This window comes from Pinus tabuliformis, chromosome 3_2 (genome assembly GCF_031772625.1).
Source record: "Pinus tabuliformis cultivar Carrire ecotype Pingquan chromosome 3_2, CPIR1, whole genome shotgun sequence".
Lineage (NCBI taxonomy): Eukaryota > Viridiplantae > Streptophyta > Pinopsida > Pinales > Pinaceae > Pinus > Pinus tabuliformis.
The window spans coordinates 27,616,686-27,688,774 of record NC_142302.1 but is presented as its reverse complement, the minus strand read 5'-3'; the positions used below and the strand labels follow the sequence as shown (position 1 = coordinate 27,688,774).

At 36.3% G+C, this 72,089-nt stretch overlaps 1 pseudogene; it reads right to left on the bottom strand.

Moving 5' to 3' along the window:
• Nucleotides 1-28,551: 28,551 nt before the first annotated feature.
• Nucleotides 28,552-53,144, bottom strand: LOC149179647 (luminal-binding protein-like; annotated as a pseudogene).
• Nucleotides 53,145-72,089: the final 18,945 nt, after the last annotated feature.

Below are 72,089 nucleotides of genomic sequence, written 5' to 3'. Positions count from 1 at the left end.
ATAAGCATGTGATTTTTATTTTGATGTAGTAGTACAACCTGCAAATTTCTCTCAAATTCGTTCTGACATTCCCGAACTTGATGAAGTAATCTCGTTTGTTTGTTGCGAATCTGATATGGTTAATGTTAATATTAACACATGGTGGATTGATTCTGGATCAACAATTCACATTACGAATTCCTTGCAAAGGTTTGCAAAACCTAAGGAAGCCAGTGGGAAGTGAGCAAAGCATCTTATCAGGAAACAAGATGGGCTCGCATGTGGAAGCTATGAGAACATGTTATTTAACTTTAAGTAGTGGTTTTGTTTTGGAGTTAGAAAAGACCTTTTATGTTCCAAGTTTTTCTAGAAACTTGATCTCAGTTTCAAGGCTTGTACCTTTTGGATATTCCTTAAAACTTTTCAGAAAAAAATCTTTCAGTCTATTCTATAAATCTGATTATGTTGGGAATGGTATTTTGTCTAATGGTCTTTACTGCATTAATTTACAAAACAAAGTCACATATGATTCAACGCATGTTCACATTGGCACTAAAAGATGTGTTATTAATGAAGATTCCTCTAAATTATGGCACCGGAGACTAGGTCATATCTCCATAGATAAAATTAAAAGATTGGTAAATGAAGGAGTACTTAATACTCTAGATTTTACTGATTTTGAGACTTGTGTGGACTGCATAAAGGGAAAGCAGACCAACAAATCAAAGAGAGGTGCCAATAGGAGTTCAGTCATATTAGAAATCATACATACTTACAGATTTTATTGTCCATCTCACAGCACTAGGATTGTGGAATCAAGAAATGCAAAGTTTCTTGAAAATGACTTGATCAGTGGGAGTGATCAAATCAGAAACGTAGTTTTTGAGAAAGATCATTCAGAATCTCAACTTTCCACTTCAAGTGAAAGATTGGTTATTGTTCATAGCACCCCTCAAGTACAAACTGGTGTTGAATAACCAATTGTTGAAGTTCCACAAGCTGTTGACGATATTCCAGTAGATCAAGAAGTTCAAGAGTTGCCAAGAACTTTTGAACAACAAGTTGAACCACATACTTCTCAGGAAGATGATGGTACAACATTAAGAAGATCTACTAGACCTGACATTGCATTTGTTGTGGGAATGTTGGGACGATATCAGAGTGATCCAGGTTTAGACCACTGGAGAGCTGCAAAGAAAGTAATGAGGTACCTTCAAGGGACCAAAGACTACATGCTTATGTATATCCTGTTTTGAGGCTGCTTTACATGGTGTATGGCTTAAGAATTTCATTTCTGGGCTTAGAATTATGGATTCTATCTCTAAGCCATAGAGAATATATTGTGATAATTCAGCTGCTGGTTTTATGGCTAAAATAGTGGGAGTCGAAATAAACACATCGACATTAAGTATTTAGCTATAAGGGAACGTGTTAAAGAAAATAAAGTGGTCATTGAGCACGTCGGCACTGAGTTAATGATCGCTGATCCTTTGACTAAGGGCATGCCACCGTTTAAATTCAAGGATCATGTATTGAATATGGGACTTGGTTCCATTATGCAGTTTATCATTGTATGGACAATGTTAATGAAATTCTTAATTATTGTGATGTTTTTTCTCATATTTATGTGCACCTTAAGTTGATTTGAGAAAATTCATTTAAGAAGGACCAAGAATAAACATAAGGTTTATTCATTAAGAAATTGTTGCCACATAAATTATAATAAGAATAAATGCATAGTAATACATGGAAGGTAATACTCGTCATTAGAGGACTTATCGCCATGATTCTTGTATCTATTACTTAATACAGATTATCAATGGTTTTTAAGTTGAGACATTAAGTTTGGAAGTATGGACCAAGTGGGAGAATGTTAAGCTCCATTAATTTTACACAAAAGCTACCTTGATTTATGGAGTTGCAGCTTTTCTTAACTTATGGAAACCAACTGCAGTAGTTTCCTTAAGTTAAGAAAATCAACTGCAATTACTAAATTTATAATTGGGAGCTACTAAAGTGGTCCATTACTTTGATCTCATCTCTACCTTGATTTGTGGTTTTTCTAACACATAGCTTTTAGAAGCTTGATGGAAGCTTAGCTATATGTTTATATGTTGGTCCCCAAGCTCATATCTCAACCCCCTTCAGTTCTACACCATCTAGCTGAGATACCAGAGCTCGGAAGTGCCTTCAGAATTTTGTGTTCTTTTGCTTGGACAGAAGCTGGAGTGCTGAAGGAGAAGCTTGTGGACTGTGGCCTGCATCAATACATCACCAATGGCTGGAGGTAACTCGTATCCCTGGGCAATAAGGTTTAATGATTCTTTGAGTTTATTCCGCATGCAGAATCATTGTTAAAACTGTAGAATCTCTAACATTGCAAGCAATAACAAGTTTATTATGCAGTTTCTAAAATGAGGCGAGACTATAACATATTCAGTACCTTCAGTTGCAATAATAAGTTTATGTAGTTTCCAAAATAGAATCATGCTCTCGCTATCCCGAATCCACTTTGCACGCTAGATTCGGTTTACCATACGTTAACTCTGTGACAATCCCAGTGCCTGATTCAGAATCGAACTCATGGAAACCTCTGTCAACGCCATAAACGAAGTGTATGTCAATGCAGGTTGGCTAGGTTTCAGACTATCAAAGGTGACATTAGCTGGAATCTCCAGTTTTGTAGATCCAGACAAGAACTCATGATGATTATGACTATGATTACGCTGGGATGTTGAAGCATCTGCACCATTGATGGCCTCTTGATTTAATTGATTATCATTGTTGGATTATCGTAGAGGCAGATCGGGCAGGTAAAGAGGCAATCCCTGTGTCTGCCTTCTCTTCCAATAATATTTAATCTTGTTATCAGTCCGCCCAGCCAACCGAACCCAAAATTGAAAAAGCATAAAAATACATGACCCTAAATTTATTAATTTGATTTATTTTCTACATTCAAAGGGAACCAAACACAGGTCGTAACATATATACGATAGAACTTTCCATACAACCATATTGCCTTATCGAGAAGAAAAACCATTGAAATCGTCTTTGTCTTAAATTCATCTCAACTTTTTGGGTGAAAGTCACAAAATATTATTTCGATAATCAATCGATGTTTGCAGATAAACTATTTTCACATATATTAAGTTATATCCTCTATTCAGTGCATCGAGTGCGTCGCGCTGTATATTGTTAATCAAGAATATCTCGATTAACGGTGGTGATCTCATGTTGAAAATAACAAACAATGTGTGGCCGAGAATCTATCAGAAAGTGTGTTCATTTAAAATTTGATGACAAGTAAGGGATTGTGAGATTCGATATAATATGGTAGTCAATCATGGTTCAAATCAACGCATATAAATTTAAGTTCAAATCCTCAATAAAATAACTAATAATTAGATTAATTATGATTTGGTAGATGGTAGCTTGTTAGATTTTTAAGTACCCTACACTTTTATAGTAATATTTAGTTAAATTTGAACTCAAGTATTTTTAGCTAATTAGTTATTATCTCTTAGATTTGATAAAAGAGTAACCTATTAAAACTCTTAATTTGTAACATCACATAATATAACATCTTTTTTTACCTTTTCTTTTCGTCTAGAACAACATGAGAGTGGAGCGAATATATGGACATATGGAGCGAATATATGGACATATTTGTCAAAGAAATATGTTAAAACAATAAATTTGTATTCCTAGTTTATATAAAAATATTTTTATGGACATATTTGTCAGAGAAATCTGTTAAAATAAATAAATTTGTATTCTTAATTTATAAAAAAAAAATTATTTTTTCCTTCGATAAAAATACAATAATGGAGAGCATTACTAAAATAAATTGGCATTGGTGATTTTATAAAATTTATAAAGTAATTTGATTTTAAAAAATGCCAAATTCAAAGGTGACTAATTTTTGAGAGAGCTATAATAAAATGTATATAGCTAAATGAAACTTCGTAATTAAAAAAAAAAAAAAAATTGTTTATAATCAAATTTTTACACTAATGGTTTTTCTTTTTTAAACACTTTAGCTAAAAGAAATATAAATTTTGTTTTTTTTTCATATATAAATGTTAAATTTAAATTTATAAAAAAAGTATGGTTTATAATTACATTTTTACACTGATGGTGTTTCCTTTTGAAACACTTTAACTAAAAAAAATATAAATTTTGTTTTTTTATATATAAATGTTAAATTTAAATTTATATAGTTTTATTTTTATTTATAGATGTAAATTTCAATATAATTATAATGTATACGTCAAATTTAAAATATCATATTTGTTATCAAATTTAATTGACCGAAAAATAATAATTTAGATTAACTAGATTCAAAAATATAAAATATTTATAATTCATTTATTTAAACTAATATATAGCTTTACTATATATTTTTGATATAATATTATAATATTTAATAATTAAATTCATAAATTCATATAAAAAATCATGTATGATATTCTTGTGACTGTATAATTTTAATACATAACAATTTTAAATTATAATTAATTATATATATATATATATAACAATTTCCCAACCTACATATTTTAGATAGGAAGAAAATATCTATAACATAAAAAACTACACCCAAAACACTAGCTTTGATAATATATCCTCGAACTCTAAATAAATTATTTATAAACAATCACAATTTCTAAAAAATGACTAAATCATTAAAATGTTATCGTCACTTTACATCGTGAAACCCTAACATTATTTAACTAGTCCTGAACTTGCCATTCCCTCTAACGTTCCATTCCATGAAACATTAACATCAAAATGACATTCATCTCGGGTACCCAAATGAAAGAGTATCGAGGCGTTCCATTCCATGAAACATTAACATCAAAATGACATTCATCTCGGCTACCCAAATGAGACAAGTGTCGAGGAATTCTTTTTTCAGAGAGAAGTATCGAGGAATTCATCCACAATGGTGCACTTATAATCTCCAGAGAGTTGAGAAGCTTCCAATTAGAAATTAGTCTCATCAGCTTTAAAAAAATGTTGTGCGGAATAATTAAGTTGTAGACAATGATTTAGATCATTTATGCGCGGTTCAACCCAACTTTAGAATGAGCAAGGATTTCAAAAATTTCAAAGTACATGAATTTTGCTCAAGGAAATTTGGTTTATATATATATATGATTTATTATATTAATAAGGTATTAAATTATATATAATATATAAATTATATTATTTTATTTTATTTTTTATATTTAGTAATGTATTTTTAGATGATTTTTTTAATTGTTTTATTTTTGGTGTATTTTTGTATTTTTTGGGAAAATTGTTAGTATTAAATTTGTATGTGTTTTTAAACTACAAATATTAATGTTGTTGGATTTATAATATTAATAATCCCTAAGGTTAATTAATCCCTTGGGTTTAAAATATCAATCCCTTGGGTTTAAGATATTAATTCATGGGTTTTTTTGATAACTTAGGTTTATAATATTTATCCCTAGGGTTTACTAATTCCTTGTGTTTATAATACTAAACCCTTCGGTTTATTAGTCTATTGGCTTTATAATATTAATAATTCCATGGGTTTTTAATTTAAACCTTTGGGTTTATAATATTTATCCCTTGGGTTTACTAATTCATTAGATTTATAATACTAATAATCTCTTGGGTTTAAAATGTTAATTATTAGGGTTTATTAACCCATGTGTTTTTAATAATGATTCATTTGGTTGTTGACTCTTTAAGTTTAAAATGTTTATCCCTTAGGTTTACTAATTCATTGAGTTTATAATATTAAACTCTTGGGTTTATTTGTCACCTAAGTTTATAATATTCATAATTTCTTAGGTTTGTAATTTGATGCCTTCGTTTCTTACTTTGTTGGTTTTAAAATGTTGGTTTTAAAATATTAATTCTTGAGGTTATTAATATTTTGGGATCAAAGGATTAATAAACCCTAACGTTTATAGTACTAAACCCTAAAGTTTAAATTTTATAATATATTATTATTACGTATTATATTATTAAATAAAATGTTTATATATATATATATAGTTAATATTATTAATATATTCCAAGTAAATATATTCACAATATATAATAATAATTTACGCTAACATAATGGTAAGAGATAAATACATATTATTAACAATAACTAAACGTTGTTATTATGTTATATGTACTTATATTATAGTTTTAAATATAACTATTAATATATTAGCAATATTCTGTGTAATAATTAATATTACATTAACATACAAAAATAACATTAATATAATAAATATAATTATATAAATAAAAAATAATATAGATATTATTATTTATATAATTATTAATAATAAGAAATAATTAGTCTTTAACAAAATATACTTAACAGTCATTAATGTGGTGGGTGATGAATATATGCTTATCCACTTATATCAACCACATTGATAAATGTGATTGTGCTATTAATAAACCAATTATTAACTTGAAAAAGAATTAAGCTAAAGCATTTTCATTATGAGCCTGGGATGGGCCAACACTATTCACCACAAGCCATGAGAGAGCTTTTATTTTGTCGTCCTCTGTGCAATTAAAATTAGACACATGGCCAGTGAAATGAGTGAGGTTTCAACCACATCATCGTTCTCATCATCAAACACGCTGGCAAAGTTGAACATGTTTTGGACATAATTTGTGTTCCCTAGATAGAGAGTTTACCCTTCTCGTCCTTCTCAGCCACTGCAGTCTGGCTCCTCGCAATTAGGCCGTAGGAAATGGTTTGGCGGATGATGAGTAGGGGGATAGGATCCCAGATGTGGGTTACTGATGGATGATTCGTCTTCGTCTACTTCAGAATTAATCGCAGCAAAACCTTCACTAGGGAAAAACACACCTTGGAGTACAATGGCAGATCTAAATATGCTGTGATCAATGGCGTTTTTGGCTGGCTATGTAGAGGCTGGGCTCGATAGCAGCCCACAAATGTATCGACCATTATATTTACTTAATATAATATATTCTGTTTTTCCCTCTGAAAAATGGCAGAGATTTTCCCTATGTTGTTTTCCTACTGTTTTGAATCTCTGTGGCAATGAGATCCACGGTTTGAATCTCTGGCCCAAGTCTGCAGTCTAGACATTCTTTCTTTCCCAGTCTGTACTCATTAGGAGAAAACTCGCCCATGGGGAAGCTCGACTGAAATAATTGTGTCATAGCTTGCAACGGAGTGCATTATCTATTTGGCAGAATTCATGGCACGAGAAGATGCCACATTGTTGCTGAGGTGCAACCATGGCTTCCGCATAGAATGTGTATACAAATGGCTTCGTTCTCTCTTCCTGCCCTACCTATAGACATTGTCTTCATTATGGCTCTAAAAACGGGGCAAAGCACATTCAAACCAACAAATTATATCTCTGTGAAGTGCAAACTTATCAACCGTGAACTTCTCAGGAGTCTAGCGCAATCACTGACTTAGAGTTTGGCGTTAATCAATAGATAATTTCTTGACCAAATTATTCTCAGAGTGCACCTGTGTTTGAGTGTACTATGAAGGAAAATGATAGCATTGTTGGACATAGTTTGCAAGCAAGTTAGAATGTGGGTACCAAAATATGCTACGAAACATGCAAAGCGAATCGTTGTGGTATTTGTATTCGGATAGAAAAAGAGAAAGTAGAAAAGAAAAGTCGCAGGAGACAGGGAACTTAAATTAAAAGCGGAAAAATAAAAGAATAAATTGTGTGATTGAATTCGCAGAGGGACATGAAAGAAGCATCACTCATAGAACTTGATTCAAAAGGAGAAATTGTTGCAGAATATTTGTTGGTCTGTTGGTTGTTTTGATTTTTTATGTGGATGATTCGGTGCTGTACTCGTTAATATTTAAAGAAAGTATCTTTCTTGTGACTCTCGTGTTTTGACATAAAATAATGCGATGATTCTTAAAATAGTACTGAGCAATCCACAAATGCATGTTAGAGATCAAACTGAGAAGTTTATCCAACCTATACATGGAATTATCCCTATTGTGACAAAGATAGAAAAGGTTTGGAGCATGAAATTACATATCAAGTTTATGGAAACTCAAAGGAATCTTATTAGTCCCATATGTCCTACCCAACTTCTATTCCATCGAACCCGTGTTGATAGTATTGAAGGCCAACTTCTATTCCTTGGAACTAGTGATGATGGTTTTGAAGGCATTGTAGAGCAAGGTTTCTTACTTCCAGCAGCAGATAAAACAAATATGTTTGGACATGTATGCTTCCAGTGGCCCATAGATTTCCTTTTCTCTAGCTTAGTAAACCATCCAAGTAAAAGTGTTTTGCTTAGTAGGGGATCTATTTGCAACAGAATCATTAAAAAATTCTCAACAAATCTATACGCGAAGCAACCAAAAAACTATTGTTTTTCGAAGTTCTTCTTCGCAAAACTTGGACTTTAGTGTTTTTGGTTTTTTTATGAAACTTGGACTTTAGTGTTTTTGGTTTTTTATGAATTTCCCCATACGTTGGAATCAAACAACTTCTTGTTAGTTTTAATTATAAGCACAAATTTTTTTTTAAATCTACGATTTATTATTTTATTATTTATTTGTTGAGTGGTACTATTCTTATCTAAATATTTTGAAATTATTCATAAAAGTGAATTTAGACACATTACTTATACATTAGATTTCAAAAATATATATCATATTCCAAACTATTATTGAAATAGTGGAAATAAGCAGCTCCAAAAATGTGATAGTTTTAAAAAGGGATTCTAGATTGGATATATGTTAGTTTCTAAATTATATAGTTAGGTTAGACATGGAAAATATATTTGATCTAGAATTGTAAATGTCATATGGATAATTGCCTTGAAATTTTCTTGCCATACCATCTGTTAGGTCCCTATACTACTAGTGTAAACCCTTATTGTTATTAGTACAGCCCCCTTATTGTATTATTATGCCCATAGTCCCCATGTTGTTATTATTGTACACCATAGAAGCCCACTCTTGTTATTGTTGTGCCCCTACAATATTATTGTTATGTAGGCTCTGATTATATTGGGACCGCTTAGACTCCTATATATAGAAAGGAGTTCTTATCATTTGTATCATCCAAGAATTGTTTATTTGTGTACTGTAAAGGAGATTTCCCCCTCGAAGAGGCTGATTTCTAAGTCATTGATCTATCTTTTCTATCTTTTTGTGAGTTGGTTTCATAACATTTGGTTTCAGAGAAATTTATGGTTCCTCCACTTGCAATGAATAGCCCAATGCTTTCCATTCCAATGGGTGGTGCTGATGTTGTACTAGAAGTCCAATGGCTACAATCCTTAGGTATAATAGCTTTTAATTTTCAAGAATTTTTCATAAAAAAAATTTCGGAAGGAAGGGAAGTTGAATTAAGGGGTATCGCACAGAAACCGAGAAATATAATCAACTCTAACAGAATGAAAAAGCTTCTAAAGAAAGAACAACGAGGCGTAATTTCATAATTATGTTCGCTAGAGGTTCCCACATCGAAATTATCTATTTCTCCAAGTCTCCAAAAAGTCTTGGACAATAATTCCAAGGTACTTGAGACTCCCAAAGTCCTCCCACCTATCCATGATCATAATCATGCTATTCATTTGATTCCAAGAAATGTTCATCCAAATATCAGACCTTACCTAATGTGAAGACACTTCAAGGTAAAAACGAAACATGATAGTCTTAGATACTTTTTAGAACAAAGATTATCTTCATAAGAACAACAAAAATGGGTCACAAAGATGTTGGGTTATAACTTTGAAATCATCTACAAAAAAGGGAAGCAAAATGGTGTTGCAGATGCATTCTCAAGAAAGGATGAGGATGTGGAAGCATTGTTTTGTGCCATTTCTATTATCCAACTAGATTGGATAAATGAAGCAAAGGATAAATGGAACAATGACGAAGAAGTGTGGGCATTCATTAAAAAGTTGTAGAAGATCCTAGTTCAAACAATATTGTCAGAACTTAACAAAGAAGGAAAAATCATATTGGAACCAAAAGAAGTCATAGAAACAAGAAATCAACAGCTATGAAATCGATCAATTTTAGAGTATCTCATCAAGTGGAAGAACTTACCTGCTGAATATTCCACATGGGAGGATGAGAATTTTATACAGAAGCATCGAGAACTACTCAAGCATTGAAGACAACACTTTTTGAAGGAGAGGGGCATGTTAGGCCCCTATACTACTAGTGTAAACCCTTATTGTTATTAGTGCATCCCCCTTATTGTATTATTGTTCTCATATAGTCCTTGTGTTGTTATTATTGTACCCCATAGAAGCCCACTATTGTTATTGTTGTGCCCCTACAATATTATTGTTATGTAGGCTCTTATTGTATTGGGACCGCTTAGACTCCTATATATAGAAAGGAGGTCTTGTCATTTGTACCACCCAAGAATTGTTCATTTGTGTAATGTAAAGGAGGTTGCCACCTCGAAGAGGTCGATTTCTAAGTTGTTGATATGTCTTTTCTATCTTTTCGTGAGTTGGTTTCATAACATTACCATCATTCTTTGTTGTAATTTAGAAGTATTTTCATAAAAAATGGATAGAAACAAAATGTAAATAAATATAATTACAAAGAGTTATTGTCCACCATTATTTATGTGTTTAGCAACACCTTAACAAGTAGGAGTAAAAATGTAAATTCAAAATGTTAGTTTAGCACTTAAGTTACTAACATTTAGATGTATTTCTCCATGATGATAAACCTAAAGCTTAACATCATTTTTCTTTAATTCATATTTTAAGCAAATCATTTTTGGCCACTAAGTTGACTTAAAGCTAAGTTGAGTAAATAACATGCCAACATAGGTAAAAGTGCCCAACAGCTAATGTGAATGCATGTTATAGAATACATTTTATGTTAAACCATTATAAATGTTTGGGACTATTAGGGAAGATATAAACAACTACATCATGGAATTAGAGAGGGTTACAAGGTTAGTTGGTGATCTCCCCTATGATGTCTCAACTTCATGTGACACATGCTTTGGTCATTTGTCACATGTTTCTTACCTATAAGTTAGCATTTTCAACAAAAACAAACCAAAACAACATTATATTTGGCCAAAGTCTTAATTTCCTCTACAAGATTCCATGTAAGTTAAAATCATTCAAAATAAAAAGTAATTTAGTCCAATATACCCAATTGAAAACAAAATAAGACTTGTGATGTTTCTTTATAATGTTTTATAAATCTTCGTTTAAGATTTAGGTTTGCACTTAGAACTTGTAGGTATATTACAAGAAAAGTTTGGAAATACCTTTTGAAGTCCACAAGACTATGGTTCTTTGAGGTATATTATGATATTTGCACAAATACTATGCTCTTTGAGGACAAACATTGGTGGTGTGATAATATTTTACATAAGAATCATGGAATTGACATTGGTTGTGTGATAATATGTTACTTAAGCATACAAAGTCAACACAAATTTTATTCTATTTTATAATTGACATTTTTGGCATGTCAATATGTTACTTGCAACATGCTAGAACCGACCATTTTCATTTCACTAATTTGAATTCAATGCATTTCTCCTCTCCATGTAGTATTATAAATTGGTAAGGTGATCGAGAGAAAAGAAAATGGGTGATGCTAATTCTTATTGTGACCACTTGAAACTCTACTAGCATGTGGCAATCCATATATTTCTTCTAAAAAACGCTCATTCTTTGAATAAAATTGGTTTTCATGCACTAATCTATCTTCATCTCCATGTGACCATCAATATAATTCTTGTAAGAGGGAAAAATTCGGTCCACCCAAGCATAGCCCTTTCACTAGTAGATAATGTGTTCCATTGGTATATTCAAGGGACAATAAAGTTGGTAAGTGTTAATGTGCTAGAATTTGGAAGCACCTATCACTTATAAGTTTCATAGTTTTGTGGACATGATAATATGTATTTAGCCATATTTTTCTGAATTAATGTCTTGATATTAATTCACATAAGTATATTTGTTATGGTCTTTGACAAACTTTATACAATTGATTGGAAACACTGACACATCAAGCTAAAAGCTACACTCTACTCTCCTTTTGAAATATATCCACCATCTATTCTCTTCAGTGTCTCCTTCCCCTTCTTTAGGGGTATGCTAGTTTAAGTTGTAGTGATTGTTTAGAGAATCAAATAGCCACCTTTTTTTATAATTGGACAATATTTTCTTTGACACTATAGAAAAGAAAAAATTTATGAGTTTCCAAGAAATGCATAGAGAGGTGCAAGGGAATGGTTATAGGAGGAGTGGGGGAGTGTGGAAGCAAATAATAAAGCAAAATAGATAATGAAATACAATTGAAGGTGTGTAGGATGGAAATGAGGATGTAGATCAGGAGGAGATTGTGTGGGATTTGAAATAGATTAGCCACATGTCAAGATTCAATTGTTCCACGTGTTAGATTAGAATTCGAGGGAGGAAAATGGAAATGAAGCTCTGCAGTTAGTTGGAGTGAAAAATGCTTGCCCACCCCAACCTTGCAGAGAGAGCACAAATGAAATGATGGTTGAGAGTAATGTGGAAAGTTTGGGAAAATTATTGGATGTGTACAAAGAACAGTTATCGAAGAGCAAGTACTTGAATGAAGATTTATTTAGTCTAGCAGATCTCCACCATTTTCCTTTTGTTCATTGTTTGGTGCATTCAGTTGGGAAGGGCCACCTCATTACCTCTAAAAAACATGTGGGTGCTTAGTATCAACACATCTCTTCTCGCCACGCTTGGGAGGAAAGTTTCATGCAACATGGAATTTCCCTTCAAATTCATACCCCAAACTTAACCAAATAAAATGCCTGCCCATAATGTTTTCTTAAGCAACAAGTCACTTTCATTACCCCAATTGGATTTCCAATAAACCTGAAGAAAACAAATTGTGTTAGACTTTTTTATGAAGAAATAGTTTGCGAGATGATGTCTCATGCATCTTTCTTCACAAACACATTTTTATTATGAATTTGATCTTTTATGGTTGATACAATATCATATCATATTAATGTTATAATCACATGGATAGGCATTTCTTTGTGGGTGTGAGGCAGGCAAACACTATTCACCCCAACCAATCACAAAGCCTCATTTTCATCTCCCTCCCTCGAATTAAAATCTGACATGTGGAACAATTGCTATTTCACTGGGAGCTGAGCGTAGACATCCAATCATATCAGGATAAGACAGTACAATGGCTTCAATTCGAGATTAGTCTCAGCGTGCAAAGAATCAGATGTTTAATGTGTCTGATGTGTATTTTGTGATTTTCGAATAGCGACGCACAATTCGAGATTAGTCTGACCGTGAAATGAATTAGATGTTTAATGTGTCTTATGTGCATTTTGTCATAGGAAGGTTGAACAATTCAATGGTAAATGTCCATCTACATAGCTCACACATTTATCCCCAGTAAATCCAGGGCTGTCCTTCGGCTTTTTAAGAGCGATATTACAAAACCAATTACATGGATTGTAGGAGCAACTTATGTTAGCCCTTTTTGGAGCATCATCTCTGGACTTTGGATGAAATGGTTAAGAATGGAAACCAGTGACTTGTGGATGCAATCTAGGGAGCAGGTTTGCGCATGAGAGTGCGTGTGAATGTGAACGTGCTGAGGGAGACCACAGATCCTCTCCCAATTTTCAGAGGTTCCTGTATCTGCCTGTGATGCCGTATGACACAATAAACTCACAATGGATGCTTCTTTAGGCGTTTGATTCTTCGAGCTAATCGACAGCGTTGTATAAAATTGTGAAAAGCAATGTCGCCACGATTGCATTCGTCCACAAGCTGCTCCGCATCCTCGACGGTCTTGCGCAGTCTTTCAAGCCATTTTTTCATAGACCTGGACGTGTTTTGCTGCTCCGCATCCTCGACGGTCTTGCGCAGTCTTTCAAGCCATTTTTTCATAGACCTGGACGTGTTTTGCGAGTTCGACATGCTGTCGACAACCAATCTCACAAACTCGAGCTCCTCGCAGATGGCATGGAAATTATTCCTGAAATGGACCACAGAACCCGCATCCTCAATAAAATTATTCAATAAAAGAAACATCAGCGGCTGTGAGATTGCTGAAATCATTGTTTGCAACTTTGCTCCATGCTTATGGTTAAGATTTTATTCCATACAAACCACTACGAATGCAATAACCAGTTACTCATAATAACTCTGTACTTACACTTTACGTGACGCTCTGCCCATCCTTATATCCTGTTATTACTAAATTGGTCAAGAGCATGATGATCGATTTGCATTTTTATTAGTATATGAGCATGATAATCGATTTGTATTTTTATTAGTCTATCTTTGACTTAATGTATGTGCAATTTTATTAGTTTATCTTTGACCATATTTTTGAATTTTATAGTTTTTTTATATTATGCAACCCGTTAATCTGTTTTACATTTTGGAAGGTTTTCTTTCCGTCTAAAATCTTAAGTTAGGGTGATAAATTTTCCATAATTCTTGTGACCACCTGGTTTTGGAAAGCGTTGAATCTATATAGGCAACCAAAACCATATTTTTCTATATAATTTGTAAATTTAATATGATTTTTGGTTAAACATATTTTTCTATATAATTTGTAAATTTAATATGATTTTTGGTTAAACATAAACTTGTTCAGATAGTGAAAACCATTCAAATTTTAGACATTTTGAGGTTTTTCTAGTTTATTATTGTGGTCTAATTTGCCCATAATTCAGCGTACAAAGATTGACTGGAATCACAAGTGTTTTGAATTATGAACTCTTCACAAACTAAGTGTATGAGAGTTTTTCAAGTTTCTGAATCCATATAGACGGGTTTTTCAAGTTTCTGAATCCATATAGAGAGTCAAAAACCCAATTTAAACAATACAAATCAAGATTCAACCAAAACTCCTTTTACCAAAATCCAACCAACAAGTCCACAAAATCTAATAATTAAACTACACCTCCAAATTTCCACTTAAGCCTTATACTTTAATGTCTTCACCCACCCCTACTACAAGATGGTTAGTGGAAGTCCCACTTGATCTAGTTACATAACATTGCAAGCTCTAGGGTACTATGAAGTTTCTCAATCTGCTTCATAGATAATGCGTTGAAGTCAATAGGAAGAGATTCGTTAAAGCTACCCAATAACGAGTCCATAATCAGTTGACGCGAAAGAGGACAAAAATGATTCATTTTGGAGATAATACATAAAAGTAGGATGAATTGACTCAGGGAAATAACACATATGAGCAAATCACTCATAAGGTCAAGAGATAGTAGACTATCCCTTGAATCAATAGAAGACATGACACCAAAGAGACTAGAGAACTTAGACTCAAGAAAATCAAGAGGAGCAGGACACAAAGATGCAGAGACACCAGGGTATCAAGGAAAGGCTCATAATGTGGTATGGTTCACAGAGAAGTGTTAGTAGATTGCAACCAAAACTTATGACCAATATAGATAGCAATAACCATAATTTATTCCATTTTTTTTCCCAAACTACTTTGGTTTAACGAGTCCAAAAAGGGTAAACTTGGAAGTATTTTCACATTTAGAGTTTGAAAAGTACTTAAATAAGACTCCAAGAGGTATCTTTGTCATGGTTGGTGACGGGGTGTGACAAAGATTTAATAGTATACTTGACACAGTTCATTTTCTGTAGTTAGTCCATTAAGTCCAGATAAAGTGACAAATCTATGTTCAATATTGATGCTCGCCTCATTTTTTTATGAGTAACAGGGGAACAAAGTAAACTCGATAGCCTTCGTAAAATTTGAAATGAGTCAGACAAAGAAAATTTGTGGTATCTTTTTTAGATTGGAGAGCAAGAAAACGATAGAAAAAGAATGGCCCTTTCTTCTTTGTGGGAGTTTTACGAGCTCAAAGAAGTTAAAAAGATTAAAAAGCTTATAAAAAGAATGTTCATTTAATTTTTTTGTCTTTTGAAAATTACGTAATTTTTTTCGTTGGATGCAACAAACCAAACATCCAAGTTTTGGGATTTCTGATGTACTAAAAACTTGAGAAAAATAAGAAAAAGGGAAAGCATCACACCAAAAGAAACAAAACTTTGTACAAAATACCATGACTCACCAATAGTCATTGGTACGTTCGAAGGGGAAACTAATGAAGACACTATAGGTAAGGGTGCTACCTGAATTAAGACAAGACCAAGAGGATCTGTAAGTGGAGGATTATAAGGAGGTACTAGACCTTTACTAAAAGGGCCCTTAGGTAGAACAAGCTCTGGGTGAGTATGGTGTGATTCAAGGTTTGAAATTAGAGACCGACTCACCTGAGTAGATGAGGAATCTGATTCACTCGTAAATTCCTCCACAGGAAGTGGTGAAGGCCTCGCAACCATCGAATGTGACGGTGAGGTCTGGTGGTAGCAATAGTGAATAATATATATTTTATAAAATCTTATTAAGTGATGTATATATAAAATATCAGTAACAAAATATCACACACCTAAAAATGAAAAAACTCTATGAGATAAATAAGCAATCAAAAATTTTTTGATAGTCACAACTAACTGGTGATGGAATCCAATATCAAAGGATTATAAGATAAATCCAGTTTGGAAATAGATAGTTATGATTACTCCTAAGCTTCACTTGAACCTCGGTAAGAAGGGGCTAAGCATCCTCGTGAAGATGCGTACCCTCCCAAAAAACCAAAGATGAAGTAGGTTCGTCTGTCTCAAATACCAAGGCAGCCTACCCCAGTCACCTTGTATATGTTTCCCTAGGATTATGGCCACTACCCTTTATCTCAAATCATAGTCGGGGGGGTCTCATGATTGTGGGTAGTACGTTGTGTGTGTAAGATACCCAAGTGCTCGACTCAGCTCCAAAATTCCTAAAGGAATCTCCAGTACAGATAATACCCACCGAAATGTACTCGAAGGTGGGCTACCTTCTGATATGCTCCAATGTTGCATCATGCTTAACTCCTGTGTTAGAGGAGTTGTCCCAATCAATGAGAGTGCAGTAGGATTTTCACTCTTTAATGGCTCTAGTTTAGTATTGTAGCCATAGGGAGTTGACTTTCATAGCCTAACTCAAGACCCTAGCCTAAACTAATATGTGTTTCTCCTATGAAAAAGAGTTTTTAATTAATTTTATTACGTGGTTTATTTTAAAGGTAATTTCTTAATGTCCTTGAAAGGGTGTTGATGTATGAAAATCATGAGACCTGACTCAAAGCATGTAGATATATGCTTTTCAAATTTCTTTCGATGAGAAGGTGATTCTACGAGGAGAGAGTAGCATATATAATTTCCCACAATAATCAAGCAAAATGTAAGTTCCAATATACCTAAGAAATGCGAACAATGATACTTCAATTACATGCACACTAATGAATTGAACATCAAGCAAATAAGCATACAATGTTTTTTTTTTCTTTTTTCATTTTAGGATGGAGGAAGTGTAAGGTAACCTAACCTTCAAAAGAAAACATGAATGCAACTATAGTGATCATATTCTAATACATCAGAGGCCTCATTACACAAAAGAAAAACATAGGCAGTGGAAATCACAAAAAGGTGACAAACAAAGGCTTTAAGTTTTGGGTGTGTGTTATATTTTTTCCATGACTAGCCCCATAGGATGTACGTTGCGTCAAGCGCAGGGGGGGGGGGGGGGGGGGGGGGGTCACGGGGGTCGGTAGCCCCCCTGCACAGGGTCAAGGGCAACACCCCAGGATTATTTTTTTATGCAAACCCAATAACAGTTGGGTGGACCCACAGATGGTGATCAGACCTATCCATGGTATTTTTCATGGTTTTTACACCTGGTTTTGGGCATGATGGTTTTCTGCAAATGGTATTTTTTATATCCGGTCAAGGAAACTACGATTATGTTCTAAACCATGGTTATGGATTTGGGTTTATGAATGCTTCAACATGCATATATATGTATTGTAAAATTGAAAGGAATATAATGAAAAATCAATCTAGTAGTCTCGGTTTTGTGATCTAAGGGAAAATCTCTATGTATATTTGTTGATGTTCTTGCCATTGTATATTTTTATGTTTTAAGAATTCGTTCATAGGTAATTTATGTACAGGGTTAAAACCTACATTAAGGCAGTAATGGAAGTAAGTAGGCCAACATAGTGTGTTATAGGCAGAGGTAAAACATTAAACATAAGGGATAATTGTCATTATAATGCTCTATGTCCCCAAAATAACTCTGGTATAGGACGTTTTCTCAGAAAGGAAGGTATGGGTCAAGCATAAGTGCTCAAATCAGTTAGACTACTAAGCATGAAAACAACTAAAAGGAATTCAAGCAAAGAGAAGATCAAAGAGATGGAATTTAGGAGAAGGAAAAACAAACCAAGGAGAAAAATTCTCCCCATTGGAGTCATTGATTTTGCTATAGGGATTTATGACCAATTGGACAAACAATAAATTCTCTTTGTTTCTCCTAGAAGCCTAGGGTAGTCAGATCAAAGAATCTACTATTCTATGGTCGTCTCTAAGTCCATCTCTAATGATGAAGCTCATAGGGTGTGGTGGAAGAAATCAAACCTCCTACAAAGGATGTCTCTACTTTAGATATATATTGTGAAGAACCCTAAATTTCACTTCATGCCTTAACTAATATTTCACGTCCCTCAACGTTAAATTTGTTTAGCTATATCAAGCATAATAAGGCCATTGAATTAACTATTAATGACCCATAATTTCATTCATCACTACATTTATGAAGAAACAAATTGTTATATCTAAGCTATTGAAAACATATAAACTATGATTGCAAATGAGATATCTAAGAAAAGTGAAAATGTGAAACTCCAAATGGGTGATTATTTCTTGGAAATTCAGATGTTTAAGTGGCTACGATATCATTTTGGATGTCAAATTCTTTATAATAATAAGCTCCATAACCATGTTTTTCCTAGAATTATACATTTTTTTAAGGACAAATATTGCTACACTCTCTCAGGTCTCAAAATAGGATCTCTAAAAATAGTTTCCATCATATGAAAAATATCTTAAAGAGGGATCATTTGGGAATTATTGCAAATTCTTGTTGTTCAATTCCCTAAGAATGCCTCTTAATTAATTCATCCTACTTTGATCCAAGCATCACTTTTAAGAAGGGGGTCAAGTGTTTCTTAGTCTCCATTCTTATAAAGAGGCATCACACAAGGAATAGAGCCACAAGAAGTTAGAAATTAAGATTTATGGACCATATACCATACACAAATGTATTTGTCGTGTTTCTTAAAAGTTGGACCTCCCAATCTAGTCCATGTTCCACCCAAATTTCATGTGCCATTGTTGAATAAAGTGATCAAGCTAAATTGTAGCATTCAAACCATCCTCTCAGAACTAGATGGTAAGGGTTAAATTTGGATGCAACCAAAGGCCATTTTAAACAAAAGAGAGTGCGATCTTCACCAATGCACTATCAAGGAACTTTTTATCCAATGCAAGGATACATTGCTAGAAGATGCCACATTGGAACCAATTTCCATTCCACAACAATTCCCTCATCTCCAACTTTTTAGAAAACATTACCTTGTAAAGATGAGAGCATGTGAAAAGCCATCCTAACTCCACTAGCTAAGGAGATTGATTGTTACATAATATATGGTGGCCATCTCTATTAAATAAGGCCCACTAGATATTTATAGTGTATAATCTATAAATGTAAAGTGACCTCATTAAAAAAGGTCCACTCAATTATTGTAATATTATTAATAAACAAGACTTACCCAATGATTAAAGTTTTGATGAGCTAAAAATTATTTATAACACCATTGTTTCTACAACACTAGAAATATCACTTAAAAGTTGATACAATATCTTTTATATTAAACTATAAAACACTTAACTCAATAAATAAAATTTTCAAATTTTATTTTTAATATTATAATTTAATTAAAAATTTGAACCCAATATTTTTAAAAATATATATTAGTTTAATTATTAAAAATATTATTTTTAATTATTGATTTTTACTTTTGAAATATATCATGACTACAAAATACGTACACCACAAAATATATACTCCTAGCTTTATAATGATAAAATACATAACAATATCATTATTTCTCAGTAACCCCACATACATACATATAAATAATTTAACCTTGAAAATATTGGAAATTGTTTTTTAACTTTGAATCTAACAACCATGAAGTACAAAGGCTATCATAAATTAACTTTATCTATCAATTGTTTTTTGGGTTGGAGATTAATGTGTTAAATGATAGCAAAAATTATTGATTTTTCTTTTGACATATATCATGACTACAAAATACGTACACCACAAAATATATACTCCTAGTTTTATAATGTAAAATACAGAACGATATCATTTTGCCTAACCCTTTTTATATATATATATAATTAATTTAACCTTGAAAATATTGGAAATTGTTTTTTAACTTTGAATAGTACAAAGGTTATCATAATATAACTTTATCTATCAATTGTTTTTTGGGTTGGAGATTAATGTGTTAAATGATAACTAAAATTATTGATTTTTTCCTTTAACATATATCATGACTACAAAATACGTACACCACAAAATATATACTCCTAACTTTATAATGATAAAATACATAACAATATTATTATTTATCAATAATTTTATATATATAATTTAACCTTGAAAATATTGGAAAATTGTTTTTTAACTTTGAATTTAACAACCATAAAGTACAAAAGTTATCATAATATAACTTTATCTATCCATTGTTTTTTGAGTTGGAAATTAAAGTATTAATTGATAGCTAAATTTATTGATTTTTCCTTTAACATATATCATGACAACAAAATATTTACACCACAAAATATATACTCCTAACTTTATAATGATAAAATACATAACGATATCATTATTTCTCAATGACCTTATACTTTTACTTTTACTTTTATATATATATACTTTTATTTATATATATATATATATATATATATACTTTTACTTTTACTTTTATATATATATATATATATATATATATATAATTTAACCTTGAAAATATTGAAAATTGTTTTTTAATTTTGAATTTAACAACCATGAAATACAAAGGTTATCATAATATAATTTTATCTATCAATTGTTTTTGGGTCGGAGATTAATGTATTAAATGATAGCTAAGAATTTAATGATAAATTTATAAATAAATTAGTTTAATATCAATATAAAATATCATAGAGTAAATTAATAATTAATTTATTACTTTTCATTTTATTAATTTAAATATCATATTATTTTTATTTTATAAACAAAATTATTTTCACTAGAAAACAAAATTTGAAAAATAATAGCTCAATTATTGATTTATTTAAAAAAACACACATTATTGGCAGTTGAGCCTAGATATCCAAGCATATCAAGATAAAGTTCTGACAGGATCGATCAGAAGGAACAATGATTATGAGTTGGTACTCGACGGAGTGGGTTATGTAGATGGTAGTGGACCTAGGTGGAGCTCAGCAAGAGTTTCTAGGGACAAAGGATGTCGGAAGCCCCGACTGGCATTGGGATCTGGGAGTGACCACCTATCATTTCCCAGGTATACTAGTTGACTACAACTTGGATGGTATAATTGACCTAGTAGATGAGCACGCGCATTCGCTAGGGGAGTTTGGGTCGGCACCAGTGGCCAACCAGCTCATGGGCAGACTCCTTGGGTTGTCTTGGTATGAAGGTTGTGCATGGGATCATAGGATGATCAACCTACTATGGCAGGAGCTTGTCGGAGGAGGTGGCATCGACAGGCCACCAGACAGTGCCTTGTATGGAGCTGGGGATTCCTCACACTTGCGTAGGGCACAAAGGACACAGAGGAGCAGAGCAGTGGTGGCATCACTACTGGTGCCTAAAGAGATTCACTTCTGGGGCCCCTCAGGGAGGATTTGGAGGGGAGGTCCCCTCATTGGAGAGCATGGTGATGCGAGGGTGGAGGTGATGATACAGGTTGGATGCGGGCCAACGCATAGGGACACAACTTTAGGCCATCTCATTCGGGGATGGGTAGGAGAATCTAGCATGGAGAAGTGGTCTGCAGATGGGCATGGAGACACATGGGGTTGTGCCATAGTATGTTGGACTGCATTGTGGAGTGGGAGTGCCTCACATCGCATTGAGCACATGTGGGGAGTGACTGATGCAGTGACACAGGCGGGACACAGGACGGTACAGGATGGCATAGCCGTAGCTAGGGGTATCCAGTGGTGTACAGGGACAGGTTGCATCATACAATGGCATGTCGAGGAATGTGGTGTTGCTTGGTGGTGTGCAGTGACGCATGGTGCGGCGCAACGAGATCTTGGAGCGTTGCCTCTAAGGAGGCCTATGGACAGGGGCATTAGGTGTACCATTGGATGCAACTCACCTAGGATCGATGATGACATTGTTGAGCATCTGGGGACACCATGTTTAGTGGAGACATGACTTCGAGGGGGTTATCAACAGATCCAAGGTGGAGAGAGGGTCATCCATAGGATTACTCTTGAGTATTACGGTAGATTCTTGATCATACCCTTTGGGACATACCCACCCATCATCCTCCAGTGTTGCTTATAGTCGCAGAGTGTTTGGTTGTTACCCCTTGACACTCTCCATTCGGGCAGCAGGGCATGGGAGGCTCACCCTAGGCAGTTGGATGAGACACCACGTGTCATGGGCTGGGAGGAGACTCTCCAGTTGAGACACTTGGTAGGTGCACGAGCTGACGGATACATGCATAGGGATGGCGTGGTTGATTGTCGAGGTAGCATATGTTCCACCCCTGGGCTCACACTTGGGGAGGTGACCGAGAGGAAGTTGCATGTTGCTTTTTCAACTGGACAACTCGAGGCGTTGGGGGAGCATGAGGTGTAGGGGATGGTAGTCCTTATCAGTAGGATGATGCCAAGGCTTCCGGCAGTACCCAAGCACATCATCAGGAGCTGGAATAACAGATCTTGCTATGTGATTTGGCAGGCGCAGAGCAGTTGGTTATTTGCGACACAAGTTCTTGATGCTCGATGTCTACCTATTGGATACCTATAGGAGACACAGACGGGGCACAGGGGGGTCCCAATAGCTAGCAGCATGTCACAACGACAGACAAAGAGGATTGGGGGTTGTGGACCTCCAGTATGGTTATGGGATCCAGGGATCCAGTGGATTGGTGGGATACTCCACTCCTCAGTGAGCATGGTCAGGATAACTGGCAGACTGATTCATTCACAAGCAGACACATGGGGGATCATCAAATCCCTCACCATAGGGCAAGGAAGATTGTTGCTCAGGATTGGGGCTAGCCATGGAGTGATAGGCATTGGCATTGTTGAGTCACTTTGGAAAGATTGGCCTAGCCTTGATCATTGCATAGATTATGGCCAAGAGTTATGGGAGAGGAGGCTCTGGTATGAGCATGCTAGGTAGTTAGTCATGACCAGAGTGTCACGATGTTAGTAGGATAGGTTCCTTTTGCGACGGGTAAGGGATTCTAGCATAATAGGGCTAAGCAGTTCAGCTACCCATAGAGGTGAGTTGGTTTCTACAGGGGAGGGTCATCCAGATCCTCCATTTGGTTTTATTGATTCATTGATGGTGTGGGGAACTTCACCGGTGTGGTAGGGTGATCGACAGGAGGAGATCAGGGGAGGCTCGGGTAGACGAGGGTTCAATCCCACCAGGATTGGATTGCATCTTTAGGAGTTTACTCTTGTAGTGCACGAGATGGGCTATTCAGTAGGGCAGCTTCATGAGGATTTGGACGGAGTTTTACATCGTCAGGATGCTCTACTTATTGGCAGTAGACAAAGGGGTTCTAATGCCCCTATCTCGCAGGATAGTGAGTGGAGCAAGGGGTGCTTCATGCTGATCAGGTTGGCTTGGGATCTTGGTATCGAGGGACCCCTTCACTATAGGATAATACAACAATCATGGATGATCCAATGGCATGTTTGGGACCCTGGTGAAGTTTGTAGAGACAGTGGGGATCTATGGTCAGAGAGGGCATTTGTTTAGGCACTACTTGAGGACAAGCAATTTTTGGTGCATTGGAGGAGCTTGCCAGATGAGGATGCTACTTGGGAGGGTGAGCACATACTTGGGCATCCAACACTGAAGTTGCTTGGGGACAAGCAACATTTGGGAGGGGAGGATTGTAATGTCCCTTCCTAAACTATTTTGGAACAAGATTAATTTCTACATTTTGGGGTCAATTTTGGAGGTGATGGGGCCGATTCAATTTTATTAGGAGGTTAGAATTTATTTTGATGTGGTTAAGTTATACATGGGGGCCACCCACACTAGGAGAATACGCATTCCCTAGACCAACCAGACTAGGGGGGGAACCGGGGTGAAACGGCAACCGGACGAGAACGTGTCGTAGCTTCCTTCTGTTCTAGCAGTCCCTCCGCCGTATATTGTATACCTGGTGTAAGGCTATTGCCTTGTGCCATGTTAGAGACTTCATGAGTTCAGACCAACCTGAGACTCCACGACTAAGAGAGTGAGAGAGGCTAATTAGATGAGACCTATATCCCAACTGTGAAGTAACCAGTTTCACCAGAGTAGACAAGCTTTAGATTGAGAGTGTAAAGCCACTAGTACATGAGGTAGATCCTAAAGTGGAAGAGATAACCACCTAAATACTCCACTACCACTGATATGATAAGTCTTTATCTCTGTTGCAAGTGAAGAGATTGGGCCCAGTGTCAAGGGAGGAGCTCCTAAACATAGGGGAACAATGCTTATCTCAATAGAAAAAACTACTAAAGCATCCCTCCAGTTGTAAGGAGAGAAGTGACCTTCCCTGTATCCAAGGCTTACCGGGACAGAGAATAAAGTCCAACACAGAGGATGGATCTGTATTCGATAGCTGGAGGCATGAAGGGGAAATTGATGGTTAAGTGAGGGACCCACGATGGAGGGAAAATGGAGGGAAAATTTATCCACAAAATCTATACAAGGAAGGCAACTCTCCTCATTTCATCATCTTTGGCATATCAAATTTCTTTGGTTTCTCGAGCTGCTAAGTTGAGTCACTTGTTGTTTAGGAAGAATTCTTCAAGCGAAGAGCTCACTCTTTCTTCAGGGGACTTCGATTTCCACCTTAGGAAGGTTTTTATTCATTTCATTAGGAGGAGGATCTCATTATGATTTCCAGCGATTGCATTCATCTCTGGGTGGTGCGTATTATTGGAGGGTGCAATGAAGAGGACATTGATTTTGCTTGTGGTGTCTTGCAGTGGATTTTGGGTTAGAGATTTTTCAGGGAGGAGTCATCGGAGGATTGTTTGCATTTAGGAGAGTTTTGATGGTGGAGGAGTACGGTACCTTGCAGGGTGACTTTTGCACTTCCTGGGCCAATGCAGAGGCATCACTGGGTGCTCACGTGGAGGGTAGAGTATCAATATTTTAGGCTAAACTTCACCATGGAGGTTAAGGGAAATATTTGGAGAGGTGATTTCTGCATTTTTGGAATTTGGAGGAGGATTTCGTTGGTGTTCCTTGTAGGTCGTATTCCTTGAGCAATTTGAAGGGCGTATGGCCTATTGGAGGCCGAATTTGGAAGGTCAAAATCCGGCCAAACCATTTCTGGGTTTTTCTGGATTTTTGACAAGGATCCTAGATATATAGTTTCAGAATTTTTTGAACACCGGAAGTGGGGTTTCTAGCTATATCTTTGCAGTAGACAATGTAGAATTGTTGGGGATTGCACAGTGCCTTTGGAGATCGATTTTGGGAGGTCAAAATTGGGCCAAACCATTTCTAGGTTTTTGTGGGTTTTGGTCAAAGAGATTGGGGCTGAATTTGTAGTGGAAGTAGTGGGTTTTCCGAGTAGCGGAAGTGGAGTTTCTTGCAGTTCCTTTCGAGCTAGCAGTGTAGTTTTCTAGGCAGCACAGAGCATTAAAGGAGCAGACATTACTTGATATCATTGTCTTATCACCTGAATTCAATCTTGCTTGCCATTGAGGCAAGCCCAGGAGCATTAATCCATACTATTGTACTGCTCCATTGATTAATAAAATGACTCAGCGGATTCTTACTTCTAGAGTTTTAGTAAGCGTTTGCTTATTGTTTTTATTTCATGTATCACATAGCAATTTTTTTTTGACATATCACTGTTTATTTAAATTTGAAACATTACAAAATTAACCAAAAAAACTGCATCCTCAATCACATTATTCAATAAAACAGACACCAGCAACTATGAAATCGCTGAAATCATTGTTTGAACCATGATTATAGTTCGGATTCCTCCGATGCAAACCACTACGAATGCAATAACTATGTGATAGTAAAAAAAACAGTGACGCTCTGGCCATCCTTATAGGCTATTATTTTATGATTTCTGTCATTGAAATTAGAAACCGGCCACCTATACCAGCGGGCACGGGGTGGAAGCTGAGAAAGCACAGTATATTTCCATAGATTTTGTTAGATTTTCAGTCAAACAGAACTTGGTCAGGCTGCTCCACGGACCACGACTGATAACTTCCCGTGATTCTCGGTGATGGTTTTCATCAAAATTTCTAGTGGAAATCGTAGAACTTGATGATTTGACCCACCAACCATTACGAGACGATTCGCGGAAGTTTAAGTTTCTAGTAGATTCGTTGTAATAGGTAAAACATCCATCACTCGTTTTTAAAATCGCATATATACTTCCGTCCCGCTTTTAAGTCAATCAATTTGCATTGTAGCCAGCGTTAACCGAGAGCGAATTGGGAAAATGCAATCGTTGCCGCGTCCAGCGAAGAAGATACGGAGAAACCCGTTTAACCATGTGGATAGTTTAATTAGAGGATTAAAATGTCTAATTTTTTATTATTTATTTTTTAAATAATTGTTGGATATTTAATAAACAGTTATGAGAGTTTAAACGATTTCTTCGAATATGAGAACTAAGTGTTCGAATATGAGAACTAAGTGTTATAAGACTATGTATTACTAGCAATTGTCTCAAAAGATACAAGGGGAGGCCTATAGGATTATTAAATTGGAATTGTTGAATTTTTCAAGAAGAGTTAACTGGTTTGTGGAAAACCTTGTTTTCTTGGACTAGATCATTGTGCAATTAATTTTCTTTAAATGTTTTGTTTATATCGATATTACAATGAACACATTGAATGTCTTATTTCATTTCTGCTATCCTTTTTTTTTTTGGCTGAATAAGTTTGCTTCTATATTGATACAAAAATTGTTACACCGAGGCCATGGCCTCGTGAAAGCTAGCCCAATGATGCGGCATGTTTACAAAGCATAGCTGAACAAAACTCAAAAAAATACCCTGCTGAGTATTGTCCTGAAGGACTGCAAGTGACCTGATCATAACTATTACAAAAAGTAAAAAAAAACCCCAATGATGTGCTTGGAACTGAAAATTAAATCGGCGCCATACAGCATCTGAAACAAGATGACTAATCCATGGCAAGTAAACCGAGAAACACTGCCTGGAACCAAATCTGAGTGCAAACTTCAGAAGCAACTGAGACTGCAACCGAGACCCAAAACCATAGACAAGCAGAGGAAACCGACGATTGTAGCGGAGCACTTATACTGACTGTGAAGAAGGAGACGAATGAAAGTCCTCATGCAAACTGAATTCCAAAAAAACCATAGAGCACAAACCTGTTTAAACATCATGAGAAGTATCGGGCTGCTCTTCGATGATGCGGCAACCAAAATTGTAATCTTCTTCGTCATCAGAGGGGTGGCCCTTTTGGCCTGTAGAGCCGCCACCATGCGGGACCCTCGGGCTCGCCTTATCATTCATGATCTGGGATTCCATGCCCTTGCCCGAGCCTGAGGCCTTGCTCTGCTCATAGTTCATCTGAACGGGGCCATGTCTGTCTGCCGCAAGCCTTTCCGTAGTCACTCCAGGGGAAACAGCTTCCTGACCAGCATTAATCTCGCTCAGCTCTATGGTGACAGAAGCCATGAGGGAGAAATTGCCATGAGTGTAGGGGAATTGAAGCCTAGCGGAATTAGTCACAGACTTGTAAGAGCTTGCTACCAAATTGCGCAGACCTCTGCCCCTTCCCCGCCCACTCCTTGTAACTGGATACCGGCCCATACTGAAGTCCGAACAAAAAGTCGAGGAGTCCGTCGTGGAGGAGGAGGCCTAGCAGCCCATTTGCCCCCTGGAGCTGCCTCTCCTGCAGCTTATCCTCTAGTGGAGTTTCGGCATAACCGGAAGAGCAGGGAGAACCTGGCGGCCTGCTAAACTATGGAGGCAGAAAAAGATTAGAACAAGCTTGGCTTTAACACCCAGATGGGCGAAAGGGAGAGCAGACGTCAAGTAGCTAGCGGATTTGCAGGTATGGCAGTGAGAAGCCTGAGGCATTAACCATGAATCCACCCATCGAACCAGAGCCCATAGAGTCCCCGTGATGGTGCGAGAACAGTTCTCTGCAGCTGTAAAGGAGGGACTGGAGCGCAAAGGAGGAGCGCGAATGAGACAGATTGAGGGCAACATGATCAGGTAATGGACGGGCCAGAGAGGAGGGATAGGCTGCAATAAAGCAGCATTGAATTTGATCTCAGGGGAATTAAAGATCGGTACCGTGAGAGGCCAAGAGGCGGTGGAGATGAGCCACGCACCCACCCATGCTGCTTCCCACGTACCAGTACAACATTCAGACACCCGGATCCGGGACATTTCTGCTATCCTTACTAATATCCTTTCCATGCTTTTTCTTGATCAATTTGATGAAATTTTCCATTATCCTTTGGTCAAAGTCCTCACCTGCATATTAGTGTACATCCCGGTAAGTTCAAAGCTCGAAAGCCAACCAAAAAAGTCAATGATAACCAGTATTCAAATTCATAATGTAAAACTGCCAAACAAAGTTCAGACAGATTACCTCCAAGATGGGTATCACCGTTTGTAGCCAAAACCTCAAAAACTTCGTTCTCAATAGTCAGAACGCTGACATCAAACGTGCCACCGCCAAGATCAAAAACAACAATATTTTTCTCTCCACCCTTCTTGTCCAAGCCATAAGCTATTGCTGCAGTTGTGGGTTCGTTGATTATACGAGCTACATTCAAGCTAGCAATAACACCAGCATCCTTCGTTGCTTGGCACTGTGCATCAGTAAAATAAGCTGTACAAGCCCACAAGTTAATAGTCACAATGCAGTCAACAATTGGTTACCCGCAACCTCATAAAAAAAAAAGTTGAAAAGAAAGCATACCAGGGACAGTCACCACAACATCCTTTACAGTCTTTCCTAGTCAAAATCATAGCACTGATTTCCTCAGGGCTAAATGCCTTTGTTTCTCCATCTCGTACCTGAACTTGAATATAAGGTTTCCCATCTTTGTTCACAATCTTGTATGGTACCAGTTTCATATCCTTCTGAACTTCTTTGTCTTCAAACCTATATAAAACAAATGTTTTCATTTAATTGTGCTCATCAAGTAAAAGTTTTAAATCATTTTCTTGAAGTTTGGACAGGGCAGAAATCAAATCCTGATCTGACCCCAACCAGAATGTTGCTCGACCCCTGACTTAACATGCCAATTTCATGACTGGCACCCTTGTGGGTTCAATATCAAGGCGAGAATTGGACTTGCAATAAATATAATTGTCTAATGAATGGGCAAATCAGAGATCATAGTACTTACTTTCTCCCCATGAGTCTCTTGACATCAAAGATGGTTCGTTCGGCGTTGACTGTGGCCTGGTTTTTGGCAGCCTCTCCAATCAACCTCTTATTTTCTATGAACACCACCCATGATGGGGTACTACGGTTACCTTGGTCATTGGTAATAATCTCCACATGACCATTCTTGTAAACCCCAACACAGGAGTTAGTAGTTCTCAGGTCTATACCAATCACTGTTCCCAATTTCGCAGCTTCTTCCTTCGCAATCGAAGATGCAAGAAGGCATCCTGAGAAAAATTAAATTCCCATGAAGAGTATCAAAAAATGCCTATATGTTACCAGGGAAAGGATGCCTATATGGTCAAGTTTCTAGCATATATATTTTAACCGATTGCAGGTTTATCGTGGTCAAATTTCTGGCATATATATTATTAGTAGATATTTGTTAAACCGAATAAATTATAAAACTTGGTGTAAGTAGACAACACAACATGAATAACGAGGAAACATTTCAAAAACCTAGCAATCATTCTTCTAGTAGGCCATCTACATCAAGACAATGTTGTCATATTCGACTCGATCTTATTTATACTTGGAAAAAATAAAAAGGGCTTCCTGTAATAGAAGCAAAGAGATGACTCCTTCCAATTTTAATGCATTCAGACGATGTCGAAAAAATGTCGATGCTGTAAAACTACAACACCGCAGAAAAACGTCTACCAAAAACTTAAAATGCAGCTCAATATTCCATCAAAAGAAGCAAGAAAACTTAACAGTCAACCATGAGATCTACAAGGCGTAGCTGGTATTCATACATGCTTACAAAAATGCCTTTTCTAAAAACTAAAATAAAACCTAGAAGACAATATAGGGATCTGAAGGATAATATTTCTACACAACGAAAGCAAGCTCAATGTGTTTGAAAACCTTTGAAAAAATTGCGAATAGATCAGAGAAGATCAAACAAAGCACATTTGTTTGCATGTCTTAATCTACCAAAACCTTACCCCAACATCTCAAAAATCACTACTAGAAAGCATAAATTTAATGAAACCTTATTTTTAGAGGAAACCAGAATGCCTTGAAAAACTCAAAATGTAGCAATAAACAGGGGAAATGACTCTGATTGCTCAAAACAAAGAAGCAGAATTTAAACCAAAATAAGGGGAAAGAACGGCCTACCTGCAATAATAAATGGCAATCTGATCAGAGTTTTTGCATAACAGGGCCAAGTTCAATGCACAACAGAAAAGAAGGCAACTCAACCGATATTTGGAAAAAGCAGTCAGAGTGCAGTGCATGCTTGCCCGATGACACTTCAAATCAACGGTTGAAAGTGTCTCACTTGATCGAATAGAGCAGGGTAAAAGTGTTGACGATTGTTGATGCATAGGAAGGCCTATCGGCCTAATTATGATTTTTTTTATATAAGTTTGGCAAGATTATATACTTTGAATTTAATCTGTAACTTCACATTCAAGATCTAGCGAACAATAATGCTTTTTTTTAATAATATGTTTTAAATATATAAATATATTTATTTTTTCAAGGCAATAAAAAAAGTTGTCAAGTCTGTCTGGAATAGTTCAAGTGGCGATGACAGTGGAATAAAGTCTTACAGTAGTTCAAGTGGCGATGGCAGTGGAATGAAGTCTTACAGAACTGAAGATTTTGGGTTTAAATCTTGTGGCATTCCTTATTATTAAATTTTAAAATATTCCGAAATTTATAATTAGCATAAGTTCATCATACTTAGCACTTAGTAGAGTTTGATGTTTTTTTTGCCAGAGAAAAAAATAGAAATTGGAATAAGATTTTGATAAAATCTGATAGAAATATTTGAAAATACTTAATACTCCTATAAAGCTTCCTCATTTTGGGTATCCCAGAAATTATTGATGATGTTAAATGTCATTAAAAAAATTATTTAAACATTCCACCATCGAATTTCTTGAAAAAAATTTCACTAAAATCCAACCAAAAATTATAATCATAACGAAATTATTAATAATACTAAAGTCATCATTAAAAATCTATTCAAACACTCCATTAAAAAATTATTCAAACATTACACCATCGAATTCCTTGAATAATTTTTCACTAAAATCCAACCAGAAATTGTAATCATGGCGAAATTGTGACATCAACTTGCTTAAAAATGGCAGAACATAAATTTTACATTTAATTTGTCTTTATCCCAGAAAACAAAATTTCATCTTTAATTCATTAAAAATTAAATTTATCTTTTTATTGTAATCCTACCGAATACTGCCACCGATATTGATCCACTGTGCAGCGGGCCAGATCTGGGTTGGATTTTGTGAACCAACTTGCAGCCATGAATAAGATTTCTCTCAACTGGCGGCATTTCTCTTGTAAACTTTAATTCTCACGGATCACGTCGGAAAGCCCTATTTCCAACCCTATTGCATAGTAAATGCGGTCTTACATGGGCCGATATAACATGTTATAACACGCCGCGTGGTGATGAGAGAGAAAAAAAAATAGCGGCGTGTTATATCGTGTTATATCGGCCCCATGTCAGGCCGCATTTACTATGCAATAGGGTTGGAAATAGGGCTTTCCGATCACGTCTACTGGTACTGGCACATCGCAATAAATAAATATTCAGTTTTCACAAACGAAGTAGTGACTGCGACAGCCATACGGAAGAGCCAAAACACACAACATTCAGGACAAAATCGTAACACAGAATTAAATTCATTGGTTGCTTAATGAAAAGATCGAACTGTTGATACGCAAATTCTTATAGCTAGTGCAGGGAAATGATTGAACAGTGTGCCTCTGAAACAATAGCATTAGTAGTTACATATGCACCAAGAAAACCATATTAACCCCTCAAAATATCCGGGCCTTTGAAATTACAAATACCAAGAAAATCCGCAGGTGGCGCGAGTGCTTGGGGCATCTGACAAACGATGCCAGCCCTACAATACAGGAATTTTACAGAAATTGACTATTAACAAAGCAAAATTGATGCAATCATCAAGCTCCTGGTTGTAAATATCTGATCATAACGATCTCAAATATTGGATATTACTCGATCCATATGCACAATTCAAACAATTATTTACAGCAGAATACCGGATGGATGAAAACTGTTATTTTTATAAAGTCGCAGGCCCTCTCATCTTGAGTCGGTAAGATCTTTTCAGATCCAAAGCCCAGGGGGGCTGCCACAGAATGCCGCTTCCATAGATTGATCTTAGATGGCTGCCCATTGGTCGCTGCGGGCTTGGGCAGTGGGTCGCTTAACAGAGGAGCCGAATGAGAAATTAGCACTGGCTTAGGGTTTTCCAAATTCCAATTTTCATCTTCATTCTCAGGGTTTTCCAAACAAAGAAGTAGAATTTAAACCAAAATGAGGGGAAAGAACGGCCTACCTGCAACAATAAATGGCAATCTGATCAGAGTTTTTGCATAACAGGGCCAGGTTCAATGCACAGCAGAAAAGAAGGCAACTCAACCGATATTTGGAAAAAGCAATCAAAGCACAGTGCATGCTTGCCAGATGACACTTCAAATCAACGGTTGAAAGTGTCTCACTTGATCCAATGGAGCAGGGTAAAAGCGTTGACAATTGTTGATGCATAGGAAGGCCTATCGGCCTAAATATGTACATTTTTTCCAATAAAAAAACATTCCATAGTTTATTAATTTGATATTTACATTGTGTGGGTTTAACATGATATCAAAGTCATTGTGTTTAGCCTTCACCAACAACTAGTACAACTAGTTTTGTGGTCTTCATCAACTTATTGTACCTGCTAGCAATCAAAGAATCTTTCCGTGGTTTTTTTACATTTTTATTAGAGCCTAAGGGCTTTGAGCATTGGTAGCTCAAACTTGTCCCTTTGTCTCTTAGCACTGCAACCTTGGACTGTTTCCCTATGTGCATGCCTACAATGTTAAAATTTGAAGTGTTGGCCTTAATATCATTTGGAAGGGCATATATTCATCTAACCCTTTAAAGACGAAAGATAAAAAAAAATGTACTTCTATTGACAAGTATATATTAAATAAACCCTTCATAAAAAAATAAAAGCCAATATGAAATAGTGTCCTAAAAAATTCACAAATTCATCATCCCACCAAATCATTTATGGAATAATAGATAAGTTACATTTATTCAACCTATTCATTAGAAGCCAAAGAAGATGCACAATACATGTTACTTGGAACAAGGAAATGCCAACAACAAAGAAAGTGAAGATTTTCCAGTATGTGAAAGAAATTAAAACAATTGTCACAGTGGCATTTGTAGCCCAAGCTAAACTTGAAAATGAAAAATTGAGGGAGACAATTTTTCCTTGATAGGAGGATAACTTAGAATACCTTTTGACTAAAGACTTGTGTTATGGAGGAGAAGGGAGAAGACTTCAAAAACGGACTGAATCCATAAGGACTAATCAGCTTGCTAGATTAAGTTAGACCTCTGGCATCGACACCTCCTGTATGATTATCTCTGAATGGAAATAAACTAGACAAATGCTACTGGTAATCATATTGAAATATGTACTACTTTTGCCTCCTGTTTTACTAGGTTTCCATCTCAATCTCAATCAACAGATTTGAAAATTAGATCAGTAGGCCCTACCTTAGCTTTTGCCTCTAATTAAACTCCAATTATAGTCTAGCATTAGATCATGGATGATAACTTTCCCTATATGGATGATGGGTTATGCAACCTACACCCTCCATGGATGATGGGTTGCAAATGGAAATGGAAAAAATGGATGCATCATGTAGGGAAAGAGCGTCGATGATAATCGGGATATGAGGAGGAGTGAGATTTGAGAGCATGTGTGAAGTTGTTGAATGGCTCATTGGGTATTAGATGTGATATGTAGCCCTGTGTTGGGTGCAATAGCTCCAACTTGGCTAAAGAATCAACCAAGATCAAGTTCGTAATTAAATTAATTGAGTGTATTTGTACATGGTGTCATCGCTTTTGCCTTCAAGAAATTCCAAAAGTGAATTGGACGGTAGAGAAATTAGTTTAGTTGCTTCTAAAAATTCAAATTAATGGACAAAATTTTTGAGGGAGTGAGTGTAGTGGGATATGTCAAATAATCAATAAAGTCATTTTCTCCAATTGCATATTAAATGTTATATAGAAGTAAAACATTGAATTTATAGGTCGTCATTTTGGTATCTCAACACTGAGGTTCCTGAGGGATTGTAGATTCAGAACCCTTAAATTAACATTTCCTTCACATGAAGCATTTTACTTAAGCCTATTAACATAATGGTTTTTCACAACAACATTGAATGACTAAATTAAAGTTGCAGTATTAATTACCATGTGTATATACAATTATGTGAAGTAAATCCTAGATTAGGATGTGGAGTACTAAGTTATCTACTATAGAGTTGTAAGATGTGATTTTTGTGAAGATAGGTATTTGTCAATCATGTACCTGTGGCCTTTTTAATTTTGTTACATAGTCCAATCACCAGTGCTTTGTGATGAATGCAGTATCATTGATGACATTTATATATAAGAAAGAAAATGGTATGGCATGGTAATATAAAAACAAAAACATAAATCTATGTTTTTAATTCAATTTTCAAACCCAAATTTGGTTGGAAAATAACCAAAAAAATTGATACATATATTTCCTAACATAACTGATTTTTAAATTTAACATTTTGCATTGTTTTGTATTCTTTAAGATCATTTTGATTAAAGATTTAGTTCATTAATTTGTAAATAAATATCGTAATATATAAGGAAATTATATATATATATATATATATATATATATATATATATATATATATATATAATTAATTAATTAATTAATTAATTTCCTTAAACAATCAATTAATTAATTGTTTTTTGGTTTGTTTTATTGGAATATAATACAATTTTGAATATAATTGTGATGTTTTATTATTAAAATGTACTTGTGAATTTTTAAGACATTTATATTATGTTATTATACAATTTAAACTTGTGAATTTAACAAATTCACATTGAAAAAAAAACATCTAAAAATTAAATTATAAATTTTAATTTTAATGAAAAAAAAAACATATTGTAGTGGGCTATTTATCCACCAAACTAGATAAATTTCCAACAAAGAATTTGGCACTAACCCTTAGTTTCCCATTGATTGATGTGCTTGTTGAGGGATTTTATCTTGTAAATATGAAAATGTTGTGTGTGAAGACAATGTCCATGTAATAGAGTGGCATTTTAAATAGTTTGTGATATGATCTACTTGTCAAATCAATTCAAATTAATAATTCTACATCTTGCAGCCTTTTGAATTCTTTCCAATTCAAGAGTATATTATTAATTAGTGTTTTTAGTAACCTTTTGATGGTGTTGAACCCGCCAACATGTCAAGGGATCTCCCCGGTAAAATGTCCCAACTAGACCTCAGACCATTTGGTGTAGGAGTCCTAGCAATGGCTGGTACGGTATCGCCTTGACCGCTATTGCTCACAGAGGCAAGTAAGATGTCCATGTTGTTAGCAAGGGTGTCACATATGCAACAATCCAAGGAAGTTGCATGAACAATTCTAACACATGGAGAGTGAGGTGAGTGCATCCCTTGGAAACTTGTGGAAGCACGCGGCTAAGAAGGAAACACACGAGAAAAGATGCATCACAAACTGGAAAAAAAGTAAGCTAGTAATCAAAAGTGATGGTTAAACCAACAACACATCTCAGTAAGATTCATACATACTTATACAAAAATATTCCATACATGCATGCATAAGCAAACAGATACACATATCATTAGAGTAAACAAGATAGCTGAAATACAATAACAACATATGCATGAAACATGTCAGCTCTGTTATATTAAGAAGTGAAAGTTCCAATCATACAGTACAACCATAACCAACCACTAGTCCTGACAACGGAACATTACAGTCATTGCCACCTACTCCTCCAAGGAGATATACTAGCTCTGAACTGTGGAGAAGCCAAGGCTCGTTACAATACTCTCCAAGCTTTCTCTAAGATACTCCTATCGGAAGCTTAGCTGACCAAAAGCCTATACAATGAGTTATGAGGTAATATATATAGAAAAGGGTGGGGTGACCCTTGACATTCCCCTTTGTGGCTGTTCACCTACCCTCATGACCCTTCAACTACTCTATGACTCTTACATTCAGCTATCGACACTTGAACTTCCACTTGATAAGATGTTACATACAATCTTCACATGTACCCAAGTGAGACAAAATAAGCTTGATAAAGCCATGCAAGCTATCACTAACACTCGGATAGTTGTGGTAGGGCCCACTCTTTCACATCCTTGTGATGATCAATGGTGGCGGACTGATGCCAATTTTGGTCGTCCATGATGTTGTCCGTGCGCTCAATGGTGGCATCTCGCTGAAAGCAAACTCTTGCCTCTGTTGCATTCAGGTACACTAATATGGCTCCTTTGTCCAACTCATCTGATAACATGTTCATCAACGTCTTGATTACAACTGGACCAAGAACATATTGATGCATCGTGTCTGTGCTGATCTCCGAGTGTGTGTTGGTGACCATGCACATCAACTTGTCAAAATACATGTTCAGCTCCAGTTAGACTTGCTTCTTGTCTTCGCCTCGGTGAGTGTGCCAAATGGGTGTGCTCGCATGTGTGCACACAATGACATCCATGCTCCTGAATACCCTTGCATGTGATCAACAACATTGCTCACCCTGTCAGCTCCATAGCAGCTGCTGAATGGATTTATAACCTGTATGGGCGCCATTTCATTAGTATGTGGATGGTGTGCCTCCTGATGTACTTGTTCCTGATGCAACTCTGTCTCTCATCTGTGCAGCTCCTATTCTTCCTTGAGTCTCCGCTTCAGCACCTGCAACCCCTTCTCTATTTCTCTCTATACCTTCGCGCGTTCCTCTTGTCGTGCCGTCGCCTCATAGCCTCAATCTCCAAAGTTATTTTCATCACAAGTGGATTTTCTTGAACTTGCAACTTTGCTCCACCTCTGTGCTGTCAACAATATTCCCCTTGCATCTGTCGCACGCAGGTGTGCTACATTCTGCTGCTGCTGATGGTGTTGCTTGTTGTGATGTCATTTCCATTTCATCTTGATAACCTTGTCGATGAACAACTTGATGTCTTCATAGATAGGTAAGTTCATAGACACTTGATCGACTTCATCCCTAGTTGTGCTTTGAGCGATGTCTTCAACTATTCTCTCTTGGAATCCATTGTACCTGTGTTGCTGAGAGGCAGACGAACACCTATGATACCTAGAGATGTAGCAACACTCATGACAAGAAATCTGTTAGTGGAAAACCAAAACAAGATGAAGGACTAACATGCAACATACCCATGTGACTATCAGTGAAGATTATGCAATTTTCACCGAGAGGCTGGAGGACTGACTGCCAGAACTGCACAAGGCAAAGTTCGAGTTGTCAGGAGGCTGACTGACTGGTAGAATTATGCAATGCATAGTCCAGTCTTGCGTACTCAGGATTGAAATTCTGTAATGTGCAATTTCAGTCACCAGTGACATGCAAACCAATTAACTGCATTGCGCAGTTTTTGGGGCCAGGAAGGCACTTCCTCCCATAATTGCACAATGCTAGCCTGGAGGTCAGTGCTGGGCTAGACTTGCGCAATTTCTGGAGGGAAGTTAGAGAATTCACTTCCAAAAAAGTGCAATGCTAGCTGGACAAGGCAAGGTCACGGTTAAGGCAGCCCATACCTGCCGACAGGTGACTAACAAGATGAGAAGTCCGAATGCATGGTGATACTGAGTGTAAACAAGAGTGAATGATCATGCATTCAAACAATAAGTGCAGGATTCAGAAAACGAGAAAGCATGCATGTGTGTGAAGTGAGTCGCCACAATGGCGACCGTCGGTGAAAAAACAATGTCATGCATACGACAATAGTGAGATGCGAACAAAAACTGAAATGGTGCTTCTACAAGCTACCATACATAAAAAAAACAAGCGCTCATTGAAATCAAATTGATGGCTCTCACACAAAGCAAAACACAAAAAGAGACAGAAACGCAGAGCAAGATACAAAAAGAAGTCTTACCCTAAAATAGTTAAGCTGAAAGTGCCACTGACTCCTGGGTGCAATGTGGGATGTTAGAGCTGCAAGTTCAATGTGAGGAATGAGCCCTGCAACGTTTGGTTCATGAGTTTTGATAAGAACGAGGTTATGATGCGATGCCACAAATCTAGGAAAAAGTGACACTTGGGGAGAGGTTTGTAAAACGATCTTTGCATGTAACCTCCCGCTGCTAAAAATAGATCCCTAGATCTAGGGATGACTTTTTCATACTGCCTTTTGCTATTTCGAGAAGAGCAACCCATGCATGAAAATCAGTTTTGCTCGGTCCTGGAGGGAACCGGTTAACCTGAAGGCACATGCAACATCCTGCTTGACTGAGCGAGGGATTTGCACAATTTCTGAGAGGAACTGGGTTGGCTGTCCGAGAGGGATTGCACAATTTTTGTTGAAAATAACAACAAGAAATGATAAATATAGAAGTGTTAAGAATAACATTTATATAAATAGCATTTCGGGATACATTCCAATTTGAGTTAGTCCCTGAACTAAAATTGAGAATTAAAATTCGAATTTGATCTTAGCAGTTGTTTGTAAAATAATTAATTAATTCATCTTGATTTAATTAGTTGGAGAAAATCAAACGTGAAATCTATGTGAAGACATGCAACATTTTCCCCTTTGATTGAGGAAGTTATCCCTTGATTAAGGAGATCAACATGAGTTGTACTTTGAGTTGTAATTAGTTAGCTCAGTTAACTGAGTTAAGTCCAGTTAGATTAGTTCCAACTGTTTGTGGAACTGATTGTGAGTTCAGTTAGTTAATGCATGCATGCATGTAACTGTTGCACTTCAGATAACTAAATATTCTCTCATAAATAACTCATGCATGTCAATTCAGTCAGAGACCTAGTTGAGATCAGATGATGGGATAGTGTACTATCAGTTGCAGGAATATTCCATTGACGATATCTCTTGCATGCAGAAGGAATTCATTCCTTGAGGATTGCATAGTTATTTTTGAATTTTTATGAGTGTGTGATGTGGGAATTCACACAAGTGGCAGCATTGGACCCCAGGAGAAACTGCGCAAGGAAATAGGAGGCTTGGAGGATTGGAGGAAGGCATAAGTCGTGTCTATTTAGTCTATGAGCAGTTTTGAGGGATTGTACTGAGAGCTGGATAGCTTGTGAGCTAAAGCTTTGTATTTTCCACTTGTATGATAATACAGAGATTGAGGTTTTTAGCTAAGGCTTTCCCCGGACTATTATTCTGTGTTCATGTGTGATTGCTTTCTCATTCTCTGTTATATGTGTTCTATTTGATCTTGCTCAAAATCGATTAAGCTTCCGCAAGTTTGTTTGTATAAGTAGATCAAGTATTTTGCTTTAGTATATTGCATTATCTGGTAATCTACAGTGGGAAATTCTACAATTTTTTGGAGGAGTAGGTGACTACTACCTAGAATTATGCAATTTCTGGGAGAATCAGGGTTGGCTTTCCCAGAGGGATTGTGTAGTTTGTGGGAGGATCAGGTGACTTCTACCCGTAATTGCACAATTTCTGGGTTGATCCGCAGTGCTCGGCCAGATTGCACAGTTTTTGCAAGGAATCCTGTCTGACTATTCTATGCAATTTTGGAGCCCAACAAGTTGCCTAACTGATTTACACAATTTTTGGAGGGAAGGATGGTTCCCCTCGAGAATTGTGTAATTTTCTAAGGGAGCTTCTCATCCAACAACTATCCCAAGTTCGGAATGGCAGCTTATGAGGGGAGAGAATAAAACTAACATGCACTGGTTCGCGAGCTACTGAAAAACCAATGAAGCCTATGTACTTGATAGTGCAAGACATGCTTCTAGGATGGTTCGTAGGAAGGCTCCAAAATGAAGCTAAGGAAAAATTTTGGAGGGGGGTTGTAGCCGCTACAACACTTGGTGACATACTGGTAGAACTCCAATTCTTTGAATGGACCTTGTTCGTGAAAACAAATTCTAACACCTCCGGAAGTATTGTTCAGTTCTCTGTTCATCTTGGTTTCCACACTTGCTTGATTGTAATATGTAGCATCTGCCAAGCTCTTGGTCGATTGGAACACATTCCAAGCCAAGTCAACACAGGTGTTTCAATTGGGGATGAAGGGTATATTGGTGCACAAGCTTTACGGTCATCACAGTTTTAGTTTCATCTCTGGTATTGCTCCGCTGCCAACAGGCCTGGACAGTACCCCGACGGAGTCACGCAGGAACATAAGCATTGCTCTACTGCTAGAGAGCCTAGTCAGTACCTCGACGAAGTTACTTGCATCATATCTCCAATAGGAAGCCTTTCTCTTCTTTCACCTTATTCATTTTTTGTTTTTTTGAAGTTTTTTCACATTTTCATTTTTCCTAAATGTGCATAACACTTATTCATCTCAGACATGGAAGAGGGATCCTGACTTATTGAGAGTAGAAGAGGTTGTTTTTTTAGAGAAGTAGTTTATATATACCTCTGACGTGACTTTTAAGGTTTTCTCCCTCACCTTACTCTACTTGATTGAGCTGACAAGGTTTAACCCAAAAAAACCGACTCGTGTAGGTGATACTAGTTAGTGCGCAAGCATTGTGTTTCCATCAAGGTTCACTTTGAACAGCACATATTTTCCATTGGTGTATCATGGACTAAAAATAACAAGTTCTTCATATAGAGACAAGATGACAGATAACCAAGTATTGGTAATTGCACAAGTCCTCTTGTACTTTGTCTTGCTTGATTCAAGAGTCGCACATGGTCCATGTGAAACTAACCTATGAACACAAATAAGTAAAGAAACCAGGAAAAAAAAAGCAGAAGTAAATGTGTAAACAAAGCGAGTAAAAAAACAAACAAGCAAGCAAGAAAACGCACAATGTAAGAAGGCAAACATGCATGCAAGCGAACAAGGTAAAGCAAACTCTACTCCTACTCCTAAGCTAACGATGCATGAGTCTACTCACGTGAAGTGATACTTCCAATGCAGCCACCGGTGCATTGGTTGACCCATGTTGGTGAAGGCATGGTTCACGAACAACACAACTATACAAACCAACAAACATGAAAGATATAATAGTGAAGCCAAACACACTCCGGGCTTAAGTGCATCCACATAAAAGAAGTAAGTGAAAGCACATGACATGCACTCTGTCGACTTCCCATGGTGTTGTGCTACAGTGCGTGTAGATGTTAAGTGTATGCATTCTCTTGACTGTGACATGCAAGAAAACGTGAGAAAGGTAGACCACTTATGTTACACAAGTGTTCTTGTTATGTAAGATTCCTCCAATGCATGAGCAATGGGATCGTGTAGTTCGAGTGGAGGAAGAAAAATATGTGTGTGAGATTGATCTTCAATGCATACAGATGAGTGATGAGGAGCCTCAAGTCTTTGAACAATTTCTCGATCGGAAGTGAAACCAACCTCAGGATAGCGAGGACATGACATAACCATCATCTTGGGCTGAAGTGCCTTGACAGTCTGCAGGGTTTCAACTTCGTCGACAGATAGATCATCATAGACCAATGTCTTAGACAGATTAACAAAAGTTGAATCAATATCGTGATTGGATGAAGAAGTAGAAGGATCACGACAATCAAGATTAGAAAATTTAGGATGTTTATTGGCATCCTCATGATTAGATGAATCACACACAGGGGTAGATGAGAAGAAAGGATGTTCACCCTCTATGTTTTCGGAAAAAGAAGATGAAAAATCAAGTGGATTTTCAATGAATGATTGGTCCTCTTCATTGTCGAATGATGGACTGACATCCAGTGTGTTTTGTGAATGATCAACAATGTGTGCATCCGTAGACGGAGATACACATGCGAAATCAAGGATGGAAGAATCATCAAAGATGTGAGGGAAGAATAGAGGAGGCTTGGATGAAAGGGAGTCATCGTTCATCGAGGTTTGATGCTCAAGCTCCCAGTCACATTCTTCATGACTGACAGCGCAGGTTGGTTGTGCAACACCAACTCTGTCGATAACTTGATCCTCGTTCACAACAAGAGTATAATCCAGAATGGAAGAACACAAGATAGTGTCATCCAAAGGACCATCAGAATATGAAGACGGAGGTTGAGGTATGAAATACATGTGATAACCCCAGGGTTTCGCAACCCAATCTGCACGAAAATTGAAAGAAGTGATGTTGGGAGGATGTGATGGCTAAACGGATGTGTGTGCATATTCTCCACATCACTCTATGGTGATGGAGTTGTTTGATGAGGGGAAGGAGGACAGTCACTTGTGACAGCGACTGTGTCCATCTGTGATTGTGCAAATCCATCACCAAAGCATGTTGAGTGGGGTTTGAGCTTGAAATTCTTCTTGGGATTGACATATTTGATAAGGAAATATTCAAATATTTCCTCGAGATACTGAAATTTCATCTGACTTTTCGGGGATTCAAATATGAATAGATGGAACCGCTCTTAAAACTCCATAGGCGATTCATGCGGGGCCTTCCGTTGTTTTAACATTTTTTTATCAAGTAATTCAGGATCAAAATGGTGGAAAATAGATTCGATTGGATCATTGAACTACTTGAATGAGTGCACGGAGTTATCAGGTAGTGTGCCACACCATTGCAATGGGTGGCGCGAAGTGTGTGTGCGAGCAGCGAACAAACCTTTGTTTCATTAAAATCTTCCATGCCCTCCATGAGCGCATGGAATTCATCTAAGTGCTTAGGCCAGGTCACTTCACCTTCACCATCATACGTGATTTGTGACAAGTGACAAGTGATTTCTCAAATCTATGAAATGATCTTTGTAGTCAGTGCTTGAAATATGTAAAAATATACTTTGAATTGCATGCATGAATGGTCCAAGTCCTTATGTGTGATGGATGAGATGGATCATGGGAAAGTTGAACACTAGAAATATAATCTCAGATTAAATCTTGGGAAACTAGAGATCCTAAAAGTGAATCCTTGAGCAAAGAGAGCAATCATTGTATCAATTGAATGCTCAAAAATTAAAATTCTTCATAAAATTTCAGATCAAGCTTGTTCCAAGGAACCAAAAGAGACATGATAATATGTCACTACTTCATACCTTATTGAACTTTGAAGGCCTCTAACAAAAGCTATATGTTATGAATAAATATATAGGAAATAATGTAAAATAATGTAAATGATAATAATAATAAATAGTGATTAGTTAAGTAGTAATTAGGTTGAAGAGTCATATCTAAATGAGACATGACTCTCTATGAAGAGACCCCTGCTTGGTATATAAGCAAGCCTCTCACTCTCATTGTATCATCATTATTATTCACACATTTAGTATAAAATATTTGTATCCTCATGGGTATCTTGATATTCCAAGTCTTCTACAGTAATTAATACGAAGAAAGAAAATTGTTTGCTTCATTTGGTATCAAAGCAGTTCGATCCTCTGGCAGCTGCACAAAGCCGTGCTCTTCGATCCAGGCCCTTGGTCATCGACTCTTCGTCAACTTTATTGTTGTTGTAGTTCAAGTGTTTTGTTATATTTGGAGTTTCTTCGTCTTGCCATCAGGATTTTGGTCATAAAATTAAAAAGAAAAAAGAAATTAAAAAAAAATAAAAAATTCAAAATATAAAAAAAAAGGATATATTTAAATAAAAAATCGAATTAAAAAAAAAAAAAAACAGACACACACACGCACACACATATATTACCAACAAAATATATTTATATATATACAAAAGAAATAATGATAAGGGGAAAAAACATAAATGCGGTCATAGGACTGACTGCATAGCAACTACCCCCTGACAACAACATGACCAACTATTGCTCGCCCTCACCACAACCTCTCCTACTGCACTCAACTTCCGCACGACACTTCTTTGTGTTGCAAGTATTCCAATCGTTTCCTAAGCCGCAGTCCTTCACCACAACCTATAACTTCCGCGGTCCACTGTCATCATCTACCACAATATCTATTCATCTACCACTGTCACTTGAACTGACAACCGCCATTGAACCTCCATTTCCAGAAGTCCCTATTGCCTTAAATCATGCTGGTTGAAGAAATAATCACTAAAGAAAATAATAAAGTTCATTATATTTGACCGTAGGGATTATATCACCATAAAAATTAATAATAATAATAATCAATTTCCATCAAATCTATAGGTGGTACGTCATAGCCCATTGAATCGATCAATTGATACGACACAACCCTTGAAGGATCAAAGGAAATCATTGTTTGAGGGAATATACAATTTGCTAGAACTTAGTTACTTATCACATGAAAAGTAATTAAGTGGATAAACCATTTCAACGCTTAAAAGAGTATTAAAACAAATAGAGGAAAAGTGAATTTAATATATATATATATATATATATATATATATATATATATATATATATATATATATATATATATATATATATATATATATATATTTATTTATTTATTTATTTATTGTTGATAAAATTTAAAAAATATTATTACAAGATTTAAATGGCATTTTAAACCCTTTGATCAAAGTATCATTTGATGAAAAATAAAGTCAATCAATGAAGAAAAAAAAGAGAACTAAAAAGATGATTTCCATAAATAATCACAGTTTTTTTGCAATATGTCCTTTTTGTTAAGAAGGATACCCTAATTGTCAAGAAACATTCAAAAATCAAAACGTTGTTTGCACAAAATGTTACTAAACTTTTACCTTAGTTGAACTTCTAAGTGATACAGAAAAACAATCATTAGCAAGAAATATCAGACGATTAATGAAGAGATATAAAGAAATGAAGAAAACAGAATCCACATTCCAAGTTGAAATCCCATCATCACTCCTACCAAATGATGTAATCCATTGTACCAAGAAATTGAAGCTACAAGATCAAGAGAATGGCAAAATAGCCAAACTTCAGCAAAACAAGAAATCGTTACAACACGAACATAAAAATCTTGTAGATATGCATTACAAAGAAATAATCGAAAAGGATGAAGAAATATCTCGCCTCAAGAACCACGTCGAAAAATTTTCACAAGTGAAGAAGACTAAGGTCACAAAGAAAGAACTCAAGAAGCACTTATTAGAACAAGAAGAGGAAATTTTATGTTTAAAGAACCTTAATAAAAATGTATTAGAACAAATCAGAGATCTAAAAGATGAAAAACTTAAAAGTCAAAACAGTGAAAATAAGGTTGATGAATCAGAAACCAAAGAGGTTTTACATCTAAGGAATCATAACCAAAACCTCCTTACACAAACAAAGAATCTTAAATGTGATAAGGTGTCACTTAAAGACAAGTTAGAGAAACTTACTCAAGAAGTATCAAAGTCTCCGGACGTAACGGTCCAGGTTGAAGATAAGGAAGCTAATATTGAACTAGTCAATAGTAGAATCCAAGAAGAGGATCGATTATGGAAGAAAAAACACATTCACATGTTACAATCCAGATGATGAAATTTCCAAACGAAGATTATGTACCTAACTCAAAGACTGTGAGAAGGAAATCAAAATTTTCCACACACCTAATAAGGGAAAGTCAAACCAAAAATGTTCCTTATCGACATTTGAATCATGAGAGTAGAAAACTCAACCAAGCTACGTATCTAGACCATTCATACCAAAAGCAACAAACTAATGTTTTAGAGAATAGTGATGTAACCTCAATCCAGTACTATGATGACAAGTCATCACAAAATTCCAGTGATCATAATATTCCACAGAAGATTAATCTAGGATGGTTTGATCCCTTCTCAGTGTGACAATTTGTTTTGTCGCTTAGAAGATCATATCAACTTGTATCGACAAAGATGATTGTTCTGAGATGAAAATGCATTCGAAACCGAAAAAGAGATCAAGCCTTTTTCATCGACAAGCTTAGAGGACAAAGCTTTTCGAAGAGGAAGACAATGTTATGAATAAATATATTGGAAATAATGTAAAATAATGTAAATGATAATAAACATAAATAATGATTAGTTAATTAGTAATTAGGTTCAAGAGTCATGTCTAAATGAGACATGACTCTCCATGAATAGGCACCTGCTTGGTATATAAGCAATCCTCTCACTCTCATTGTATCATCATTTGTATTCACACATTTAATATATAATATTTGTATCATCATAGATATCTTGATATTCCAAGTCTTCTGGAGTAATTAATACGAAGGAGGAACATTGTTCGCTTCACTATACAACTCAGAAGTTTGGATACAGAGGAAGAGAAACACTTACAGGGACACCAATATACTCAACAAACTTACACACCAGTTCTTTCATAATCCCTATCAGTTCCTACTACACATACTTTACCATGTGATTGTCCTAAGTTGTAGACTGAGGTCGTCTATATTTAAACAATCACGATCCCTCCACTTTTCCCTCCTCATTGTTTATCAAGGATGTTGTTAACTGGATACTGATATACATCCAATATAAGTCCTCAATAGTTCCCGATAGAAAGAAACCAAGCGTTATAGTCCTTAATGACTTAAACGACTTACAAGCTTGACCAGAAGGTCTTGTTCAATCTATTTGATTTAAAAAAGGCCCTATCAGGACTTTCAGTAAGGCCTTTTAAGAGTCCTTAACAACTTACAAGCTATTTACTACAAACTGCGAAGACAAGGATGGCTGAAAAAGAGTGAAAGACACTAGGTAGTGATGATCTGCTCCTTCTCTTTCTTCTTAAGCCTTAATCAGCTCTAGATCTATACAAGGCCAATGCTTTTGTGATTCCACTAGCCTACTTTTGTGATTCCAGTGCTTTTGTGATTACTAGTACATATTAGTATGACTGAAATGTTATGTTCATTAATCACACTATCCTTTACCAGACTGAGATCAATATAACATAAGTAGATCAGTGATCGATGTGATACTCTATTACACTTACAAGCACCTATACAAGATCATGTTAATACTACCAATATTGTGAAAGTTCAACCACCTCTGTCCTATCCATTTCATCTTGGCAACCCTCCTGAAGCTCCATCATCACCTCCTGTATCTCTGCCACATCCTCTAACTTCCCAACCTGATCACATAATTTTTTAAAGGGTGTTAGCTCAATGGAAGAGAAATTTCTTTACATGAAGGAGGTTGGTGGTTCGATTCCACTGTGCCCTAATATGAATTAATCAATGATATTGTTGTTTATTTTTAATTAAATACATTTTATATTGATTTATATCAATGGTGAGATATTTTTTTGGATTCATTGTTTTATATTGTCTTTAAAGAGACAAAAGACATATTGTTTCTATAAAGACAATATGTCTTTAATCCAAATTATTGTCTCGAGAGACAAAAATGAAATTGTCTCCTAAGAGACAATAACACTTGTGTTATATATTTTCTTTATAGAGACATTGTTTTAAGACATTAATTTGAGACACCTACTTAAAGACAATATTTAAGACAATACACAAGTTTTTTTTGTCTCAACTTAAGACAATTTACCCAAAAAAATTGTGTCCTCAGAGACACTTGTGTTATATATTGTCTTCATAGAGACAATTTTTTAAGATATTAAATTTGAGGCACCTACTTAAAGATAATACACAAGTTTTATTTTGTCTCAACTTAAGACATTTTACCCAAAAATTGTCTCAAATATTGTCTTAAAACCCCCCTATGTGTTGTAGTGTCTGTTAAATCCTACCATTGTGTCAAGCATCCATATAATCCTACAATATCCCACAATTGTGGCGTGCACTAAGGGGATATTTCCACTGTTCACGAGTCTCAACTGTGTGAACTCACCCAAGATAGGCAAATAATCATGAGAAACATATGAACCCATTACATATAGGCATTGTCTAACGAGGCCACAATTTCGCTCAGATAGTGAATTTCTGGTTGGAATGTAGTGAGAAATTCTTTGAGAAATCTGAGTGTGAAGTGTTTAAGTCATTTTTTTTTATAGCGGAAGAAATCCGAGTATGAGAATGTTTAAATTATTTTTTGATGGCGCAAATGGATTTAGCACCATCAAGAACCTATAAGACACCCAAAATCTTGAAACTTAACAGCTATAACCTAGATTGTCAAAAAATTCTATTAAATTTTATCCAAAATTTCTATTATTTTCCAAACCAAAATGAAAACCGTTTATATTACCTTTTATATATCTAAATTTCCCAACCTGGAATGAAACAAAGTAAAAAATTAATCTGAAATGAGTTCAAATTTTGAGCATTTGTTGTTTATGATGCAAAGATATGTTGACAGAAAAGCGTTTGATATGGGGGCAACATTATACACAGAACGACGCAGTAATAATTGCAGTGCCCTTGCAGTATGCATAATGGACGTTTAAATTGTTTGGTTGTAATCTGTATTATTTACGTACTGATTTTCACAATATTAAAATTGCGGTTCATAAATTTTGGAATTACAAGCTTATTGATCCCCAAAATTTCTGCAAAGCCACCGCCACGATATCCTTCATCTCCTCCGTTACTGGGATGCAATCTGTTATAAGGCACTGGGGCTCCTTTCTATATAGATTATAAATCCACCAGCACATGCTTTTGCTAATGTTGTTTGGGACATCGATTACTTGAAAATGCCATGTGTCATGGTAAAGTGTGTTGGATCCACATACAACAAGAGTTACAAAATTGTTTAAAATGAATCTATGTTAAATGGATGCTCCGCAAATAATAATAATGTGTTTGGTCAGAGGATTTTGGTCTTGGAAAGGAGTAAAGTAAATGTCATATACATTTTTTTTTGTAAAGTTCTATGGCAAAATTAATTGAGGTTAATATCCAATTGCTACTATTAAAGGTTAGTCAATGAAATTGCCATATTTTTATATATTTTATATTTATTATTATTTTTAATTAACATTAATTAATTAATATTCATATTTTAATATATATTTTATATTTATTTAATATTAATTCATTGTTATACAATATATTAAAGATTGTGTTTTCACCATTTAAAAACATAATTTTTTAAACAATTTTACAAAATATGTTTTTGAAATGTTTTGTGCTTCTTAAAATGTTATAAGAAGAAAAATATAATAATATTATTTAAAATGAAGATTTATGGTTTTACTCAGAAACATTGGAAGATTTATGGTTTTACTTAGAAACATGGGAGTGTTCACTTTAATAAATAATATCTAGGCATCATGCATTCATTATTCTTTGTATTTTTTTAATTTTATTTGAAAATAAATTTTTTATTTTTTATTTGTATTTGTGTTATTGTTAATCCATTTTAATTTTAATAATATTTGGACATGATGTATTTATTATTTTTTAAATTTTATTTGAAAATCATTTTTACAGCTTTTTATTTGTATTTATACTATTATTGACCAATTTTAATTCTAGATTTACCAAGCACTAAGAAACATCAAATTTCTTGAAGTATAAACTTCTTTATTTGAAGAAATATTTACAACTCAAAAAATTTGAATTCTCTCATATCTTTGAAGATACTTAGTTAAGATGGATCTGTCTAAACAAAAATATATTATAGACACAAACATTAATGATGTATACAATTAGTGTTAAAAAAATTCAGTAGCCTTGCATTACTTAGATAAGAGGTACCTTAAAACCAGATAAATTTAATTATTTTCATTAATTTTTTTTAATTTTTTAACTTTATGAAAAACTTATAATTTTATTTGATAAATTAAAATTAAAAAACCAAATATTTATTTTTATTTTCCAAACTTTTTTTTTACAAAATATCTCTTCATACCCTAACATCATTTATAAAAACCTTTATTTTAAATAGTCAAATATAATTCATTAAATTTTTAAAAATTAAAAAAACAATCGTCTTAATTTAATCATCAGCAAATTTTTATTATTTTTACTTTAACTAAATAATTTAACTAAATAGTTACTAGTATCATTTATTAAAAATAAAAATAATAACTCAATTATTAACTTATTTACTCACAAAGACAATAAATATCTGAGAGCCGAGCCTAGACCATAGAGTTCCCACTGGACCGATCGCCGAGCCTAGACCATAGAGTTCCCATAGGGTTCCCACAGGACCTGTAAGGCCCTCGAGTCGTGGGCAGGCGCGCGGTGGGCGAACATCCCTTTACCCGGCGGTTGGACCGTGGGCACGACCCGGGCGGGCGCCCTTGCACGATGGGCGGGCGGCCCGACGAGTTGATGTGCGACGGGCACGACGAGCCGAGGCGCAGGTGCGGTCACCCGGCGAGCCGACGAGCCGACGGTTAGGCACGGCGAGCTGAGGTGCGGTCACCGGAGTTGGCGATTAGGCACGGCGAACTGAGGTGCGGTCACCCGAGCTGCGGATAGGAGGCGAGCTGATATGCGGATGCGGCCACCCGACGAGCCGGTGCGAAGGATTGACGGGCGACCCGTGGGCGACCCACACACGATGGGCGGGCGACCCGTGGGCGACCCGCACCCGATAGGCGGACAACCCGAGCGGTGAACAACGCGGTGGACAGCACGGTTGTATGGACGCGGGCATGGTTCGACAGGCGGGCGCGATACAACATAGGCGGGCACGGTTCAATGGCGAACGGGCGCGGTTATGCTACAAGCAGATGCGGTTATGCGAAGGACGGACGGCCGAGCATAATGCGAAGGCTTGTGACGAGCAATACTTAGAAATAAAACTAAGTGTTGCTGCCTTAATTATATGCGATATAAAAGAGGCGAGGCCGACATGTAAATATGTGCTTAAGGGCGTTGAGCGAAGGATATGGGGGTCGGCCTTAAGGCTGAACACCCCTCTTCAATGAACGCATAAAACATATGTTAATGGAGGCCTGCACACATATGTGTGGTTAATTAAAACAAAATATAATATAATAATGTATATACGTGGGCTTTTATGTAACATGGTGGGGTCGGCCATAAAGTGTGCACCCCCCCCTTAAAACACATGAGAGGAGTGTATATATGGATGGAGGTTGAGCTCATTCTCTCCATCGAACTTCGCTCAAGAGCTCTTCCCATAAGAGACAAGGAAAAGTGCGAAGGACTTAAAGGAGATGCGCATTCCTCATGCGCATAAAGGTTAAGGGGAGTTCGCATATTTCAGATTGGCTTATGTGGAGTATGGTCTCGGTTGAGGAGGTTGTATACACGGTTTGGTGCAGTATTGTATAAGTGTCTTGGTGACCCGTGCGGGTGCCCGCTCATAGGCAAAGGTGCATAATTATGTATGTGAAAGGCTGTCTTATGCCTTGTTGTAATATTTTTAAGTGTTGGCCTTGGATTCTGCCAGGCACACTTGTATGATGTATTATTGAAGAGTTCATAATATATTGTTATCGGGCAGACTTTTCGGGAGTTTCCCCTCCCATTTTACACGGTTGTTTGCAATTGTTATTCGGTTTAATTGAACATGAAAATGTTAAGAATGGTTTATGATGAATTATGAAGATTAATGCTTTCATATGGTTATAAGATAACAATTAAAAAAAAAGAAAGTGTACGGTGGTGCCGCACCTCGCCAGACACGGTTGAAAGACTACCGTAGGCTCGGGGGCGTGACAGGACCGATCGGAGGGGACAATGAAATTTGTTTGGCTTCATTCGCGATTAGTCTTACCGTACAATGACTTAGGTTTTTCTTTTCAGTTGACAAACATCAAGGAATATCTTAGCGTGTTTTGTTTTTTAAATGGTAATGGAAAAAACTATAACTGCTTATATACATAATAATTAAGATAGATTTATTTTAAATATGGATTTAATGTGAGTCAGGAAAGATCTAAATTTTTACATGTAATTTATTTTATAAATTAATATTATTTAAATATTTTGTATAATTATTTATTTTTTATTTTTAAATTAAAAAAATTACAAGAATTTTTTTTTGTATAATTATTTATTTCACAAATAAACAACTTTACACATTATATTATGCTGTAAAATAAACCTTCCTCCATAAAAATTAAATATAAATAGATAAACTCTCATTAAATCCTACCAAAATACATTCAATTGACACCCCACCCCTAGAATACACTCAATGAGTTAAATAATTAATGTGTCTTAGATACCATATCGTATAGGTAATGCTTCGCTAGTCAGAAATGTTAGAATAATTCAAATTAAATGTTGAATAATTCAATGGTTAATGTCAATCCACATGGCTCTCACATTTATCCCCACTAAAACCATGGCTCCGTTTTGACATTTAACAGTGAAGTTTTTTCAGTACTTAAAAAAGCCAAGATTTATATTAATATGTGTAATATATACATATAAAACTGTTCTGTAAAGCATTTATCATATTCTATATGCAGTAGAGAAGGCTGAAGATATATATTGATCATATCCAACATGTCATCAGATAAGCATATCATTTTCATTTTTCAGAAATATGATCCAGATTAAAAGATATATAGATAGAAGATCCAAAACAGATTACCAGAACCAACTATATCGTACACCCAAAAAGAAATAGGGAAATGACAACATACCTCTATTTGTGGAGCATCATTAAGCAGAATATATGGAGAAACAGAAATCTGAGAAATAGCTAGATACTGGGAATGGAGAAATCCTCTATGGCATATGTATGTAGTGTCTTGCACTTGTACCTCCCATTTCCATATACCAGTTGCACTTGTACCTCCCATTTCCATATACCAGAAGCTATTGAGGTTACAAAACCAATGACATTCATTATAGGAGCAACTTCTGTTACCCCTTTTGGACTATAATCGAAATGTAGACATTTCGATGAAATGGTTAAGTATGGAAACCAGTAACTTCTAGCGGATGCAATCTAAGGATCCAGTTTGTTCACGAGAGTGCGTGTGAATGTGAACGTGCTGAGGGAGACGACGGATCCTCGCCCAATTTTCAGAGGTTCCTGTATCTGCCTGTGATACCCAGTTATTACTCCTTATTAATTCACTAGAATGACTCAAATCTAGAATCCTCAAACTGCTCAATCTGTCGATTCCCTCAGGCAATCTCCTGATGTTATTACATCGAATAATTCTCAACACACGAAGTCTGGCCATCGACCCCGACTCCAACGCTGGTAGTTCTTCCAGTTTATCCAGTCCCACTAACCACAACACCTCTAGAGTCGGAAAGGCATCCGCACATCCAAAGTTGGAACCCAATTCTGTCAGATTCGAACAATGTTCAATTTGCAGGCGCCGCAACTGGGGCATCCTCTCTAGCGGGGGAAGCTGCTTAATATTCTGGCAATACGCTAGCTCAAGCCACCTGAGATTTGTAAATTGGGAAGTCCAAGTTGGAAGTTGTTGCAGATCCCGAACAGAAAGCCGAAGTATCTCCAGATTCGCCATGCCTCTCATGCCTTCTGGAAGAGCCCCCAGCTTTCTCATGTTCAATCGGAGGGTTCTCATTTCCACCAAAGTTCCCATTAATTGCTCGGGAACGCCGACTTCTTTCCTGCAGTCAATGTCCAAGTGTCTCAAATGCCACATGTTGCAGAGATCGGATAAACGCATTTTATGCTCCTCCGATCTCGAATTTCCTTCAGGCGCACGTTGCTCATGCCCCCAAGTGAGATTTGAGCAATTGTACAGATTGAGACTCAACAGAGAGGTGAGCTCAGAGAGGGAACGTGGGAGATATCTTAAATTCCAGCACCAGCTCAGATTCATGTGCTCCATACATTTGAGATCACCCATCACGGAAGGCAGGTATTCTAACTTCCAACATGCGGAGAGATCAATTATCTGAAGCCTTCTGAGATTTTTGACAGACCTCGGAAGCCTCCTGATCTTCGTTCGTGACAATTTCAAGCTCACGAGGTTTTTTAGGCAGCCTATAGATTCTGGCAAAGACTGTAAATCAGTCCAACTAAGGTCAAGTATTCGCAAGCACGGAAGGTTTGTTAGGAATTCATTTGGAACCTGTTTTAGATATCTATTGTCGCGCAGCAATAATGTGGCTAGTTTTGGGTAGTGGAATCTTTCAGGAAGGGAGCTGATGTTATTTCTTATCAGCGATATTCTTCTACGACCCTGAAACAGGTGCAGTGGAAGGGTGTTGGAATTCATACCCGCTCTGAAGAGGCATCTTTCTTCTTCTTCAGCAATGTAAATAGCCATGTCTCTTAGCACGTCATGCATCTTGCAACTCACAACACGTCCTTCCCAGTCTTTACTGGCGATGTCAATCAAACAATTATCAATAAGAATATTCAAGTAATGTCGCCCAATCTCTTCGACGTCCGAGCAGCTCCTATTGGCAGTGGCACTCCCCAGTAATCCTTCGGCAATCCAGAGTTGTATGAGATATTCTGTGTCCATCTCTTCGTCTTCTGGCAAAGCAGCACAACAAAGAAAACAGGGTTGAAGACATAGAGGCAGAGCATCGTAGCTCAATCTTAGCTTCGCGAACAACTCTGTTTCTGCCTGTGGACGAGTCGAATAAAAATTTCTGTCTGTATTTCTAAGCTGATCCAATGCAAGCCTCCACTGTCGATGATCTCCTTCTCCTACCATTGCTACTGCAATGGTCTTAATAGCAAGAGGAAGCCCCTTGCATTCCTTAGCGACGGACGTGGCAGTTTCCTCCACTTGATCGATTTCCTCACAACCTCGAAAGGCATAATAGCAGAACATTTCCCAACTTTGTTCCTCTGTCAATGGTTCAACCCTGATTATATGATTGGCTCCCATCCTTCGGAGGACACTGTGATCACGGCTTGAGATGATAAATTTCCCGTTAACTGAGTCACGAAACCCAGTTAATTGCTCCAGAATTCTCTCACCTCCAGACCATACATCATCTAAAATCATCAAGAACTTCTTATCTTTGAGGAATGCATAAATTTCAAACCTGGATTCCTCTTCGCTGGCAACTTCGTCCAAATCCAAATCAATTTGTCTGCACAGCATAGCCTGTAGCTTTTGAACTACAGGATTCTGGGAAATGGTCAGCCAAATTACCAAGCCCCCAGATGTCTCATGTATGCCTTCACAAGTTACTAATTTTTGCAGGAGATGGGTTTTACCAACTCCGCCAATTCCAGACACTCCAGTGATATTTGTAGTACCACTTTGCATCAAAAAGCGATGGAGAGCTCTTACATTGGTTTCGATTCCAACGGTGTATGGCTCAAGGATTGTGGGGAAGGCAGTAGCAGCAGTTCTGAGCCTGGCCATTTTATTTTGATTTTGATTTTGAGGTTCAGCCGGTCCATTCATTCGGCGCATTTGACACATTAAACTCACAACGGATGCGTCCTTCTTTAGGCCTTTGATCCTTTTGGTGAGCCCTTTGATTCTCCGAGCTAATCGATAGCGTTGAATAAAATTGTGAAAAGCAATGTCGCCAGAATTGCATTCGTCAACAAGCTCCTCCGCATCCTCCAGGGTCTTCTGCAGTCTTTGAAGCCAATTTTTCATAGAATTGGACGTGTCCTGCGAGTTCGACATGCTGTCCACAACCATTCTAACAAACTCGAGCTCCTCGCAGATGGCATGGAAATTATTCTTGAAATGGACAACAGACACCGCATCCTCAACAAATTTACTCAACAAAACAGACACCAGCGGCTGTGAGAATGCTGAAATCATTGTTTGCTCCATGCTTATGATTTCTCCCAATCAAGCTACAAACCACTACGAATCCAACAACTATAATTCCCAACTGTGTGACAGTTACAAAAGATTTGGGACCCGTTGCCCATCTTTATATCTTATTATTTCAAATTGATTTCCGTATATTTTTCCACAGGATTTGTAAATTTGTGATTTCTCCATTATTGAAAACTGACTCCGATTGTCGGTGACAACTTCTTCAAAATCTCCAGTGTCGTTGACAACTTCAAAATCTCAAGTGTCGGTGACAACTTTATCAAAATCTCCAATGGATGTCGTAGAACTAGATGCCCACTCTTACGTGACGCTTCACTGAAGCTTAGCTCTGAGGCAGTTTCGTTGTAATAGGTAAAACATGGCGACTCCTATTTCAGCACGTTTTTAGAGTCGCATAGATATTTTCAGCACGTTTAGAAGTCAATAAGTTTGCATTCCAGCGAGCTTTAACCGAGCGGCTACTAGGCGATTTCTATTTCCAACCTTCCAAGTTCCTATAACAAAGTAAATGCGCGCGCTCTGACATCCGAGCCAAATAGTACTCACCTCTCTCTTTCCAAGATGCTATCTTGATTCACGTGCGGTCAGTCGGAACGCAACCCTGTCCGTCGGAACGCAACCCTGGTGCGGTCAGTCGGAACGCAACCCTGTCCGTCGGAACGCAACCCTGGGCTTGCGTCAGAGCGCATTTACTTTATTGTAGAATTAAAAATAAGATTCATCACTCGTTTTTGAGCCTCATAGATATTTTCAGCAAGCTTAGAAGTCAATAAATTTGCATTCTAGCGAGCTTTAACCGAGCCGCCATAGCTCTGAGGCAGTTGAGCCGCCATAGGTAAAACATTCATCACTCGTTTTTAGAGTCGCATAGATATTTTCAGCACGTTTAGAAGTCAATAAATTTGCATTCCAGCGAGCTTTAACCGAGCGGCGACTAGGTATTGCAAGCGTTGCAGCGTCCAACGAAGTTACGGAGAAACTCGTTTAGCCGTGTGGACTGTTTAATTTCATTACAAAAATGTCAAATTTGTTTAACAATATGTTCTTAAACTCATAATTTCAATCCTATTATGAATATGAAATTCAATTTTAAGATTATAATTAAATAAAATTAAACGCCTCATAATATTTAATAATTTAATTTTTAGATTATAATTAAATTAAATTAAGCACTAATTTATGTATGATTTTTATTTTATTTTAATTTATTTAGTATTTAGTTAATAAATTAGATTTTTTTTTTTTGGAATTGATTTTCGGGAATAATCACATTATTATTATTCATTGTTCTATGTTTGTGTTCATCGTCAATCTTCAATCTTGATATTTTAATAATGAATCACATTAGTTGGTTACAAAAAAAGTAATGATATGAATAATGGTTCATGGTCCATCGTCAATCTTAATATTTTAGTAATGAATCACATTAGTTGATTGAAAGTTTACAAAAGGGGTAATGATATGAATAATCCGAAAGATCCAAAACAAATTGAATCACAAAAAATTAAACTCATAGAATATTTATAATTTTTAATATTTAATAATTTATAGTAGTTTTATGTCATTTAAATATATGTAGGACAATGACATTAGTAAATATAGTTGATATTGCCATTTTAATATGTTGATTGATTTATAGGTGGAAAATGTAGCAAATTTGCCTATATCAACCACATTTTATTGTGGTTGTGGTAGTAGACTACCTAGCGAAGATTCATAGACCATGATTAATTATTGTTCATGTCGGCTCACATGGTTAAAAATGGTTGTCAAGGATTTACCATAGTTGATAATGGTCGACCATGGTAACCAAGGGTCCAAAACGTCCACCAAAAATCATTGGTTTGATTAATCTAGAAGAACTATTCCTAACCAAGGATTGTTGATTGTTGATGATAGTTGACCATGGTTGAAGAGGATTGATGAGATTGACCATAGTTGACTATGCTCAATCATTAATGTAACAATGTATTTATGTTATATTAATGTTCACCATGGATGACATGTCCACCATGGTTGATAAGGTTGACTATGGCTAATTGAGATTGACCATGGTTGACAAGGTCATGAATGAACAAGATATAAAATCATTGGTTTGACTAATCTAGAAGAACAATCCCTAACTAAGGATTGTTTATGGTTGATGATAGTTGACCATGGTTGAAGAGGATTAATGAGATTGACCATAGTTTACAATATTGACTATGGTCAACTATTAATGTAACAATGTATTTATGTTACATTAATGTTCACCATTGATGACATGTCCACCATGGTTGATAAGGTTGACTATGGCTAATTGGGATTGACCATGGTTGACAAGGTAATGGATGAACATGATATATGGTTGACCAAGTCAATCATGATTGACATGTATTACTAATGTGTGAATGTATAGCTAAATTATTATTTTATTATTATCCAATTTTGAGGTCACGGCCAAGCCAAACACAAGGAACCCACCTCCACATACATCCTCTACCCCCTCTGGTTTTGAAGCTGTGACTTCTTAGGAGAAAACACATGCTCTTAACCATTAGGCCCACTCAAGTTATTTAAAGTTATTAACATTTAAGAAATATGATAAAATTGTTGATATTATTAATAAAATTAATAACCCTTAAACTTCATTAATAAAACTTATTATAAAACCTTATTAATAAATATTACTGAAATTTATAATTAAACCTTAAATCAATAAAACTCACTCTACTTTATTATTAAACATTCTCAATAAAATTAATAAAACTATATAACCTTAACTTAAAATTTAATCCTTATTAATAAACCTGGTTATTGCTAGATTTTATTAATAAAATTAATAAAAAACTATTAATATTAATATTAATATTAATACTTAAAACCTTTATATTTTATTCTCATTAATATAAATTATATCGTTATTATTATAAATACCTTTTCTCTATTAAACATTTAAAATATTTTATTCTCATTAATATAAATTATATCGTTATTATTATAAATACCTTTTCTCTATTAAACATTTAAAATTCAATCTTATATTTTGAATACTATATATATTTAATTTATTTAAAATAATTTTTATGTTGATATATTTTTTATTAATTAATATAAATATATGAAGATTATTGAGATTATATTAAAATTTAAAAATCAAATTATATTAAACATTATTAATATAAAATATTAAAAATAAAATATAAATATTATGGTTGACTTTAAGGTTCATGTTGACTTTGGTTGACCATATTAACTATAGCCAATCATAGTCAATCACAGGTGACATGTGGTGATGTGTAGATAAATGTATGGTTATTATGTTATCAACGTATAATAGACCTTGTAAACTTAGGTCAACCTAGTTGACTATGGTTTATCATGGTTGACTATGTTTGACCTAGTAAATTTGGGTCAACATATTAAACATAGGTCAACCTAGTAAATCCAGTGAACGTACATCAACTTAGTATGCCTGGTAAATGTAGTTCAGATTGCAACAATATTTATTATTTGTGAAGTTGTGATATCATTTGTTGTTAATCATATTGCGACCCCATTTGTTCTTTGTTAAGTTTGTTTTGTTGTTTGTTGTTTGTCACATTTCAAAGTCATCACATTGCAACATGGTTTATTGATTGGCACATTATGGCATTGTTTGTTGTTCATCATGTAGGGATGTCATTTCTTGTTAGTTAAATTACAATATTGTTTCTTGTTCACCACATTATGATGTCATTGTTTTGTCCAATTGTTATGTTGTTTTTTGTTCATCCCATTACAACTTTGCTTGACATTTGTCACATTACGATATTGTTTGTTCGTTGTCACATTGCGATGTTAATTTTTTAAGATGGTTGTTTTGGTTATTGAGTTGACTATAGGTAGACTTTGCTAACCATGGTTGTCAATGTTTAACTACTAGCAATCACATCATATGTTGCAAAGGAAATGTCATAAGGCAGTAGCACATGACAAAAGGACAACCAAATCGTCTCCTAGAAATATTATGATTGTCGTTAGAGCTTGATTTTTTGTTTTCTTTGGCAGTTTGAGCTTCTGAATTTGAGTTAGATGAGAAGAAAAGCTAGAGAGAAAAAAAAATGTGCCTACCCTAGTTATTCTCACATTAAAAAAAAACAACCTGAACTAAGCTAGTAAGACTTTTGACAACTTTACGCTAATAGAAAACCTGACCTAAAATAGAATAAACATATTGGTTGTAGTAACGATCTAAATTAGAATAAACATGTTGGTTATAGTAATCATCTCAGCCATTTTCTTAGATCCCCAATAGATGAAGGGGTTGCCTCTTCTCCATTGTTGCTTTCAGAGGCAAAAATATATATTTTTATAGGACCAAGCATGCTCTTCAAGCTTGGGCTCTTTCTATCATATGGAACTACTGATTGTACATTGATATGGGGACTTTCAATCCTTAGAGGATGTTCCTCTTGCTGGTCATGATTACTGAGAAAAAGACACATTCACATTGCAACAATTGGATGCAAGACTCTTTTGCAAGGGCCATTTTTTAAAGGCAAACACTACAATACACAATACCATTTTTCTATCTATCGCCACCTCTCAACAATTTTATTATAAGTATAGGAAACAGTGTGCATACTTATCCCACAATCACTTGTTTGACCACTCAAATTCAATTTCTAGATTACGCAATTGGCTAGTCTTACTCTTCACTGATAGGAGAGTGTACAAAGCAACAATTTCTCTGAGCATGACAACATGATCAATATAAATGGTTACACTGTAGGTTTACAGTACAAGCTTGGGTTTCCCATTGACCACTTCAAGTTGATGGATAACTTGGCCTCCTACTACCCATAACGAGTCCTGCTCCCATAACCCAGTTTATTATCTTGTCCATATTTATAATTAGAATACCCAGACTGGTAATGATCGAGTGAGATGCTCCATGTAGGATTTTCCTCATACTAATATCCATATATATTGGCCTTGAACCCATATGTAGGTTGAGGCTAAGGCTGAGGCTTGGGCCTCCATAATCAAATCCTTCACCGCAACCACAATAGCGGATTCATCTCCATCATACAAAGGGGTTGATCTGGATATATGTGTGGGTCTCTATTCATTTACGTCATGGGCCCCCCTTACTCCTCATAAGGGCATGACACCGATCTATATGAAAAGTCATGGCTCATTTCTTACTTAACTGTGACTATAACAAGTGTCTTAAGAGGGACATCTGGGTTTGCCTGCCTAACATAAATGTATTAATCAGTCAACGAATTTTACTGCTACTTTGTGATATTGATGTTATAATTTCTCTTAATCATATCCACTACCAAAGAGAGTGGGATTGTAGTCATCAAAATAATTAAAATGCATCATGAGCATATCCAGAAATTACTTTGTGCTTGGTTTGTTTCTAATAATTTCTTGAGCTTCCTGTAAAGATTTTGACAATCCCCTCATTCTCTTGACCTCTTGCATCTCATGTTTGGAAATAATACATTTTATCAGCAAGATGCATGTTTGACACCTAATGACATGGTGATGTGCACAAAATCCATGCCACAAACAATCCACGTGATTCAAGAGTCAATAGAGGTCACTTATTCCCATTGAGAAATGTTAGAGGTAGTAGAAAACGGAAAACATGGAGAGACAAGCCTCCCTTCATAACTCATAAATAAGGAATATATCAAACCCACAGTCCAAGTTATTCCTCAACAACACCCTATTACAAAAATTTGTGGAACTGTTATTTCCTTCTCATTTATTAATAGTGTGATGTATGTTTCCAATTCTGCGGTAACTACCCTTTTTCCCTCAGTTGTTGCCTCGAAACAATAATATGACAAATAATATTTTCCAACTTCTAAGCATGGGAAGACAAGCACGTATAACAGAACACATATGAGCAGATAGAAAATACATACTGTAAATAATAAATTTCAATTATTAGTTTGAACCCTATAGCTTCCCATTGATATCAAACTTATATATTAAGAATATATTTGGATACAAAAAAATCCTAATGACTTCCAGTGCCCAATCCAAGATTTTGACCCTGATCAAACAATTCAAAAAATTGCATGTGGGGATGAATTGATTGGGACTCCATATTTCATTATGTAGGGATCTGAGAAAGAAAAAAGGTGATCAACAATTTTTGAAAGAAATCAATTGGGTCTTTGAAATTCAATCAGAAAAAGGACCACAGAAAAAAACAATTAAACCAACGAATCACTAGATTTAAACCCTAACCAACCAAAACTCGCACTGTGAAATGCGAAAACTAACATAAAATCGAAAGGTTACATGAGAATTAACATTTCGAATTGGTCGTCTCTTCTCCATTGTTGCTTTCAAAGGCTGAAATATCTAGTTTTATAGGACCAACCATTCACTTCAAACTTGAGCTCCTTAGACAAGCTTGGGATCTTACCGGCATATGGAACTACCAGTTGGACATTGATATGGGGACTTTGAAGCCTTGGAGTATGTTCCTCTTACTCATGATTACTGGGAAAAAGACACATTGACATTGCAACAATTGGATGCAAGACTCTTTTGAAAGGATTATATTTTAAAGGTAAACACTACAATACAGAAATTATTTTTTCCATCTGGCGGGACCTCTCAATAATTAGACTACAATTATAAGCAACAATGTGCAAACTTATCCTGCAATCACTTTTTTGACCATTAGAATTAAATTTCTAGATTACAAAATTAGCTAGATTTAATGTTGACCAGTAGGAGAGTGTACACACTAGCAATTGCTCCCAGAATGACAACACGACCAATATAAATGGTGGTCTTCCCAAATGAGTTGTCAATTTTATTTTTAACAGTTAAATGGCATAGGATCTTCTATAGTCTTCGGCAGTATTTTCTTTCATTTAGAGGAAGAGATCCTTCATATCCCAACTTATTTCTTTAGTAGTTAAGGTGATCATCGACTTTTTATTTAGATTCTATTCAGGATTTTGTAATTCACTAGAAAGAGAGAACTGATCGAGCAATAATCTCGTTGTAGATGATTGTGGATCCATTCTTTGGTTTGTAAATTGTTAGAAAATATTTTTTGGAATTTTAAAATTAGGTCTCTTAAGGTGGAGTTGGCCTCACAGATGAGCATTCCTTCTTGGTCGACCTCATCAATTTTCTCTTATAACGATGTCACGAACAAGTTGGATGTCCAAAGCGTATGGAGTAATTCTAATCGATTAGGATCAACACATTTTATAATTTACCACCATGTGTAAAAAATTAACTTGTTTGATAGCTCTGAAGCCCTAGCATGCCTTCCAAATCCTCCTATAATGCAAACATTTAGCAACTCAAGTCCTCTGACATATGGTCAAACCTTGAATAGATTTCCAAGTTGGATCATGGCTGAAAAAAGGAATCATAAAATGATTGAAAGAGAGTGACATATAGAAATGAAATTGCTTTTCTCTCATCTTAGATCATTAACATATACCGTGACAAGTTTGCACTCGCACAAAATAAAGTTATAGCCCATCCACTACTTAGTTAAGTCTCTTGTTTTCTTTTAGTAATTAACAAACAATACATAATTTCAAAAGATAAGAACCTTTCACTTTCCTTTAGTTGTTATTTCATTATCTTATTGCAATTCACATATGGTGAGGTTTTTCCTATTCCTTACTTTTCTCCTTGCTAAAATGAACGTAGTTTTACACAGTAATTACTTCGAGTTAGTAAATAATTCACTGCAAGTAATTTTGCACAGTTTACTATTTCATACAATAAGCACAAAATTTCTAGCTAAGTCAGACATTACATAATAACATGGCTTCTTCTTTTATCACAACAATATTTAAGTTTCCTGTAATAGTTGTACAGCAGTTAAATCACACCCTTCCTATAGGACTGCAGACAATTCATTTTACGTGTGTAAAACAAGCATTCAAGAACCTGTCACTTTAATTATTAAGCAAAGTGATGAGCCTCATCATTGGGTAGATATATGGGCCTTAATTCACCTCCTAGCCTAGTCAAACCAGCTATTCTCACAACTTATTGCATACTTTTGATTATATTTTGTTTATGAGATGAGTTAGAGTTGGATATTTTGCTTTGTGGTCTAATGCACATTTAATGTAGGATTAAAGGATAAAAGCAAGGAATTTTGGCAAAGACCTTGGTCAAAACTCGAATGGGACAAGGGAGAGGAATTATAGGAGGTAAATCCTACTCATTTACTACCCCTCAATTCGAATATTCCTCCGTTAGCTTGGAGTGCAAACAACCAAATCATGAGGACTAGAAGGCAACCAAGCAAGTGAAAGACAAAGCACCAGTTTATCTTGAGTTTGGGAGCCGAGCCTCCCTAATTTTAAGGAAGTCATTGGAGACTTCAGATGTATAAGTAGAGAGGCCTAGGACCTCAGTAGGATTTAGATTTTTTATTGTAAAACTCTACTCTATTTTCGAGCTGCAAGACTTGTGACAGTTTTTGATGTAATCCATTGTTTTGATAATAAGAATGAGTTTTGTTTTGAGCCAGCATTGAGTTAGCTCAGAGGGCTGAAGCTCTTAGGTTAGGGCCCAACCCTAGCAGCCAAGGCTCCTCTTTATTGTACATGTATGTTAGCATAGATTCATAGTTTGATTGTTCATTTGCTTAAGTAGTTGCATTTCCATTACAACATTGTAGACTAGATTGGTTGTATGTTAGTTTGCTTCCATTTGTGCCTTATTTCGGTTAGAAGGTTATCAAGGAGAAAAAGGATCACCATAAGGTTTTCAACAGGTGCCTCGGCCTCACTTCCTGCCTCTAGGAACATGACTTGAGGAAGAGACCCTTCAACAACCCCCAAAACACAGATTTCTAGTTCTTGCATGAGCTTTGGAGTTTGTTGTCTTGATTCAACATTTGGTTCATTTCATTGTAATCTTTTTCCATTACTCTATTTTTGCAATAATATCTCACTCATTTTCTCATTTCCTTCAGCACTTTCTTCACGCATAATATGGGCAATTGATTCATGCTTTTATAGTTTATGAAGATGTATCTTGTTGCCTAGTTCTTGAAAGAAACACATGTTTTAAGCACTGCAGGTACTTCAAGAGGAGGTCTAGACTTGATCACCAGCATACATCTTCCACCTCATCAACCTTAACCATCTCTTGTTCCACCATCACCCTGACTAGTTTTTTTGTCCTTTTTCATTGAAATTCCCCTAGACACATTGAGTGAATCTATGTTAGGTCCCTATACTACTAGTGTAAGCCCTTATTGTTATTAGTAAAACCCCCTTATTATATTTTTGTGCCCATTTAGTCCCCATATTTTTATTATTGTGCCCCATAGAAGCCCACTATTGTTATTATTGTGCCCTTACATTATTATTGTTATGTTGGCTCTGATTATATTCTGACCCCTTAGACTCCTATATACAGAAAGGAGGTCTTGTCATTTGTATCATCCAAGAATTGTTCATTTGTGTAATGTAAAGGAGGTTTCCCCCTCAAAGAGGCTTATTTCTAAGACGTTTATCTATCTTTTCTATATTTTTGTGAGCTAGTTTCATAACATTTGGTATCAAAGCTTTGGATTCTAGGGTTTCGCTGCTCCAAACAGGTCATCATGGAAGTTTCACTATAACTTGTTTTCTATGATGTTTCAAAATTAAAAAAAAAAACCATTTGATATTACATCGTTCGAAACCTTTGGTCTGATTTTCAGATTTTGTATCGCTATATTTTCGAATATATGATCTGAGGAAGTTAGGTTTTTTTCAAGCTCCAGAATTTCATCTAAAACAGGTCATCATGGAATTTTCACTATAACCTTTTCTCTATGAAGTTTAAGAACCTAAAACAAAAAACCATTTGAGAAGAAAGCTATCCGAACCTTGGGTTCAAATTTCAGATCTTGTCTCTCTATATTTTCGGATATATGATCTGAGGAATTTAGGGTTTTTGCAGATGCCCGAATTACATCCTAAACAGGTGACCTTGGATAAATCGTCATAACTATTTCTCCAAGCATCAGATTGAAATTTCATAAGAAGTTACAGAAAGAGGACGGACTCTGTTTTGTTTGGGTATAATTTTCAGAACATAAGGTTGGAACAATGACACATGGAACATTGTACAAGTTCACTCTACTGAACTAGTCTATAATTAGGTCATCGTGGGAGATTGCGAATAAATATTTCTTCAGGAATCCAATTGTGATCAGACTTTCAGAGTTAGAAAGAGGACTCATAGGGCTATTACAGATTGAAATTTCAGAACTTAAAGATCCGAAAGTACAGAGTTACAGTCGTTTCAAGATCGAGCTCCTAAAATCAAGAAAAAGTGAGATGAGGAAGTTTGATGGCAAGGATCCGATAAATTGAATACTACAGATGGAGAAATATTCTGATCTACATGGTGTACCACTGTCACAAAAGGTACGTATTGCATCTAATTATTTAGAACCAAATCAATTTTTATGGTATAAAGGGCGTTGTTCTCATAAACCACTTGTCACATGGTCAATTTTCACGAAGGAAATGATAACACATTATGAGGATAAAGAGAAACACCTTCTTTAGCCAATTGATAAATCTTAAACAAAAGCGTTCAATGGCAGAGCACATTGAGGACTTCCAAAAATTGAATATAAGGGTAAATGATATTCTAGAGAAGAAAATAATTGGTGTCTTCATAGGGACTTTAAAGGATAACATTCAACACGAGGTTCGTCTTTGGGAACCTGATTCAATGGAGAAGGCATTCAGGTTGGCAAGAAAAATTGAAAGCGAAATTATGGAAACAAGGAATCCCACCACTCACGACTATAATTATGGAATTGTTTTTTCTCCTAGCCTTCCACAACCTACAAGGTTTACACCACAACAATTGGAAGAAAAAAGAGAAAAAGGACTTTGTTACAATTGTGATAGCAAATACACTAAAGGTCATAAGTGTGCTGAGAAGAAATTATTTTAGATAGATTATGAAGAGCAGGAAGAAAAGGATCAAGAAACATCAAAATAAGAGGACATACACAAGGAACCCACCCCAGAGAAAGAATAAATGGATCCGACCATATCTTGTAAAGCATTGGAAAGAATTACCACTCCTCAAACTCTCAAGTTAGAAGGACATATCAAGAAGAAAAAGGTTCAAGAAGTGAAAGATCACATTCAGAAAGAAGAAATGAATCCAACCATATCTTGTAATGCATTGGTAGGAATTACCACTCCTCAAACTATCAATATAGAAGGACATATCAAGAAGAAAAATGTTCAAGAAGTGAAAGATCACATCGAGGATCAAGAAATGAATCCGACCATATCTTGTAATGCATTGGAAGAAATTACCACTCCTCAAACTATCAAGATATAAGGACATATCAAGAAGAAAAAGGTAATAGTGTTGATTGATTCGGGTAGTGTTGTTGGGAAAAGTATCCAATTCGGAATGCCCCTATCCCACTCTAAGAGGTGATAGTGCCTTAGCAGCAAACAAAGAAACTTATTCGAGTATTCTTCTTTATGGAATGTAAATGAGGAAGCAGGATCTAACTAACCTGTGTCTTTCGCAAGTTTGTTGATCCAATCGCTCCTCTCTTCAGTAGCTCCCAGCTCCCAGCTCTCTCACCGGCCCAGCTTCACAGAATTCCTGCAAGATCACAAGAGAGAGAAAAATACAAGAAGATACAGATATACATTCATAAAAAGCTCAAGATCAGATTAAGCTAAACATGTAAGCATAACAAAACATCATTGGTATACAACATGTAGGAGAAACTCAAATAGTTTATTGATAGAGTAATAAAGTCCAAGAGGAGATACAACCAAGTGAGGTCTGATCCAGCATCTACCTCCCAGCAATGGAATCCCTTCCTCTCCTCCAACAAAGCATAAATCACCCAATGTACTAATCTCAATCTCAAACCAACAGCAATTCTCTGCAAAGTACAAAATTCCAGCCTCCTAAACCTCTGGGTGAGAGATCCATATATAGATGTGAGTAGAGAGGATGAGCCAGCTCATGTTTTGACTTGTGGCTTCTCTCTGTCAGTTCTTGCTTCCACTTGGAGGTTGAGAACCTCTTACTCATCACTATTCGAATTCATTGAGGCAAGTGTCATTGAGGAAGATTCTGGAAGCTTCCAGGGTCTTTCCACCTTGTTGAATGAACTTGCCATTTGTCATTTCCCACTCAACGCACCCTGGTAGTGCTTCTACCTGCGTTGCAGTGCACCTAGCCAGTGTAATCTCTGCATTTCAGCGCAGACAGCTAGTGGAGCCTCTGAATTGATCCTGAATTGACTGTTTTTGAGTGGTTTTTAGTGGAGAACTTCTGGGAGAAGCTGTCTTTGGTTGACCTTGTTGCTTTAGGAGCTGTAACAACATCTTTAGGGACTTTGGATCCCTTGAATTATGGACATTTCATGCTTATAGTTGTAAGGCACAAAAATGTCTATAACAGTTGCCCCCTAAAGTATGAGGCCGTTTATCGGGTGAAATGCTTTATTAGGAGGATCCAAAGTTCTTCCAATGCTGGGAGGAGACCTGTAATAAGATACAATACAATACATTATTTTTCATACTACTTTCATGATCTAGCTGAGGCGGGCATTCCCATGCTCAGCTTTATAAATTCATTTTTCTGTACATAGAACAGACAATCGTCTGATGGTAGACTGATGATTTTGATGAAATCATCATCCTTTTGGTAGGATGATTATCTGCTGCAATGTTGTACATGTCAATGTCTTTATTTTTCTTGAATATATATCGCAGCCCGGATGGATGAAACTAGATCCGGGGTCTTCAATCTCGTTCGATCTTCACTCTAAGTACAAGTCGATCCATGTGAGAAATGTTATGAAGTCGAACATGGAAAGACATCGCTTGATTACCGGTCAATGATGTAAACCGTTAACAAGCGCGAGAGGAATCACCGTTAATGAAAATGACCCTCAAGGTACTGCAGTACAATTCACGTGGTGTGAATAAAGGACTTGGCGTCGAACACCACGCAAAATCTTTCGGTCGAAGGTCATTGATGTATACCTGTCGCCGGAAGTGAGAAACTTGCCATTGAGGTATGCAAGCTTCAAAGTACTGAAGGGGTTGTTCCTAGACCAACTTCTTGGATAATGAGCTGATGTCGACAAGAAGCGATCCGTCAAAGGAGGGCCTTGATGTATCCCACATCAGTGAAACGGAATGGAGCAAATGATTTTGATGGAGGTGAAAACGATCTGATAATATATGGTTCAGGGTGGCGGTCATGAAAGGATGAAGGATAATGTATGGTAGTGGATGGGACACGATTGACTTCTCTGGATGACTTCTCTTGAACATATCGGCGACACTTGTGTGATGGATTGGTAGCATTTACCCCAAAGGTGGATGGTATGGCGAGACCATGGTGATGTGACCGATGAATGAAACAACCCAACCCGACTCAGGCACGGACTAGAAGTGTCATGTTCAAGAGCGACTTGCTACCAATAAAGTTCTTTGAGTTTCTTCCCAATTTTTCCCCAGTCATTGCTGACCAGTACCTCTTTATTTTTGTCAAGCTTGAGGAGGATAACATATGCTTGTTCTATAATTTTCCCTTCGGGCAAACCCATCGCTATGTTTTAACGAGCCTAACGATAGTGAAACTCGTTCTCGTCTAAAGACAAGTTTGTCGCTATTTAATGTTTTTAACGAGTCTAACGACAAAGATAACTCGGTCCTTTTCATTTTAGAGAGTCTGAAAAGGTACGTAAAGTCAACTCTGAAAGTCCTTTTTCGTCATCTAATCCCTTAAGTCCGAAAAAGTATAAAACAATACAGAAGGGATGAGTTTTCGATCGTTTTAACGAGCCGAACAAAACAAGCGCTCGATCTTTTTGTGCAATAATCCCTCAGGTCCAAAAAGATTAAAATCTAGAGGAGGGATAGCACTTCCGGTCGCTTTAACGAGCTGGAAGGCCAAAACTCGGCAATCTTTTCATATTTTATGAGTCAGATGAAAAGAGCTTAAAGAAGACTCGTCTTTTGAGGAATGAGTGATAAAACGGGTTAGCAGCTGATTCCAGGTAAGGGTTGGAATTTTCCAATCACGGCAGTGTCACAAGGATGGCTGGTGAAATCACTCTTCGCATCTATTCCTCAAAATGGGTAAACAATCAAATGGAGGTGAATGATCGGCCAATGGAAAAGTGGAGGTGACAGTGCAAACACGACCAAGGCTTTAATGGCTGATAATGTTACATTCACAGTGGTTATTTACCGAAGGGTAGTTCATTTTTTAACGAGCTTAAACGCGGAAAAACACTGCTCGGTCTTATGTTTATTTTTTAACGAGCATGAACTATGTGCTAAACTGCTCGATAAGTTTGCATGCCCCCAGCATAATAACTCAAATCGAGGTGCATGCCCCCCAAGCTTCATTGCATTCAACTCGGTGGTTGGAATGAAGGTTTACCTTTGAGATTTGAAAAGCGGATTTGTTTCATTTTTTAATGAGGTTGACATAGTAGAAGAACTATCCTCATGACTCCTTGTTTCATTTTTTAATGAGGTTGACATGAGATAAGAACTATCCTCGGAGTCCAAATCCATTAGATATAGAAGGTTTCATATTCCACCGTGGCCACTTTTGCCAGATTACTGGGAGGTGGTAGGGCAAAAGTACCCATTAAGGCAGGGTCTTTTAGGAGACCTACTCCGATATTTTGGAGCGAATGATTGCTTCCATGGATCATTGGAATGCTTCCAGTAACTTGAGAACCATTGGGGAGGAAGTTTTTCTGATCGACGATTGTAATCCCTCCTTGAAAGGGAAATGCAATCTTTCTGAAATAGGTCGACACAACAGCTGCCATGGCATATATCCATGGTCTTCCTAGTAGGATGTTGTAATCAAGATTCCCATCTATGACTTCAACATCTATTTCTATCGTTTTCCCTCCTAGTTCAACTTTCAAGTTATTTAGGATACCATATGGGGTATATGTCCTTCCGTCGAATGCTTTTAACGTCGTCGCAGACCGCGACAAGGTTGGAGATCCTAAAGTTTTCCAGCAACTCATCGACATAATACATGTAGATGCCCCCTCATCAATAATTGTTCGATGAACAGTTTTGTTGAGGGCTTTCACTTGAATAAGGAAAGCTAGTTGAGCTGGTAACTGAGGGTCATATCCTTTATGATTAAAGGCCACAAGATTGGAATCCATTGGGTCAATCCCACCTATTGTTGATAATAAAGCTTGCTCTTGGGAGAGGCAATTTTGCGGTACCTCAAGTGTCGACATAGCGGACGGCGATTGGGCCAGGTCCTCTATTATATTATAATGTTGTGCTATTTTTGCACGAGGATTAAATGTCGATTTGTGCACTACTCCCTTTGGCAACTTTATCATTTGTTCAGGAATGATGGGTGGCACAACTTTGGTCAAAGTTGTTGTCGAACTACCAGGTTGTTCATTAGCCTTGTTATTCGACACCTGCGGATTCCCGTAATCTTTATTCCTTTCCAAAGCATCATTTTTCTGCTTTGAGATAGACAACATAAGCACTTGGGATCGGGAAGCATTTTGATTAGCAACCAGTTTGGTTCCCGGGCTTGGAAACGGATCAGTCAATACTGCTGAGGTTTTTGAACTCTTAAAGAGTTTCTTAACTTCAGCTATATGTGGACAATCTCTCGTCCAATGATCCTCATCGCATATATGACACCCTGCAGGGGGTTTCCTTTTTCTCCCTTTCTTTTTCTTCTTTCCCCCTGGTTGCTTCAGTTGTTTGCCCTTGTCGGTCGACACGGCATTTACTTCCGAGGCAAGAAGTTCCTCATTTGCATTTTGATCTGAAATCTTGCGGGCCCTTTTGGATGTAGCCTTTGCCGATTTCGCGTTTGTTGTGCCAATCATGCCATCGCCGGCATGAGAGTCATTGTTTGATTTAGGAGGAGGAGGAATTGAGAATTCCGGTCTAGGGGCGTCAGGTATTTTGTCGTAGAGCGTGCCAGACTGAGTATAGACCAAGTCCAGATATT